We start from the raw sequence: 72,089 nt of genomic DNA, 5'->3' as shown, positions 1-72,089 counted from the left end.
TCATTTTTACATATAGAAAAGATATCTGCCTGACATGAAGTAGTGTGTTATTGCAGTTAAAAAGCCTTCTGCAGAAAGCTCATTTTTTTTAACCTGTGAAGAAAACACAAATCTGTGACTATAATGATCAGCATCCATTATTTAAGTGGTTTAGGTGCAAGCTGCACTGATCAGATGTTTATGAAGATGAAACTAGCCTTCTCCCAGAGAATATACCATTATCATTCTTAACTGAAATTGATGAAAAGGCTCTGATGGATATTGGACTGGGTTGCATGAGCCAGAATGGGAAGAACTGGGTTTGAAGTTGCATGCAGCTATCACCATATACAGCAGCAATTTGAAATTGTGAAAGCAGAACTGGACAAAAGCAGGATTTTTCACTGCTTATTAACCTGGACTGTCTTCTTTCCTGCTTAGCTGGCTGGTGATTTTTTTCTTCCCTCATTGTAATGGTCAAACAAAATATTGTTTACAAAAGTTTGAAACAAAAGCCAAGGAAACAAAAGGATAAAATCACAAAACTGCTGGGGGAGCTTACATGTAGGCACCTAAATTTAGACACTTTTTGCTATTTACATAACAGAGTAGGTAGAGTTGTATGCACCACTGAAGTCATGTTCAACTTATTTTTTGAGGGTTCCAGTGTAATTAACACACACAGGCATTTTGATTCACTTTTCTTCCAGGGAAATTTTCTCAATAGTGATATAAGAGTGAACTTATTCATTAAGTACTCAGTAATCCTATTCTATCTCTGTGAAATGTCTGTGTTCCTTTCAGGGGTCAGGGATAGGAAAGGGGGGAAAGATTAATGAAATAAACATAATGCGCCAATTTTCTGCAGGCTACCTATTGAATGTGATGCAGAATTTGTCCTGATGACTTGTAATGATTTCTAATATTTCCAATAAGAAGGTTAATTCACATAAATCAGAAGAGTGGTTATAGTTGTAAACGACAACTTTTAAAATCTTATACCACTATAAGATCAGTGAGTATTAAAGCATCAATTAATATTAAAATAAGGTTATGTAGTTGAAATAACAGAACTAGTAAATTTTAAGAGCCATTTTCTCCAGCACAATGTAGTTCTGGCTGCACTGTGGATTCTGGGGACTAAACAAAAACTGTAAACCAGACCAGCTCCAAACCGGGAGGAGAGGCAGGTGTCTCAAAGCCTCTGCCATCCCTCTTTCCACTGGTGCTTCTTAGTGAGAAATGTCAACAGACTTCTTCAGTACAATTTCTTACAGCCTCTTTCCAGTATAGACATTCGTTGTCCTAAACCACATATTTATTTTTAGGCTTCAGTTAAACTCATCTTCTCTATTTAACCAAATACGTAATGGGATTTAGGCTTGCATTTGAAGTAAACCGTATGTTTGTTTTGTCCAAATGTATTATTTAAGAAAGACTATTATTACTAGGAAAATGGAGGGCTTTTGTTAATTCAACAGAAATTAGATTAAGACACTAGAGATCAGATCCAGGGAGATGTTTAGGCACCACAATAAGAGAGAGGAGAGGAGAGGAGAGGAGAGGAGAGGAGAGGAGAGGAGAGGAGAGGAGAGGAGAGGAGAGGAGAGGAGAGGAGAGGAGAGGAGAGGAGAGGAGAGGAGAGGAGAGGAGAGGAGAGGAGAGGAGAGGAGAGGAGAGGAGAGGAGAGGAGAGGAGAGGAGAGGAGAGGAGAGGAGAGGAGAGGAGAGGAGAGGAGAGGAGAGGAGAGGAGAGGAGAGGAGAGGAGAGGAGAGGAGAGGAGATGTTTAGGCACCACAATAAGAGAGAGGAGAGGAGAGGAGAGGAGAGGAGAGGAGAGGAGAGGAGAGGAGAGGAGAGGAGAGGAGAGGAGAGGAGAGGAGAGGAGAGGAGAGGAGAGGAGAGGAGAGGAGAGGAGAGGAGAGGAGAGGAGAGGAGAGGAGAGGAGAGGAGAGGAGAGGAGAGGAGAGGAGAGGAGAGGAGAGGAGAGGAGAGGAGAGGAGAGGAGATGTTTAGGCACCACAATAAGAGAGAGGAGAGGAGAGGAGAGGAGAGGAGAGGAGAGGAGAGGAGAGGAGAGGAGAGGAGAGGAGAGGAGAGGAGAGGAGAGGAGAGGAGAGGAGAGGAGAGGAGAGGAGAGGAGAGGAGAGGAGAGGAGAGGAGAGGAGAGGAGAGGAGAGGAGAGGAGAGGAGAGGAGAGGAGAGGAGAGGAGAGGAGAGGGGAGGGGAGGGGAGGGGAGGGGAGGGGAGGGGAGGACCTACAACTTTTCATGGGTCTAGGCCTTTTGAGTCTGAGTTAACACCTGCCCCAAAATTAAATTTACCAAACTAAATATCTTAAATCATTGCTAAATCAACATTTGGGGGATATTTGTTAGGCATTTTAAGATTACCTGCAGGTAAACCAAAGCTAATAAGGCTCAATGTTAAAATAATTTTTTACTTTCGCTCATTATTACTTTTTTTATTGTTTGCTTCTAAACACAGTGGAACAGGATACTTAACAAAGAAGACACATCCATCTGCCATTATTGTATTTAAAGCTTTCTTATGTAGCTACCAGGATAAAGAGTTAAAACAAGTTTCTGGCTGCCCTTTTTCATTACCTTTTTATTAGAAATTACCACTGTGTGCACAGTTATGTATACATGTCTACTTTTCCTGCCATAGAAATAATACTCAAGAACATGTTGTCCCTGAGAAAGAAGAAAAAGATAAGAAAAATTCTGCAGATTAATACATGGCAGCATTTCTGATGCTGAAGCTAAAGAGATGCTGTTCAGTTGATTAGGCCACAAAATTGATTTACCTTTAAAGAGGTTTCATATTATAGCTCTTTACTTCCAGACTCCCAAACGTGGTTCTTTTGAAAATCAGTCTTCATTGACAAATGTTTATGACAAAGCAATAACAAAGGGGGCAGGGAACAGGTCCAAGGTGTATGCTTATTGCTGTCTTCTCAGAACACCCAAAGGCACTCTTAAGACCTACTGCATTGTCTTTGTTGACAGTAAACTTGCAAGCCCAACTCCCTACTGCAGTTTGAAAAGCATCTTCCAGAGCACTCAGGACCCATATTTAAAGCCGTGATTGTTGTTTTAGTGCAGCTTCTGGAAACATAAAATCCTGACAAACATTCCTGGTCAGGCCACCCATGAGGTAACCAGCATGGGAAGCTACTGGAGGCTTCTGGGACACCTTTATAAAATAGGGTAGATTTAGCCAAACAATTTATGAGGACCAATAAGAGCAGAAAAGATATTCAAAGGCATGAATGACAACTATATATCTCAGTCCCATTTACTTTCTGTAGAAATTAGGCATGGAAATGACATCTGAGGCTTTGAAAAGCTCTACTTGCTAATTTTAAAGCACAGGATGGTAGCATGTTGTAATAAATTAGAAAGCATGTCATTCTGAACAAAAGACATCTTGGACTACTAATCTGCTGCAGGCTCATCAAAGAAAAGTGTCGTTGGAAATGCATTAATTTAAAGCATAGATTTAATTCTGTTGTGAAGTAAAAGCCATGGCTTCTGCTGATTGTTAAAGAAAAATAAGAAATACATCCCCTAAAACCATAGAAAAAGTATTATGCAAGACACTTCATGTGCATAAAGGCATAATGGGTGATAATGTACAGCTGCTGTGTGAGACATCTGAGCATTTTTAAAAGTTTCTACAGCAGGCTGTTGCGGTTTAGGACACAGCAAAGATTTTCCCCATGATCACAGGCTTGCCTACTTTACCTCTTTGTCCCCATAAAGCAGAGGTGACTTACGCTAGCCATTGTAAAGCCATCTGTGAGGGTTAGCAAATTACATCAAAATTTGTTCTTCCTGCATAATCTGATGATGAATTAGGCCCATCTATGGTAAGAACTGCAATACATATACTCATGGAAACCTTCAAATGAAGCTACAATGTCAGTTTTGGATCCAGTTTATCTTGATACTTACCAACCTGTACTTCACTTGCTTTAAAAAGGAAGGTAGCTGTAAAAGCTGTTCCATACATAGTAATATTTAAGGCAAAAATTAAGCTCCAGAGAATAACAGAGCTGAGACCACAGTCTGGAACACACCTCAACTCAAAGGTATTGCGTTTAGTTTTCAGGATATTAAATGTCAGGAGAATTAGTGTGACATTACATAGACATGATTTGACTTTCTTTGGCTCCATGGAAAGAAGTGAGGATAAGCGTAGTTGCTTTTGTGCAGAATTTTCTAGCAGTTGTGTTAAATCTAATTGCTGAGGCAGCATTTTTGAAGCCCTGTACAAAAGCATGGTCTTGAAAAGACATGGCATATAGGCCTTCTCACCTCCTCTTGCATTTCTGCAGCCAATAAGAAAATGTTTTGCATGAACCCTGGGAACACACTTCTTTCTGGTGGAGTGCTGTGTGTTGGTTTGAGAAATTCCCAAGAGGTCAAATCACAAGTCAATAGTGCAGAACTCCAAAAGAACTTGACAAAATAGAGGGACACTGTAGAAAAATGTTTTGCAGGAGTGTAGATACATGTTTTCCAACAAATGTAAGACAATGAACCTAGGGAAAGAATAACCTGAACCACAGTTAGAGGATACCAAACTCAGAACTGCCGGAAATAGTTCACTGGAAAGATTCCAGAAACAGCTTTCTGAGGGCATCAATTCAGTATGCAGCAGCTGTCAACAGATCACAAAAATGTTTGACATCATCTGGAAAGGCACTTAGGACAGGACACAAGACAAAGGGCATTATTTTATTGCTGTTTAAAACCTTTGTTTGCCCAGATTTGAGTCCTGTGTATGGTTCTGGTCCCTGCAACATAAGAAGGATGTAGTAGAGTTAGAGAGGGTACAGAGGAGGGAAGCATGATTACGGTGATGGAACAGCTACTTTATAAGAAGACACAAAAGTTTCGAAGTCTTCAATTTGGAGAAGAAAAGGATGATGGAAGGTAAGATAAAGTTTTATAAAATAATAAAAGCAGTGGATAAAGTGAATGAAGAACTGTTATTCACCATACCACAGATACAGGAGCTAGAGGATACCCATTGAAACTACCAGGAAATTAATTTAAAATGGATAAAATAATGTAATCCTTAACACAGAGGGTAACAAACATCTGGAATTTATCATCAAAGGAAGTTGTGGATGTAAATAACGTATCAGCAGGTTCAAAAATGGTTCGACAACGTCACAGACAACAGGTTCATAAGCAGATAGTTCTAACAACCCTAGTACTATAATCCTGGATGTCTGAAGTATAGGAGGAATGTACTGAAGAAAGCATCAAGACTGTCATACACTCTCTGAAGAACATCTCTTAGTGCCACTGTCTGACACACAACACGGGATCATCAGTCTGACTGAGTAGGACATTTCTCACATCCTTATAGTCTCATATATGGAACTCCTGGGGAATAGTATAGGACTACTTATATGCAGTCAGAGCACAAATATTGCAGATTATGGTAGGAATATTGCTCAAGTGGTTAGTCACTGCATACTTCCAGTGAGCTATTACTGTGCCTTACAGGAACTTACTGATTAAAAACTGATTTGGGGTTTTGGGAATGCATGCAGAAAAGCTGCACAACATGTCTAAAGGAGACAGGAGACACATGGCACACTCTCCAGTGAGAATGTGGCAGGCAGACTGTTAGCTTCAAGCATCCTGGCTTCAACAGATAGCAATCACTCTCCTAACAAAGTTGCAGGCTGCAGATCAAAAGGACTGTAATGTGGTTTAAAGCATTTCTGAAGAAGAGAAGGAAGGTCAGTTACCAGAATTGCCACCAAGCTGAAAGGCACAGTCTGTGGAGCGAGCCTAAGGATATTCAACCTTCCTGGATCCAGGAAATGTTAAGACTTCGGAAAACAAGCAAGTATAAAGACATTTGGGGGTTACTGGTTTTGTGATACACTTTTCTTGAAAACATTTTATTCTAAGTAAATATTATATTGCTTTTAGGAGACACCATGGTCACTGTACAAATTATTGTTACTGCCCCAGATGGACGATGAGCGCCAGGACCTCTGCTTGCTGATAAACTCACAGTATGTACCGGGGAGCGAAGGTTAGGTCTGGTCTGAGGGTAGGAGATAAACATGATCCAGTGTAGAAGCAGGTGATGGTGAGAAGCCAGAGGCAGTAGGGTGGGGAAGGCTCTGCCCTTCCTGAATTGAAGGTGGCTAAGGGTGCTTTTCAGCTGGTACTGCTGACAGCCATGCTTTGAATCCAAGGCCTGATGTGTGCTCCTAAGTAATTAACTTTACCCACAGCTCTGACTGTACCAGCTTGTGCTAGAACTAGTTTCTGCCCATGAGGACTGCAGACAACATAGGTATGACAACGGGTAAGACAAAGGAATAGACACCCATTTTACACACAGAGAAGACAAACATGGGATGATAAAAGACTTGTCTAAGATAGCACAGGTGTCTCAGTCAGAACTAGGGACTGAGCCCTAGTTTTCTGAATCCTTATTTGAACCCTCAAGCCCAGGACCTCTTTCCTGTTAACAGTAATACTATCATATTAGGCAGGCACATTCCCAGCTGGACAAGTTAATACATTGCATTAGAATGACTATATAATCAATCAGCTGCAAGTGAGCATCTGGCATAATAATGTTCTTGCTTTCCTTTCCTTCTGCTCCTTTTCTTGTTACCCTAGCTGCTAATTTCTTCCTTTTGTAGAAAAGCTTCATCATTCTACCTCCAAGGATTAGCTGACACAGAAAACTATAACAGGAGCTTGCTAGCGCAATGATGGAATATCTTTTTACACAAAAAGCTTTTAATAAGCTAGCATCTTTCCATGCCTTTCTCAGCTGTCACATGTATGCAGCCCTTTTATGTTACCACAAGAACTGAACAAATGAGTGAAAGAAAAATATCCACTGATGCTCATTCATAGTTTTAATGAAATTCGCTTCAGTAATGTTTGTGCCTCTTCTTGGTTTTGTGTTACAGAAGGACGTTAGCCAGCCAGTTTACTGGCATCAATCACTGGGGAGGGAGGCAGGGGGGACGCGTGAAGAGAGAGAGACTGACAGATAGAAAAGATATCTTCAAAGCAGGACAATTAAATGTAACCTACCGGGCAGATGCCTAGGATACCCAGAAACTCAATTCAGCCTTTACTCAACAATTGTCTCATTTATCCCCCTGGTAATTTTCCTACCCACATGAATTCTTTTCATGTTTCATATATATGCATCAATTTTCACATTTAGTCCATTTAGTTTAAAAAGGCAGAGGATGGAGGAGGAATTGTGGGGAAGGAGAAATCCCAAAGCTCTAGACCCACTGACTATCCCCATCACATTTAGAATGAGACAAGGGGGGCAAAGGAGCATCTCAAAGAGTCAGAAAACACAAAAATCTCTGACTTGTATGACCAATTACAACATATTCTGTATTTAAAGCATTTCTGTCAATCATAAGCTCGAAAGAGAAAAATTTAAAAATGCACTCATCAAACCGAAAAAATGGGTACCTGTAAGGAAGCTACAATTTCCTCATGGATATTTCATGATCTAAGAAAGATGCCAAACTCATCAGGCAAATTGTTTGCTGTGAATTATTCACTTGGGTCTAAATTGCTACTCTTTCAGGCAAATACAATGGAAACCTGTGACTCCTTGTCATCAGATTTGTTCTCCGGGAGCTTCATCCCATTCACTGTTCTTAGGAAAAAGGGCTTTGTACGACAGTTAGCAATAAAACAGTAACAAAAAGATTTTTTTTTTACCTTTTCTTCCTGTTTTTAAATTACCTTCCTCCATATTCATATTATAACTTTACCTTTCACGTACAGACCCTGATTCAGCCCAAGATTTCAACTTGCTTGCCTGTACTTAAGGAAAGGAAAATAACAGAAGAAAGAATGTATGGTGAAGGATGCACTCATTTTCCCTGCTGAACTGGCACTTTGACATATTTTCTAGCTGGTCTGAACTTTACATTCCAAAGGCAAATATTTTTGCCAGTTAATCTCGGCACAGCCAACGTCTGACAAAGGCCCTGTTATTGCCACCTTTTAAGCTGCAGCAATTTAACAGCCCACTAGAGCGCAGTCCTCGCTCCTCACATATATTTGCCATTGTTTAAAGAAATGGTTGAATAAGTAGCCCTCAAAGAAATATTGTAGGCAAGCAAAACGAAATGCTAGAGAAAATAACCTTACTGCTGGAACGAAAATGTAGAGAAGCAGTAAAAAAATTATATGAAATGCCTACAAGACACTGACTCAGAAAACTTAGGTCCAAAATTTGAACCTGCTTCTCCGCTTGGCCCATCCAGAAACAAATGGCTTACTGTTTTCAGTTTAAGAAGTTTGGCTTCCTCTCCTGCCTGCTATATATGAATACACCCACACAAGGCAGCTTTTTTCTCCACCCAGCTCACTCTATTATGATGAATAATGAACTTATATTTCATCATGATAACCTTGCCAATCTCCTTCAGCATTTTTGAAAAGGGATCATTTAAGTTGGAGAGTGTTTGGAATGGTACTTATATTTTTTATTTTTTCCCGCTTTAGTCCTTTGTCCTGAGATGGACGATTCAAACAGAAAGCAAGTAGCATAAAACTGGATACAGCTGATGCACTATAAATCTGCACATCTAACTGTGGTTAACAGAGATAGGTGTGTCAGCCAGTGATTGTACAAGAGCTGTTGGTGAATAAGGGGGAAGAAAAAGAGATCCAAGAAACCAGAGTGAAGAATAAATTGTGCTGACAAAAGTTGCAATATATATATATATATATATCGAAATGTTAATTATCTACATAAGATGAATGGTGGGTCAACACTAGAGAATGCCATTTGCAATAGTGAAAAACAGGACAGTCCTTTCTTAACAGGTAGCAAGAGTACAGTGTGTCTTTGGCTGAAACAAAAGTACAGAAAGTACAGAAAAAAGCATTGCTTTTTTGGACTGTTTCCCCAGATAAGTATCTTACTTTTCCCAGCCATCTATTTCCCTACAGGGAGTAGACTGAAGGAGTAAGAGCACTTAGGGAGCTCTCTTATAAATAATTTGACAGGTGCAAGTCTCTGGATACATCAAGATGTAACTAGGGTCATATCTTGCATATGGAATCTTCTCAGCCTCTTTCATCCCAAGTTGCATGAAAGACTACCACTGATATATGGGCCTTCAGCTCTGGTCATACAACGTGAGTCTGCAGCTGCTGGATTCAACAGGAATCCCATGGAGAGGCTGTCCTTTAGCTGGCTTGCCTTTCCACCCCTCAGTGTTGGCCCTGCAAGACCTTATCACTTCTGGTGTGAATCGTCTGTGGCAGCTGGTTCTCTGAAAAATATAAATATGGAGACTGAAAAACCGTCACTGAATCACTATAATATCAGATGCCACAAACTCTGCTGCTGAGCTAAAGATCCAGTATAAAGGAACATTTCTTATCTAAGTAAAATGGATTACTATTTTTAAAAACCCTGAAGTATATAATGTAATAAGCAAATCTGCAAACATGTAAGTTTATCTTTTGTTTGACAAATTCAACTCAAGATAAAACTAAATGTCATGGATCAATTCAAATTTAAGGAAAAAAATGGGCTAGGGTGGTTTTTAAAGGTCTGAAGAAGTGGTTTAAGCAAGTGACCTCCACATGCCAGTGAAGAGAGTACTAGACTATTTTAATGATTATCTGCACAGAGGAAAGTGAAACAGTTCCTGCCTCTCATATGCTCTCTCAGATATTTCCATACAGTGAAAAAGAGAGAGCTATCACTACCCCAGAGCACCAAAGTATTCCTTCAGAAAGTTACCAAATAACATTTCAGCAAAGCATGTAATGGTAACTTAGAGAAGCTACCATGAAACTAGATAACCTTTCAAATCCATTTATCAAAGTAGTTACATTTCTCATTTCAAGGCAAGTGGCAGATAATAAATATAGATCAAAGGAAACTAGTCACTATATAAAACATTATATTAAATGAAAAATTTATTCACAAAATAGCATTATATATTTTATAGCTTTTTCACAGCTCCTCTTTTTTATAAACTGTGCTTTATATTTTCTATGTTTAACAGCAATCATGTCACATAGCTACAACCGTTCAGAAAAAAAACCCACAGATTAAAGATCTATAGAGACTAGAGACAGTTCCAACCACAGAGATGTGAATCCTTTCAGATTCTGAGGACATCTAAACTGAGATCCCAGTTTGAAGCACAAACAAATGCTTTTGTTAAGCAAATTCACGCTAGAAACAAGGTTCAGTAAATCCCTTCAGCCATTCTACTGCTGAGCACACGCAGACCTCTCAGATTTCTTTTTCAGAAGCACAAAAGAGAGAGCTGCCTCTTCCCATCAGACAAGAGGTACTTCTGGTGCGCCAGGTCATGCGGCTGGGAAAAGCCACAGCTCTGGGCTGTGGCTGCAGATTGTGCCACTCAGCAAGACAATGTCACATACCAGATCTGACCGGTGACCAGCTCTTTGGCAGCAACATGGTGTCTCTGTTTCTTCTCCATTTTATGACCTCAGCACATGCCCTCATAGGCGTCTCCTTCACAGTTGCTATTGACAGGTTGATATCAGGTTGATATGTCAAAGACAAGCCTTGTCAATATGGGAGACATAAGCCTTTGCTGTGGGGAGGAGTGAAGGAGGAGCCAGATGAAAGAAGCCAGTGTGGAGAGGCCGAGACTTGACAGATGTATAGATGTACTCATCACTTCTGCTCTTGGGATGAAAATAAATGGTGGTGCCGATAATCCTTCATACCCACCCTGCATGTCAATCCTTTACAATTCACAAGAAGGGGCAGTGACAACACAAGGCATTATTTTCATCTTACTCAGCTAGTTTTAGTGAATCTGGTCCCTTCATGCAACACAGTCCTCTTTTTAAACCTAAAAGCAAATATGTATTTTTCTAGAGAGCAGAAGTATGCCTTTTAACAAAAATTTGCCCATTATTGTGGATTTCATAATGTACCTTGTCACTGCTGGCTATTTGATCTCCTTCCATTCCCACAGTAAGAACTGAAATGTTACCTCAAAATTGTGGAAACTAAAGGAGGGATGTTGTGTCCTGTAACATCTTGGGCATGTTCAACTCTCAAATTTGCACACAGTTTATTTGATAACCTAGAATTATTTTAATAGACAGATGTTGCCTTTTCACTTAATTTTTCAGGATAATTGATTCCTTGGACATGAGTATATTACAGAGAAATTTTTAAATGTTCTATCCATTCAGAAGCTTACGCCTGAAGTTTTGTTAGAGTTTATTTCTAAGGCGTGGAGTAAAATCTTAGCTTCTCATCTGAAAACAACAAATATTAAAACTGTGTACAAAACACTGCATGAAAATTCTATAGCTTGTGAAATCTAAAGGGCTTAATGTAAATGTGTTGTTTCTACAGGTCCCGGCACTGTCTCCTGCATCTGGAAGGCTCAGTTAATTCTCAGTCAGGAAAACCTGTTGTAGACATGGAAAATACTAATAAAGCCAAGCTAGGCAACAGGAGAAAATGTGCATTTATATGTGAAGTAAATGAAAAATGGCTTACTGGAATGCCAGGAGAAAAACAGGGAAAGAAATGAGAATGTTTTGGGTTTAGTTACTCAGTTCCTTGTGCTAGCAAAACTCTGAAAAAAAGCCATGTTAATTTGTCTGTGGTCCCTGCAGAGGGATGCAAGTTAGAAAAGAAGGTATGGCACTGAGAGATTCAAGCTACTTCTTTCCCCTCTTCTGTATCGATCCTGACTAAGAAACTGCTGCATATGTAGGAGTCAGTGATGCACACGGCAGCTAAACTGAGTAGATGCAAGCCTGTGTTGTGCTGTGCGTTACATCCAACATGCCCCTCAGGCCTGTGTTATGCTGCATAAGGTCCTTGGCTGCAGGGTGACCTCAGCTAGATCATTGCAACTGAGGAGCCCGCAGGCAGCTCCCACTTGTGCTGGCACTAGCACCACTTGCCTGGCCTTGCCTTTATCCAAAAGTGCAGCAAGAAGTTCTCATGAGAATATCCTGTAGGAACAGAGTTGTTTTCTTGTAAGAAAATTACACATTAACTCGAACAACCAAAAGGGAGAGCTTCTCTCCACGGACAGGATCTGCTCTGCTCTGCTCTGTGCAGTGTGCTCTGGGAAAATCTATCCAGGCTCCACCCAATGTGGCACAAATGTAGTGTGCCCAGCATCTGAAGGGACATAAGATTTACTTGTTATCTATGTTCTTCTTATTATTCTGTCTTATAAAAGCAGTTCTCTTACTGAGCCATTTGTTTTTCAGTCTTTCTTACTGAGGTCCAGACAAGACCTCTCACCATCGCGCTCTTCCCTCACCTCCCTACCCCAGTGCAGAGCAACTTCCAGTTGAACTCAGTCTATTACCATCTCATTAAAAAAAGGTACAAATTCACAATTTTGGCTCCTCCAAAATTAACACTCTAACATTGCATTAAGGATGGGAGGATGAGCCAACCACTGCCTCCATCCATTCTGACAGGAAGGCAATACTGACTCTACCTACATGAAGAGAGCACAGGAAGTTTACTGGCAGGATACCAGCACAAGCCTGCTATCTGCATTCCATTACAGGTGCTGCACTGATACCTGTAAATTAACTCTTTCTGTTTCCTTCAAATGGTATTGCTCCATTAAAGACAGCAGTGAAAAATATATGACTCCCAAATAAAGTGCCCTGTATCTTTTTAGATACATAAAAAATCATGGGCAAGGAATAACTTGTTTTGTTTGAAGTTCACTAGTAAAATAAGCAATCATTTCAAAACATCAGTGCAGATTAAATCCAGCTCTTAGATTCTTAGAAGGTGAATCTACAGTGCCATCAAATCCAACTGTTTGGATACCTATCTCTGCCAGCAAGGCTAAAACTGATTTTATCCTTTCCCAATATCTAATTTTTTTTCTCAGAGGAGCTGTGAATGGTGATTTTAATTAAGGCTGCCTGCCCATAATCCCAATTCATCTTAATTTTGCTAAATTTTAGGCACTGGTTAATATTGGTAAAGTGAACAATAATCAGTCTGGTACATCCTCATTTAGAAGTGCTTGACCTTGCAATCTTAATCTATTTTCATTAATAATTATCTTGAGCAGGTAAAGCCTACTTATCATGGTCAAAACTCTGCACAGATACTATCTACTTAAACTACAAAATTTTATTTTTACATAATTCCTTGATTCAGCAAATCTTGACAGAATATGTTTAAAATTACTAGCCCAAGGCTATAAAAGTAGATAATATCAAAACTGCCAATGTATTACAGAACTTTCTTGCCCCTAATCTCTTGATTAATCCACTAATATTGTTTATTAAAGAGTTTTAATTCAGATTCTATTCTGTTGATATTCTATAATACTAACTTGAAATATTAGTTACTGCTCTATTTTTATGTCAGATGATCACAGAGTAAAATTCCCCTAACCATAAGCAAATGGAACAGTTACTTGCTGATGGTAGTGTGGAATATTACATAGGACTTTCAGTTCAGCTCCAAAACTGCAGTTTACTAAGGTAATGCTTCATATATCACAGCTGGTTCATCAACCACACAAGGTGCAATAACAGAAAATTTAATTTAAAATTTAATCTATTAAATCAGTAGTTAGGTACAACAATTACAGGCTTCAGAGAAAAGAAGAAAAAAAAAAGAATTGTTTACTGTACTCAGAGTACATTCCCACACTTTCTCCTATTTGCTCTTGCCACTTGCATTGAAAACCTTATTTCCCTCTTGGACATTTGTGCACTGAGATTTTACATCATTACCAAATCTGGCAGGTCTTTTAACCAGAAACCCCTTCTCAAATACAGGGAGGCTTCTCCTATCAATTTTAGTATCCGTAATACAAACAGGAAACATTAATACCAAGGTAAAAAAATGTGCAATGTCAACATTCTGAAGCAAAACTGCTTACATTAAAAACATTACCAAGAGAAATTGGCATATGCACTGACACTAAACATTATAAAGCTACAGTCATTCTTCCAGGAGAAAAGCTATATATAGTGGATCATTTTTTAGAAGTAGATGCACATTTAATAGCAAGATTGTTTTTCTACTAGCATAGCAAATGAAGCCAAAAAGATTCTGGATGGAAAACTGCAGCAGCATCTGGAAATTTGGTGGAGCTGATCTGCTGAGATACAAGTCGGTAGAACAGCAGTTTGAATACATGCCCATTCATTTCTCAGGTAACTTTTGGTTATTTCCATGTCTGTTCTGGTGATTAAGAATTATTTACACTTCATCCATAGTTTGTTACAGCAATTGTCAAGTAAGCAGACAATTATGAAATGTTTAAATGCACAGAACAGGAACATGACTAACGCTCAAAGGAAAAACAGGTTTTGGGACATTAGACTGATTTTTCACCCACTGAAATAAGATTACAGTATACAGAATTCAGCATGCAGAAATATGTACACATACATACATATCTGCTTATGCATGCATATAGGCATGCTTTGTAATTACCCACAGAGATAAGATTTATAGCTAAAATGATGTCTTCATTTAATTTTACAAGCAATAGAGGTAACCTTTGAATATATAGGCACTGGTGTATGATGAATACATACAGAACAATGCACTGAGGCTACGTCCACCCTTACATAGATCCCGAATATGTCATTGCTGCTTTATAACATCACGTCAGGATAGCATCTCTTTTGTGCCCTACGTCTTTACCACTGATAGGTCAAGTCTACCTAAGGTCATGAAAAACTTATCCATGGATCTCAAAGCACTTTTTATAAAGATGGCTGGGCATTACTTCAACTCAGAAACGTGTAGAAGATAAGCCTAAACTCAGGCAGTGATCTTAAAAGTCTTTAACCACATGTAACTAATCCTTCATGCAACATGCAACCACCTTGCATCTGGTCCTGAAATCCCATGTGGTTTCTCTTTGTGTTGCACCCTCTTAAACCCGAGGTAGTTTTAAAGCTGTACTCATCCCTTTCCTGACTGGCAAACGTTCAGAAGTGAATGTAGTCACTCCGTACGCAGAAGGAGACGCAATTCAGGAAGACAACCACTAGAGGTCAGGCAGGATACAATTCATGGCCACAAAGAGACGGGAGATTTTCCTAAGAGTGAGGTCAGCAAGAGAAACGAGAGACCAGTGACCACTTACATAAGGAGATTTAAATAGTTGCCACTTTTCATGTCAGAAAGCAAACCCGTGCTCTTGAAAATGGAAATATTTAAAGCAGATCACATGCACTGGTATGAGGGCAATGGTGAGGGAATAGTTTTATTAGCTAGAAAACAGGTGTGCAGTTAAATATGGACATTCTATATAAATAGAAGTTGGTCACAGCAAACACCTCACTCAGCAAGTGTTCAAATCTACCCAAAGTTTACATGTTTACTGGATCTTCAAACTACTGGGAAGCAGTTTTTCCATATTGATTTCATTATACGGGGTGTGTGCAGGGAGGAGAATATGAAGTAGAAAAACACTATAATACCCTGTTTTTCTTGACTGAATGAGAAATGCAGCCCCAGCCTTGGAATACATGCAGAATATCATACTGAAGGTACTCAAAATAGTTCAGCAGCTACTTCCCTGAATTACCTACTCAGTTGTCACTCTTCTGGTGAGCTCCTCAGGGACATTTATTCCATTAGTGGGAATAGATGAGTTAAGTTCCATGGGTGCAAAGATGGCCACTTTTTGTCACAAAACCAGCAGCGCTGCTCAGTGGGAGAGTCGATCTGCAGCTGCCAGGGTCTCCTTTGCCTCACAGGCTTTTCCTGATCAAAATGCCTCCTCCCCTCCAATATACGTGTTCATATTCCCTTGCAGCCTATGTAGGGCTATCATCTCAAGGGTTAGGTAGCAATTTGTACTTTGCAGAGTATGTTTTAGAGAACTTCCTTAAGCAGTCATATTTCTTTTTCCCATATACCACTTCAGTAGCTGGTACTCTCATTATCCTGACTGATTTGCAGCTGAGTGCATACACATCCCTGACAGAACTTCGGTATTTCTTGGAAGAGCATTTTCTTGGAAGCATTTAAAATAATTCCACCAACACTAACATTAAGGAAGGTTCGGTTATATAAAATAAAAAAAAATAATAATAAAAAGAAAAGGCTACAGTGGGTTTGGTTAGCTAACTCACTCACAAATAGCTATGTTTTATCAGATACCATACACAGAGTGAACAAAAGAAATGATTGAGAATTTGGAAACATTTACTAAGCTTCTGACTGTATCTTCTACATTGCTTATTCAGTATAGATCTGTAAATCTGTACTTAGAGATATCTGTCTCTGATAGTTCTGTCAAAACCAGTATGTTCACCAGAAATATAATTTTATTCAGGTTAGCCAAAATCTGTGTAGGTACTTGCCATCAACTGGACTATTAGATAGTTAGATACATAAAATCTCAGTGGTATTAGGCAAAAAAATGTATAATAAATTTAGACTTACTTGCAACAATATGATAGGAAATTAAAAAGGGAAGATGTGTAATATGTGTTACTAGTTAAAGGAGAATCCGCTAATCTTTTAATACTTGTTGATTTCTGATAAACCTTTTCCTCGTACAAGAGCTGATGTCATCTTTAACAGATATTGAAAAAGAAGTCCTGCATCTTCTATGTAGCTGCTTCATCGTCAGAACTGACCTCACACAAATGTGGAAAACTGGGAACCAGGAACCCTTCTGTTCTGGATTTGTGTATGAAGAGATAAACAAAAATTAATGTCTAATTGTTACCTGTAATGGTCCAAACTTGTTTCTGTAACCATGGCTTATACTGACTTGCTTATTTATAGTAAGGATGATCTACCTCTGATTGCTATGAATAGGGACTACAGAAGTAAACTGAAATGTGATAAAAAATTCTGTTCTGTGTCCTGTGTCCCTATACATTTTATATATGTGACATTGCTGTTTTAGTAAGTCTATACCATATGCATAGACAAATACCCATATATCCTTCAGTTTCCTTAGATTCCTAAAAAAAAAAAAAAGTAAAAATAGAGAGGACCAAGCGTTCATCAGTTTCCATGGAGAGGAACAAGGAAATATAGAGATATAGGAAATTTCACTGTCTCTTGTTTTTATTACCACCTCCACTGCAAAGCCCTGAATTTCACATAGCACAGCAGCAAGAAATTGGAGAGTAACATCTGGTGGATGGAGAGAGAAATAAATGTCACAGCTCTGTGCATAGGACAGTACAGTCTTTATTATTAGTATGTGCACAAATAAGTATTGTGAGAAAACACTGCCAGTACTCAGTAAGATGCTCTTAGTGGTTCTGCAAGTTAATAAAGACCATATCAGAAACAGACGACAGATATGGAATGATGCATACACAGTCTGTGGTCAGTATGTGTCGATTTATCCAGGTAAGATGTATTGACACGGTGCTTTTATAGTCCGTCCCCTTTGGCAGAAACAGAGTATGTATCTTCACAAGAATAATGACAGAGCTCCTGAGCGTATTGATTGAATGGCATGAAGCATGGATAACAAGTGGCTATGCAAACTAATGGTGGATGAGCACAAAGCTTTATAAATAGCTATAGCTGCAGAAATATTCTGGGCATAGGACTCTCCCTCTCCTTTTCTGTGTTATTTGACACTTTATAATTTCACGATTCTGCTAAGAAATTAAACAAAGGTGTTCATCAGGGAATGGAGCACCCTCTTATGAGGAAAGGCCGAGAGACCTGGGTCTGTTTAGCCTGGAGAAGAGAAGACTGAGAGGGGATCTCACCAATGCTTATAAATATCTAAAGGGTGGGTGTCAAGAGGATGAGGTCAGACTCTTCTCAGTGGTGCCTGGTGACAGTTCAAGGGGCAATGGACACAAGCTGGAGCACAGGAAATTCCACCTCTACATAAGGAAAAAAATATTTACTTTGAGGGTAATGGAGCACTGGAATGTGCTGCCCAGAGAGCCTGTGGAGTCCCCTCCCAGGAGATATTCAAAACCTGCCTGGATGCATTCCTGTCCAGCCTGCTTTGGCAGGAGGGGTTGGACTAGATGATCTCCAAAGGTCCCTTCCAACCCCTACCATTTTGTGATTCTGTGATTAGAACATGCACAGCTAATTAAAAGTACAAATAAACTGTAAGTGGCAGAATCAGGACACCGTCTACAATACACCATCTTTTCCATTACTTGGGGTAATGCAGACATTTTGGGAGGCACTGGATAGCATGGTGCAGAGGCACCTGAGCTGGTTCCTCTGCTCCAGCAAAGCATCTCCTAGGATGAGGAAGAGCAATAGAGATTTTTGTGTGTATAGGGTATATGGGTAATGGAAGAGTTACAGTCTGTTAACAGTAATGATGGCTGTGTACTATGTCATTGTACCCACCATCACAAACATTAGCAGCTGTGTTTCTGAAGTGTGACATACACAGGACATAAGCAATCTGATAGAATACTCTCAGCATTACTTTGTTAGGACTATCATCAGGCACCTGCCATATTCCCACACATTGTGCTGGAATAATGCATGTTACAGGTTTGCCAGAGCCTTCAGTAAATGCACTTAAAGTGAAAGATATAATTTCAAGCTGTTTAAAGTTAAGTTGTCATTTATTACTCCCATGCCCTGCTAAGACCCTGGAGAATACAGCAAAAACTTACTTTGGGAGAAGGGAAGTGGCAGCATTGCAACACAATGCTGCTCCAGACTATACTGTACTGGAGATCCTCACAGAATTGAGAGCAAAATGCTTCATAATCCATATGATCCAAGTAATAAGAAGAGAAATACACCCACTCAAGGAAGCTATTCCGTTTTGCAAAAGAAGGAGAACCTAGCCCAAACTGTTACATAAATAGATTATGGTAAGAGCATTACCACAGCTCTGCCTCTGTTAATGTGAAGGGATAGTCCATGTGTTAAATAGCAAATGGATGAGAGAAAGAGTAAAATATGGAAAGAAAGAAAGAAAGAAAGAAAGAAAGAAAGAAAGAAAGAAAGAAAGAAAGAAAGAAAGAATCAAGAATGACAAGGACAAAGCTATAAAAAAAGTTGTTGCTTCAAACTAAAGAAAAGGTTGCTGATTAAAACTGAACACCAAGTCACATGGGTATCTGAAAAACACTGAAAAGAGATCTCAAGAACAGCTTTTTTAGTTGATATATCCTGTCTGTATTTTTACAAGAAAGACACAACTGGAGACATGATTGCAATATAAATGATGTAAGAATATAATTAATTATTGTGAAAGAAGAACATTTTTGTTAATGTAGAAAGTCAAACCTTTTCAGTGCTGTACCAGGAACAAAGATCTGTAGTGTGGGTAAGGACTTTCTTACATCTGTTTCCAAACAGGTTTATTTTTTGACACAAACAGTCTGCAAAAACTGGATATGTCCCATTTTTGTGAAGAAATTTACCTTTCAACAAAGCATCCTAACTCTTTTTTTTTTCTTTTAACTCTTCCCCAAAGACAAGTAGTAACAATCATAATTGATTCCTCACACTTATCTATCCTGCATCTCGGCATATGAGATTCTCAAGGCACTTCCCAATTGTAGAAAAATATTGGATTATGTATGGGAAAATGAAGGCGTAGGAAATGATGGTTCGGACAACAGTGTCTCCCTGTGGCACCATGACTGCTACTGTTATTGCTTGCTATTTGTTAAACATCACTAGTGAAAACTTCAAAACCACAGAAAATAAGGAAGTTATTGTCCTTGCCCTTATATTTATAAGCAGAGACTCATTTTATCAAACACATTAGAATATACAAAATATTCCTCAAGGTATTAGAGTATTTAAATCAGCGCAAACATGCATAACTGCATGAATTTTCCTGTATTATATTGAAGGTCTTTTGTTTATCCTCTGATGCTCACAGAACAACGAGCAGACCTGTGAACAACCTACATAAAGCCAGGACCATACTGGTCTAAAATGGTACGTCTCACGGTGGAACCAGCAGTCCCAATTTTATTATGGTACTGAATGGAATATTAACACATATTATACACATATAACACATATTCCACCAGTGTTTTCAAATATTCAAACACTAGATTCTCTGTATATAATTTGTATGATTAATTTAGACATTCTAAACTTGAAAACTATGGTTTTGATTAAAGAAGATTTATTCCATACTTCAGAATTGCAATCTACGTACTTCCTAGAACAATGATAGCTTGCAGTAAACACACAGACTATATACACTGCAAAATCTGTGTACAATACTCAGGCAGTTGCATTTGCTTCTGCTGCTTACAGCTTGATCCATTTATACTGTTCCATAAAACATTTAAAGGGCAGAAATTCAGTGTATTTCAGCTTTTTTATGTGGGTGATATAAATGCTCATGTTTAAGTTTCATTTTGTAACTTGGGATGTTGTTCATTTTGTTATTTGGGTTGAAAGTGGAGGGTTTCAGACAGTGCTTAAAGCATTAAAAAAATGATGGGACTGTTCCAAAATGAACAAGATTCAGAAGCCACTGTATCTCTCCTGGTTGCAAAATCTTGCCACCATGAAAAAAGGGCATCCCCGTAAATTCTCAGCTTATTAAGGGTAAGGAAACCCTACCACACAGCGAACTACACAGTCAATGAGTGGAAAATTGCAGATCTAAGAAGCAGCAGCTCCAGAAGCAGGTTTTGCAGAAACTCAAAGGGCTCAGCTAAAAACAGACCTATGATTGTTCTCTAAATAAAAGACACCGATCTGGATGGAAATGCAAATAGCAGCAAAGAAAGGATTAAGTGTAAAATACTTCATTCTGACTTCTCTTGAAACTTCAAAACATTGTTTTGTTTGTTTTTTCGAATTCCAGTATTATCCAATCTCTCCAGTTGTTCATTCACCCAACATATAAGTTATACCAACTTACACTCACTTTCCAAACTGTAACTTTCACACAGATGCCTTCTCTGAATTAGGAAAAAAATGCATGAGAAGATGTCAATTTTGTTTTCCGCAATGGCTGTCACTTCTAGAAAAGGCAGAATTTTGCTATTTGCAATTCTTCTCTATAGAGCCAAGAATTTTCACTTTTCTAACTTTTTCTAAAATCCTAGAATCTCACCTACAGAATTAGAATTTAGAATTATCTCCATACAGCTGAGCAAGTTCGATAATCCTTTATTTTTGTTTAACTAGAAAATCACATTGGTATCACTTTTGGTAGCCAGTTGTTTGTTGCTTTAACATCAAGTACTGTGAGAAAAATGATGTTGCTTATGTTTCTTCTTTGTTAGTATCAGTCCCTAATGCACCCATCTCATTTGCTTACTAGCAAAAGATTTCACCTTTGTCAGCACTGCAAAGCCCAAACTGTTGTGAAAAAGCAAACTGCAACCTATTCAGGCTCTTGCACCATCAGCAAAGCTTTGGGGGAAGTTCTCCTGATTGTGATGCTCAGCTATACTGAACAGTCCCTGCTTTGGAACAGAGACTGTGTTGTCACTCTTGCCAGTATAAGCTCTCCGGTGTTTAACCCTTTGTTGCAACAGTTTGCTTGAAGGCAATTTCAGCCTTCAAAGGGAAAATCAGTAATAGTGGTTGATCCTTTCTACCAATCACTTGACAGGTTGCAGCTGGAGCACTGCTTCCAGTTTCGGGCTCACCAGAGTAAAAAGGGCATTGACATAATGGAGTGAGTTCACTGGAAGACAACCAAGATGATAAACTGACAAGCACATGACATATGACAAAAAGCTGAAGGAAATTGGGTTGTTCAGCATTGAGATGACAGGGTTACAGTGCATGGAGGGGGATCTTACTGCTATCTTCAACTAACTCAAGAGAATATAAAGACAAGACAGAGCCGAAGTCTTCTTGAAGAGATAGGTACAGGATAAGAGGTAACAAATATAAAGTTACAATGGGGAAAAAATAATTAGATATAAGGAATTTTTGTTTGTTTGTTTGGTGAAAGCAGTCAAACATAAGAACAAGTTGCCAGGAAAAGTTGTGGTTTCATCAAACTTTGAGATATTCAGAACTTGACTGGAAAAGGCCCTGAGCCACCTCCTCTAAATTGTCTCTGCTTTGAGCAGGGATTAGATCAGACTACCTCCAAAGGCTCCTTCCAACCTAAATTGGAATTCTATATATTCTATAATTTTATTATTTTAACTTAGAGAAATAACCGAAATTTTCAAGAAATAATTTCTAGAACTTCCATTTCCTGTGAACTGCTCCTGAAAAGAGAAATCAGGTTATAGAAAAAGGGTATCTTCTCTTGGGTGAAGACACAAAGACCTTAGTTAATTTTAATCGTGGGGACAGTAATAATGATTTATACCCATACTCCTGTAAATAACAGAAGAGAAGGTACAATACTTAAATGTGAAATAAACAAAAGAAAACTATACAATCCTGCTGGCATCTACAAATGATACTGAAAGAGAGAAAGCCTATAGCCAAAAGGAGATTTGTACTCTGTGTTAATAAATAAGCCCAGACTGGTTATTTATGGATCACACCTCCAAACCATTATTCACCTACTAATCTTGCTGAGCATATTTTTCAACACTGATACAATCCTTGCTTCAGTTTTCAGAGCCAGCCCCTTGTTTAGCAATTGCTCAACTGACTGCTAGATCACACTTACTAACTAGTGTCCAGGAAAAAGGCAGTTCCACTCCATGGGAAGATGGATTTCCACAGCATGCTGCCCTTCCTCACTACTAAAGGCTGGCACTCAAGTTACTGCATTATTTTCCAAGGTCCAGCCTTATTGGGATTCATGAGCAAGCACCCAAGAACTGGAGCTATATGTCTGACTTTGCTTCCCCTGCTGTTTCAAGGACCACAACAAATACAGCCAACAGTTGTTGGGTTTACCTGGCTGCAATCCTGTTTGACCTTGGAAGGGAAAAAAAATAACTCTTATTTCCTTTTCCTTTCCACTACCTCCTCCTTCAGACACTTCATATCACAGACAGGCAAAGATAAGCCTGGCCCTGTTATATATGTGTGTGTGTGTGTATATATATATATAAAAGTATATATTTACTTTTCAAATATTTGCACAGATTTTCTAAAGGTTAGGAAGAAATTTATTTGCAGTAATGTCAGCAAATACTAAACGATTTCACCAAAGACTCACGCAGCTAAAGAAACAATTCAGGGAGAGACGAGATAGTTGTCTTTCATATCCTGTACAATAAGGTTTGAGATGCATGGACCAAAACCCAAAACCCAAAACATTTTTGGCTAAGGTGAAGTAAAAATGTTGCTGAATTCAAAAAGTAAGGGGAAGATATTAACATTTCTTCTCTGATAATCTCCACTACAGACAAACTGCACCAAATAGTATAAATGTGACCAACTAATAAACAGAAAGCCAATCAATTGTCCAGTTTTCACCTGTCATTCCTAGACCTCTTGTGGCAGTTCCATAACTTTATCTAGTCTGCTATCTATTAACTTTAACTATCTATTATTTTCTCCCCAATAAAATGCGTTCTATATGATGACATTTTACATTACTGCTTGGCTATTGTTGCTGAACTAACAGCTGTCGTGTATGAATTGTTTGGCATTACAGAAAGGGAATATAGTAAATATGAGATCAAGCAAGCGTTTTTAAATAAAACCTGCAAGTGTACCATTATGTATCCAAGTGTCTTGCTTGGGTTTTTATGTTGTTCTGTTTTTTATTTGGATAGCTAAATTCATTGGATTGTCTTGTATTCCAGACTATTTGTGTACTGCGTTTATGATTTATACATGTATATGCATTATATAATAGTAACATTGCATAACTGAATACAATTGATAACAATGAATTATGATTTGTTGAAAGAGATAAATGTAAAGCCACATTTCTATGCAAAAGTATATGGGAAAATACATGAAGATATATGCAAAAAATTAATGATGTTTATATTTTGTAAGAAAGATTCACTTACGCAAGTGAAGCTCTGGTCAGCAGAGCAGGATGAGCAGTTATGTAGGCCTTCAAAACAGGGTTTAATCAGTGAGCAGAGAGATTAATTTCATCTTAGCAGGAATAACTGGGCTAGAGAAGGCACAGTTCGTTGATCTGGCAGTCTTCTTACAACTTAACTCATTATCATTCCCTGTCTCCTCCAGCCATTCAAATGACAGGGCAACGCATTTTGTGCTACTTCTCAACTTTTCTGGAGGATGCAGAATAGAAATAACCCATTTTTAATTAGAAAATAAAGGACAGATTCATGGAGAACATACAAAGATACGCTCTGCTGACTGGGATAATGTTCGTTCTTACTCGTAATACATTTGGCTTTTATCTCTATCAAAATACAAATGGCAATTTGTTTAGGGGTCTCCTTTACACTATAACTCTTCTTGAGCATGAGTTGCATGTTGTGTTGAAAAATCTGCTTATGAGACTAAAGTACTATTTTGAAGTATGGAATGTCATCAAGGAAATGCTTATATCCAAGAATCCAGTGTAAACTCTGCAGCTAACATTTATGACTCTCTCAACAATGAACTAATTCTCCAGACAGTGAACTTGCAGCTGGCCTTGAGCTTTGGTTAGTATGGTTAAAGACAGTATAAAGAGGAGATCCCTTCCACAAATGGAAAGTAGTTCCACTACTGCTTACAAGAAAGACAAGGTAAGCAGAGTGTAAAAGCAGCTCTGAGTTTAAGGATTGTAATCAAACCCAGGTCTCATAGACATTGTATATTTAGTACTGCATTTCTTTTCAAGTATCTGTAACTTTATAGTGCTTTCAAAGGAAAAAAACTCTGTTTAAGAGATTCCTTTGCTAAATGTTTATTCATTGCATTTCTTTCTTATCTTTTTCTGATTAATATGTCTAAGAACCAAAGTTCTTACATGGAAACAAACTCCTAGGAGTTGAAACTAAACCCAAAAAAAGTAAAAGAAAAAGAAAGAGGGCTAAGGCAGTACATTCAGCTTCTAAGGCATAGAATCATAGAATTGCCTAGGTTGGAAGGGACTTTTCAGATCATCTAGTCCAATTGTCAGCCTAACACTGACAAAAACCATCACTAAACTGTATCTCTAAGCACTATGTCTACCCGTCTTTTAAATACCGCCAGGGATGATGACTCAAACACTTCCCTGGGCAGCCTGTTGCAATGCTTAATAACCCTTTCACTGTAAAAATTTTTCCTAATATCCAATCTAAACCTCCCCTGGTGCAGCTTGAGGCCATTTGCTCTTGTCCTAAATGACATATATGAGAGCATCCCATAGTTAGAAAATGGTATCAGGTATGGGTTTTTATTTCTAGATGCATGGCTGAAAGATCCAGTATTAGTCACTATGTAGACAAAAGCCATTTAGAATTTGGGCCTGAAGCTAACCAGTGAGTGTACCTCTAGAAAAGGCATGCATCAGGTAGAAGGGGAGAAATGTCCAACTAAACCATGTATTCTTTAGGTAACAGAACTTGTAGAGAAAGAGGGAAGCATGAAAGTTCTTCTGCTTCAGTGATGAGGTAGGAGTAAGGACAACATAGCGAAATTGCTGGTAAAATTGAAAGACTGGATTCACAGGCTAGTGAATACAAATATATAAACAGAAGTGTTCAGCAAACTTTTAAAAAATATGGTCACAACTTGGTTCCTCAATGCATATTCAAACATCTAAGTAAGTATCCAGAATTTTAAATATGTTTTCACCAGACTTATTAACTCAGGATTATTTAGACTTCACCAAAAAAGGAATAAATTGGTTTTAGTGTATTAAAAAAATCCAAACTAACTTACCATTTCTGCAGACTGAAAATTAAGCACTGAAAAAATTGTATTTATGCATGTTCTGGGAGCATTTACAAAAAAATGCAGGGGCACTTGACCATCTGATTTCACAGCTTTTTGTTTTCTTTTCCTTTAATGACATTAGGAAAAGGAACAAGGGCAAACTCGTGTTCCAAAACTTCTCAGTTTATAAATGAAATCAGCAATTAATCTGACTTGAAAGGTTATAATTTTTGTTTCCTTGCAAGTAACATTCAAGCTATTTCAATTAAATACCATTTAATCCCTGACAAAAATCTGCAAAGCCCTACATATTTAACATTTCTGTGGTTCATAAATACAAAGAAAACACAGAAAAATCACAAGCTGTATGGCACTACCACCCCCTCTTACAAATTTTCTTTGGCTGTATGGTGGAGTGCCTCCTCCTTCTCATTAAAAAGAGCATTGCTACCCTTAAACAGTATCTGTAAATGTTCATACTGTTCCCAAAATGGGTACGCCAGGAACAGTCACAGCAGAGCAGCTCCAGCTCCAAGGGTGTTTGGGATTTTGGGGGGTTGGACTAGAAGACCTTTAAAGGTCCCTTCCAACCCAAACTATTCTATGATTCTGCCCCTCTGCTCCTCTATGGTAAGACCCCACTTGGAGTACCGCGTCCAGCTCCGGAGTCCTCAGCACAGGAAAGACATGACGTGTTGGAGCAGGTCCAGAGACGGGCCACAAAAATGATCAGAGGAACACCTCTCCTATAAGGACAGGCTGAGAGAGCTGGGGTTGTTCAGCTTGGAGAAGGCTTTGGGGAGACGTTGTTGTGGCTATTCAGTACTTAAAGGGGGCTTATAAGAAAGATTTCAACAAAAATTTTAGCAGGGCTTGTGGTAGGGCAAGGGGTAATGGTTTTAAACTAAAAGAGGATAGACTTAGACCACATATAAGGAAGAACTTTTTTTTACAATGAGGGTGGTGAAACACTAGACCAGGTTGCCCAGAGAGGTGTTTCCCCCATCCCTGGAAACAGTCAGGTTGGAAGGGGTTCTGAGCAACCTGATCTAGTTGAAGATGTCCATGCTCATTGCAGGGTGGGAGGTGGATTAGATGTCCTTTAAAGGTCCGTTCCAACCCAAACTATTCTAGGATTCTATGACTCAGGATAATGCTTGCCAGAGGGGGTTAGGAAGAGCGTCTGCCTGTTAGCAGTTAAGCATGATTCACACAACAGGCTGTATGCCCCATACGCAAAACATGTGGTTTCAGAAAACAGATGCAACCAACAAGCACCAACATATTAATTAATTATCACATACTTCCTTTTATCTCTCCCCGCTCATGTTTTGGAAGCATTATGGTAATTATTCGCAGCATGTTCAGTGCCTCGGGTTTTGCAGAACAGCTATTTAGACACTCAGCTCCTCAGTGGGAACAGATACTTCAACAGGCAGTTCCTCAGCCGGTCGGAAGGCAGGAGCCGGCGGCCCGCCGCCCTCCAGGGCCCAGCGCGGCCTGCTGCGCCCCCGGCTATGCCGCAGCGCCCCGGGCAGAGACTCAACGCCCCGCGCACATATTCCGCAGGGTCTCGGGCACAGGGTGAGGTAAGAGTTGGCTTCCCCAAGGCTGAGTTTCCCAGGGCTCGCCTACCCAGCCCGCGGCATGCTCAGCAGCTCCGCCGGCGAGCTGGCCAGACGATCGGCGGGGCCCGGCGCTGGCCGCGTCCCCATGGCAACCCCCGGGGCGGCCGGGGGCGGGGCCGCCGGCGGGGCGAAGCGTTGGGAAGCTACAGCGCATGCGCCGCGCCGCTTCCCCCCGCCGCCGTATCTCCGGGAACAAGGGGGACGCTTAAGGTGGACGCATGCGCCGCCCGGTGAGTGCCGCTTTGCGCATGCGCCTTGCGCCCCCTCCCCCCTGTCCGGCGTGGGTGTCTCGGCGGGGTGGGCAGGGGAGCGGAATGGCAACCGGAAGCGGAAGCGCCGCGCGCAAGTAAACCGCTTTTCCCTTCAGTCAGGCGGACGCTGCTGCGCTTCCTCCTGCCCGCGTGCTCGGTCTCGCTCCGCGGCGCCGAGCCCCAGCCTCCCTAACTGCCGCCGCCCCGACCAACCGCCAGTCCAACCGCCCGCCCGCCGGCAGCGAGCGGCCGCCAGCCGGGGGAGGGGCTCCTGCCCGCAGCGCCGCCGCCCTCGCCGCCTCGCCCGCCCGCGTCTCTGCTAGGCGGCCGCGATGTCTGACAAGGAATTCATGTGGGCCCTCAAAAATGGAGACTTGGATGAGGTGAAGGACTACGTGGCCAAGGTAGGAGGAAGCGGCGGCGAGGGCCTGGGGTGGGCGAGGCGGCGCTGTGGGCTGGGGAGGGAGGGATGGGCTGGGAGCCTTCGGGGCCCTCCGTTCTCGGGTCGGCCGGGCGGGGTTGCGGGGCTGGCAGGAACCGCGACCTGCCTGGGGACAGGCTCTGTGGGAACTCTCCGCGGTGGTGAGGGTCCAGGCTGTAGGGTGCGCTCCCTCACTCCCTCCTCGCCGCCGTCTCAGTTCTTGGGCTTCCTCCTTTTCTCACCTGCCTCCCTGCTGCCCTCCTGCCCCTTCAGTCGACCCTTGTGCGTTTATATGTCAGTACGGGAAACTTTCTAGATCGACAGCCCATATCTCAGTCCTGCCTCTGTACGCATATGCGTATGTGTGGCCTCGGTTTGGTTATCCTTCCTCTCTGTGCCTCAGGGCTCATCCTTAATAAGGTGATGCTAAGCTACTGGGTGTGTTGAGGCTTAATTCATTAACCTCCTGTGCAGTGTTTTGATATCTAGTTAGCGTGAGTACTAGATAGTACTAGGAATAGTAGACATCCGTGTAATGGGTGAAAAATCTTCAGGTACGTTGTAGTCTTTGGAGGATTAATTCTGTCCTTATTTGCCTTCAGTTGGCAGTGAGGGTTGTGGGAAAAGTGCATGTACAAAAGGGCAAGATTCTGCTTTGGTGAATCCTTAGTGTTTAGGAATATTGTCTAGTAACTGTTACACCAGAGCAGAGGTTTACATGTAACTTAGTTATAATTACTTAGATCGCTGAACCAAGTTCATGATTGTCTTTGGGAGCTTGACACATGGTGACATATCTTGCTGTGATGACTTAAGTTCTTCCTGCTTCACTTGTTAACTTTGGTTGAAAGTTACCCAAACTTGTAGCGCTCTTGGCAAAAAGAAATGTGTACAAGTACTTCCAGCTGCTTTAGTACAAAGTCCAAGAGCTTAGCTTGAATAGTCTTCTCTGACCGTTTCAGCTACTGGACTTTGCATCAAAGTGGCTGTGCACTCACATACTCTGCTCTCTCTGTGAAGTGCTATAGGTAATAACTGGGAATAATATAATTATCCCACTTCAGTGGTTTAAGGGTCATGTACCTATGTCTGTGTAATAAAGTTGAGTACTACATTGATGTGTCTTATTTCTTCTGGGCTTTGGGGGCCTCCAGAGTCTTTCAGCAGCAGATTTGTATTCTTGCTACAGCTTTTACAGGAGTACCATATATACCTAGAGAACTCACTGCACACTAGTGATTAATGAATTCTTGTGTATCTACTACTGAAGCAAAAACTTTAGCAGTAACCATCTTGAGTCAGTTTATATCTACAAGATCACTGCGATACTGTCTACAAAGCATTTCTTCTTTTATTCCCACTCTTCCAGAGTGGCACTGCAACTCATGTAGCAAATGGATTTATGTGATCGCTCATCATCCGCTTCAGTGCAAAGTCAAATACTTAGTTCCATCTTCTACTGAAAGAGGCTTGAGCCAGCCTGGATGGTGCTGTAGTAAAGAGGCTGAAGGGCATCATCTAACTGCAATAATGAGGTAGAAATCTTTAAAAGAGAGATAGTGTCTGTGATTAGTTGATTACAGTAAAAGAAGCCTACAATCCTTAAACAATTTTACATTTTAGAACTGCTTCTAATGTATCATGTGAATAAACTATGGGAATTTTCTGCTTATTTGTGACCTAATCTTGTTCATTCTTCTCTCCTGCTTGCAAATGTGCTTTCTGTCATCAGCTGTTCAGCATCCTACTTGACAGTAACATGAGAAGTCTAATGTTTTCTTTTCAGTCCATTGTGTTTTCTTGACGGATTGTGGGCTAGTAAAATCTTAGCATGATTTCCTGTGGAAACAAAGCTTATATGAGCAAGTTTTGACTGACCCTCTTCCTTCCTAGTGGTTTGTTAATTTTTTGGCTAATTTTTGGTTTTACAGAGGTACTGGTGGGTTTTGTGGAACTAAATGAAGTAGAGGGGAGGTACCTTCAGGGAAGAAAAGAGTACAAGAATAAGCATATGTTTTACTGCATGACAGGAAATACACATTGAGGAGGGTCATGAGAACTGTATAAATCCTCAGACTGTAGGAGAAGCCTCAGTTGGAACTTCACATTCTTGGTTCCTAAATTCATTAAATATGTGAAGGCAAATCATGCTTTGATAGTTACAGTTCTTAGGTATCTTTTCCATGCTGCATGTTTTCTTGACTGTCTTTCTTATCAGTTATATGGCTTCTGCTCCCTGCTGCTTTCCTGTTCTAAGTATGATTTAATGTTCAGGAATTTTACTTATATAAACTTTGCAGTGGCTGAAATTCCTCTGCCTGTAATGTGGGAGGCAGTCATATATCTTACAGTCTGTTTCTTAAAATTCTTTCTTGTCTGCCTTCCTGAAAGTTGATTTCCAACTTCTCGTTTGTTTTGTTTCTTGTTTTAGTCTTGTTTCCTCATTAGTTGATTTATATATATATATAAATACAGCTTTTGACTATAATCTTGCAGTTTTACTGCCAATTACAATGTAAAGGGTTTGACCTCTGATTTTGTTTCATATCTGAGTGGCAGGGCTTGAAATGCTGACAAAATGACCCTGGGCACTTTAAAAATAATAGTAAAAATGGATGTCATCAGTCAGGCTATAGGAGTTGAACTCTGATAATCAGATAATCCTCACTTGTGTGTAATAAGCTGTGGAGGTTCTGTCTTTGGAGTTATTAGTATTTCCTTTTTTTTTTAATCTCAGATTTGGTTAGTAGGTACCAAGAGGAAGGTAGCTTAATGGCTCTCAGACTTTGATTCAAACAACAGGTGAAACTTAAAGTGAAAACCTTTCTTTTCAATTACATGGTTTATTCTTTTCAAGTAGAAAAAGTTTCTGCCATTTCAGCAGTTCTTGGACAAAGAAAGGATACAGAGTCAAAAGAAAGAGTCTCCATTTCCATTTTATGTATTTCTTTGTAAACAGATCTTGCATTCCCCTAAAGATGTTTTCTTCAGTTTTTCACAGAAAGAGTAGCTTTGAGGAGTGGCAGTGAAACAGACTAATGCCAAATGATACTGTTTTGTTGCTTGGGAAGAGATCTTAGTGCTGCCAGTCTGTGCGTTTGGAAGACATTGTTGGCTTCTACTTGATAAAAATGTGAAAGATTAATTGTAAAGTTTGAATAGACCTGTAAGACTTCTTTCCTTTTTTTTTTTTTTGTAAGAAAGTTCTTATTGGTCTCTTTCTTGACTTGTAATCGTGTCAACTTTTTCTTTATGGTAAATGTTAATTTCTACTGAAGTACTGTAGTTAGTGTGTTATGCTAACACTTAAGTATGGTGTCATCTATTTTTATGATAACTAGATGAAAAAGTAGTTTTTACTGTTTGCTTGCTTTGATGTCTTCGTTTTGAACATAGCCAGCATATGTTGTCTTTGGAGATGTCTTTGCAGGAATTGAAGGAATTCTGCACTCTTCCCACATACATCCACTCAAATTTTTAAAATTCCCTAAGAAAGCAGAAGCTTTCGTAGGAACAGATGAATCAAATGTGCAGTTAAATGGGAAAGGAGAACCTACGCAGATGAGAGAAATTTGCTTCCCTCAAGGGAGGGAACAGGGTTAAAAAGTAGTACTTAGAAGAAGAGCAGGGTATATTAAGCCTGCAGAACTTCTTAATGTGAATGGTGTTTGCTCTTTTTCCTTTTCTTTATCCTCCTTCCCCAGTGGAATGAGATAAGCTGTACAGTTGCTTAAAAAGACTTCTCTATCAACATGTACATGTAATGTTCCCAATCAGCAGTAAATTTCTCAGGCTAAGTATAATTCCCGTTCAGTCACTAGGCGCAAAGTTTCTGGCAAGATAAACTTGTGAGAGGTTACAATAAATGCTTGTTCTAAAGTAATTTCATCTCCCATAGCTTAACTGAGAATTTCTCACTTCACGAGCTGCTGTAAACCCCTATATCATTGCTTCCTAAACATGCCACTGCTTACAGTTATGTTTAATAAATCATCTAACCTAATACTATAAGAAGATAGACAGTCAACCAAACTGTGGAAGCACCAGATTTTTCCCACTGAGAAGACTGGGAGGTTGAAGTGATGGTAGGCTGTGAAACGAATGTTTTTAGAAAGTATGTATGTGTGTGCTTGCCTAATAGGCATTTCTGGTATTGAGTCTTGTTTTTTAAAAAACAAAACAAACAAAACCAAATCCCTAGAACACCTTCAATAACTCATCTAGAAAACAGCAACAACCTATGTATCCTTCACAAAATTGTGATACTACAAGAGCCTTGCAGTTCTCTGGGATATAATGATGTTTGAATACGTCTTGAAAATGTGGAAAACTTGACTACTGCAAAACTAACTGAAGAGACTAAAATAAAAACATTGTTTAGAAATACCATTTTGAAAGAGGTAGCAGTCAGTGGTATAGTAAAGGTCTAAGTGTTGTGAAAAAGAGAACAGACTTAAATATGACTGTGAGAAGAATTATTAGAATGGAGAAATAAGTATCTTTTAATTTTTGAGGGGTAACCTCTATTCTTTTGAGTGTCTGTTGAAATGGCTTGTACTCCTTCAGAAACAAACTAAATGAAAAGGAACACTTCAATGGTCATTATATATGGATGGATGACTTGAGTTACAGATTAACCATACCATGGATACATTGAAATTCACCCTGTCTCACTATATTGAATTCTGAAGTGCACTTCATTATTACAGCTGCCTTGATATCTGTATTGTCTCAGGCTCAGAAGCAGTTTTCTTGATCTTAAGTGACAGGGAGCCTGAAAGCCTTGCTGGATTACCTTGCAGCATGAGTATACCTCAGTAGTTTGTCCAGGAGCATATCAGGGCTAGCACTGACCTGGGAGCTGCTGGACTGACTTTATCCCCGGTGGAGCTTCTTGGATATCTCTGTATTGTAACTCTTCAGTGTTATGCCAATACTTGTACTGTGTGAGTTTTTATTTATCTGGAGTATTCTAGGCCTTCTGTTATTTTCCTGTTGACCACAGTTGAGTGTGCTGGAGTGTGATTGCTAAAGATACGGTTTTGTTTTACTGCTTAGTTCTATTTAAACTTGTTGTTTGATTTATGTTTTGTAAATTTGAACATGATGATGTAAACCTTTCATTTATGAAACAAGAGAGTTGTTTGCTACAGTAACCTGCTCTTAGCAGGTTCCATGTTTGTGGTAGAGTTACTCTTAACTAAAATGCCATAAATGTACTGGAAAAAATTTTCAGAAGAACGCAGCATGGCAGCTACTTTTAAGTAGTGGGTACATAAGACATACGAGGTTGATGAAAAACACCTTTTCAGGATGGCTAATAGATATCCCCAGTCTGACCTGAAAGAGTCTGAGCACATGTGGCAAAGAATTGCTCACAAATATTAATAGTTTGTGCATCAGTAGTTTATAGGAATAGTATGGAGTAACAAACTCACCTGTAAACTTGGCATTGTGGTGGAATGTATGACTCGCTAACTGAATGAACATCCTAGAATTCTCAAATCTGTCCTTTTTGTGAAGGTACAGATATAATTGATTATGAATCCATTTTCATCTGAAATGTAAATGGATTTCATAAGACTGATCACAAATCTGGAACTGCTAAATGTAGTAGTATCTTTCTGAGATGCTGATGTCAGGCCTATGATCATTTTGTTTGTTCAGTTGTCTTCTGTGCTCTGAAACTCTTGGTGGCTTTAAGAGATTGCCTAACTATGTGACTCATGTTTGACTTTTTTATGCTTAAATAATAAAAAGTACTTCCTTATTTGTTTCTGTTTGAGCTGTTCTTATTATGCTGACTTGTCTTGTGTCTAATGGATGTTTGCTACAAAAAGTGAAGAGAGAGTGATCAAAATCAGATTTTAATAAGGCATTGAATCTAAAATTTTGTTGCTGAAAGTTTTACTAATGTGTTCCACTCCCTAAATTGAAAGCGAATTTTATCTCTGCTGTGAATATATCCTCTTTTGTCTGAGTTTGTGGTCTTTAGCATGATAACTATGACAGTACAAAGTTAGGAACAGGTTATGAATAACAAGCAGAGAATTCAGTGGTGTGAGGAAATTATTTGCTTCTATTACTGCTCCTTTTCTTCCCACCCTCCCTTATTCTAACCTCAGTTTTCCCTCTTGTAACAGTTTTATCTTTACTAAATCCTTGTTTTTCAAGCCTAGCTCTTGTCTTCCAATTCAGTTAGTTAATTTTGATTTCAACAGGAGGGCATACAGAAGATAAGCTGTCTAAAAGCCCAAGAGAACAGTTCGGCAGTGGTTTGTATTCTGTCTCCATTTGGAATAACATGCAGAAAGGTGTGTGTGTTGCGAAGATTATGCGTTGAATGTTGAAATGAGTACCATGGACTTGGTAGGTCATGCAGGCCACATAAGTAAAAATACCAAATGAATGGATCTTGCAGCAGTGTCAAAATGCATAAATAGGGAACCACATGGACAGTTCACAATAGTCACTTCTATGTGCTTATTCTGAAGGAGCATATTCTTAGCTGTTAAGATACCAGGACTTGAAGATCAAATATTCTATCTAAGTTTAAGCAGAACATAGTGGACCCAGAAATGCAGGATTCTCAAGTCCAAGAATTTTTATGAGACTCAAAGGTAACTTAAAGGTGTAGAAAAAAGATCAGAAGAGAAAATTTAGGAAAGATATAGAGAGACAGTGGACATATAAAATTGTATTGCTTAAGTCACATACTCATGTTTTTTTATATGCATCCCCAGCTGAGTGTTCTTAGCAGTTTTTTTATGGCTTTATGTTTGTTTGAACTTCTAAGCATGTGTGCAGACAGAAGTGTGAACAAAGTTATTTCTTTGTACCTAATTTGTACACTTCCAAATTTTGTACTTTGTATTAAGTTCTTCTTAATTTTAGTTCCCCCTAGCAAAAGCTGCATCTTGAATGTGGTATTTACCAGTCAAAGTTCTGTGGAAAGAGGCTGTTGTCATTTGTGTAGACAGATTTCCTATTACTAAGACAAAAACTGTAGCTGGAATTAATAAGTGTCAGTAACAAGAATTGTTTTCTTACAAGTTGCAGTTTCAGCAGTTTTGAACAATTAGATGTTTTTCTGCTTTAGCTCGTTATGAAGAGTGGCAGGTACAAATTAGCACAACTCATATTAAAAAGTTTGAAATTTTCATTGGATGCTGGATATGCTATTGGCTCTTCTTACTGCTAATTGATGCTAAAGCCTATGTTGATTGCAACCACTGATGGTGAATTCTCCAATCACATGCTAGAGATGAGAGAAACAACAGTTTTCTTTAAATGTATGAGGGACTAGTATCTGTGTTGCTCTCTCATGCAGTGAAGATCTGTAGCACTCTGACTTGGAAAGCAATCAGTAAGTCCTATTGAGCAAGGTACAGTTCTTGTAGTTCCCAGTTTATCTGGAACATACTTGTGTGTATTTTGGGGTGTCTTGTTTGGGTTTTTTGTGGGTTTTTTTTGTAGTTTTTGGGTTGGTTTTTTTGTTGTTCATTTTAAATAACATCAACTTACTTGCTCACCTTTTCTTTATCCTGGAAACAGTTGAAATCCTGATGGAGAGTAGGGCAGGAAAGAGAACTATGGTCTTGTAAACTAATATGCACATGACTATGGCTTTTAAGTAGCTTGGTGGATTTGGGGTTTGGTGCTTTTCAGCACTTAGCCTGTTTTAACGGTCTTTATTAGTCTTTTGTATGCAGTGTAACTCTGTAGTTCAGTGCAGATGCAATAATCCTTGCCATATTATGTATATCTCAAAAGAAAGCATTTATGTAACATTCTTGCTGCAGCAAGAATTAAGAGTATGGTCTAGATTTTTGTCTTTCCTTATAGCTGTTGCTACCTTACTCACTGGTTACAGGCCAAAAGGGATATGGTAAAATCATTTTACTTAGCCTTAAGCTACACTTTGAAAACCAAACAGAGTAATTGTGTGCAGTGGCTAATAAGCTGAACGGACCAAAACATCACAAGAAAGGTATTCTGGAGACTTGCCTGTCATACGTCCAGCCAAAGTTCAAAGAATATTCTAAAATGTATCTAATTATGGAGTCAGTTTATAAAACGCAATTGTGTGCTTGAAGTTTCTTAGGGGCTAAGATTGGTTCTTGATAATTATTGCTGAATGTCTGATACTTTCTTTCCCCAAACTCCGTTAACTTACGAACTTTTTAACACACGTGTGGCCTATAAATTAGTTATTAATGTCAAGGGGGAAAGATGAGCTGGAAGGCTATTTGAGACAACAGAGAGAGAGCTGTCCATAGAACAATTACCATCAGCATATCTCTTCTAAACTGATTTGTTAATGATGCTATGAATGCAAATATCGACAATAAGTGTTTTAAAAGGATTTTTATGTTTGTTCAAAACCACTTCTGGTACTTGATTCAGGTAATCCAATTGGGAGGAGGAGGTTTCAAGTCCTTATATAAAAAAGACTGGTCAAGAGAGTTCCAGTGAGGCGAGACCTGCATTTCTATGTATGCCCTGTATAAAAAATTTTGCAGGATCCTCTGTATTCAAGTGGGGCATCTGGGAAAACCTTTATTGACAAGTCAGCAATCCAAGAAATAACTTTAATAATAGTATTAACTCTTCCTTGGTGAAAGGGATGGATATTTAGCATGGTTTAAAAAACTTGAGTTTGACCTGTAAAACATTAATTATCTATTACTTAAATTTATCTTGGAGATAGTAACTCAACAGTAAATACATTTAATTTCAAAGTATATTCCTTTAATTAGAGTATAACATGAAACACGGTCTTTAGTTCAGTTCTTGTGGCAAGTTAGTAGACTGTATTTACTAAAGCATTTTCAACAGTGATTCCTGGTGAAATCTGGAGAAAATAGCTTAGCTTTTGTATGTGGATTATTTAAATTATAAAAGTGCAATATCAATATTGGTAAGGTTTAATGAAGCTGAATACTCAAAGTGTATATAATTAGTTTACAGAGCCATTCTGTGGATGTTAATATGTATGGTTTTTTATGTATATACTGGTTAGAAAGCAGCATTCATTTCATCGATTTAAAAATAGCTTTCCTGATCAAGTTTTTTTACTTCCATGTTTTGCATGATTCCAGTCATCAACTGCTTCAGCATGTCAACAAAAATCTGCGTTGAGGCACAAACTTCTAGAACTCATTAATGCTACTTTTGATATTTCATATCTTTTTATGCATTGCTACATGAAGAAAACAAATTCAGTATGCACAGGAAAATGACTGCTTAATATGAAAACTTACTTAAAAGCTAAGCTTCATTGCTTTGGGTTTGACAGAACACTTGGTCTTGCCTTGGATATATCCTGTGTTCAGATTCTAGAGAAGTCAGTAGTGCTTATGATGCTAAGCCCCAGTTATAACATTTAAATTTGGTATTTTTCTTAAACTATAGCAGTAATAATTTGAAGGTGTACTCATCTTTCTGTTTATCCTCTTATACATTTATGGAGTACAACCTTAAGTTTGGGAACTCGTATTTATTACTGTGGGTAGGTTGTGTTTTTTTTTATTGTTAGTTTTTTGATCATGCATAGAAGTCAAAATATCAAGCTGGCATTTAGTGAAACTGAAACCAAATAGCTGGCGCCTACTGTTCTCCTAGAAGGAAATCAGTCATTTCCTGTGCATTCTTTGGACAACGTGTACTGAGGATTTTAATACAGATGTTGATGTTGGGGCTCTTACAGTAACTGCAAATGCTTTAATTCAGAACTAGCAGCTAAGTGCAGGTTGGATGGTAATGGATTTTATTCTTTGCTCAGCTGGTTAACTTTTGGAGCAATGATCTAATGATGGAAACAGCATGAATCCCATTACTAAACCTTCGGATTTCTTTATACTTGAACTTAATATTTTACTCCAATACAAACTTAGTGACACCAAGGAAGCGAAGCATGGTACAATGTATTTTTATCTGTTCAAACTTGCTTCCAGAATTCCACGATTAGATGATCTGACATGTTAAACTTGAGTTTGTGTGAGACTACATGAAAGGTGTGTTATAGATTTTTCTGTTTTGATAGCGTCATCTGTTGTCAGCCTGCTGATGGTATAGTACTGAATTATTGAGACCTCATCTGATTTCTGGTTTAAGTATGGTTGATATCTCCTGGTTAGCAATTATCTGGCACCCACGTGGGCTGGAATATTTTCTGCTTAGAGTATAATATACCCTTAGTATAGAGTGGGTATCATCAAAATCAGATCACCCAAATCAGATCAAAATGCAGCAGTGTTAAAACATGGAGTCTGGCCAATCACTTCCAGAGAAAAACCCTTTTAAGCCAGCTCAGTGTTGCCTGTGAAAATGGACATGCGCTGTGTTCAATGGATACAGTACTTAACATGTCTCTTTAGAGTTTTATGTCAAGGTATACAGTCATTAGACCTGGCTGTGATTCCTTAGAATCATTTAACCACTATTTCTTATTTTTGGTTGTGCCACATGATCGTGTCTGATAGACAAGCCCTGGTGCTACAACGAAAGCATTTTAACTTTAATTGCAAATTCTAACTCCTCTTCTAAGCAGAGGTATCTTAGAAGGTGTCTGATCATCGGCTGTTTCGGTTCATGATCTAGAACATTTAGTGCACTAATGCTCATCAATTAGAGTAGTACTCTGGACAGACGGGCTCTTGTTAGAAGAAATAATACCTTCGTCTGCCACAACTTAACTCTGTCAGAACCAGTTGCTGCCATTACTGTGAGCTGTTGCCTAAGAGGCGAATGCTTTTGGACCAAACTTTTAAATAGAAATTCATAAGAGCTAAGAGAAGCTGCAAAGCTGGTACCTTCATTCCTGTTTCATCACTTGCTAATGCAAGTGATGAGTGGTTTCCACTATTTCTCGCTTAAGTCTTACACAAATTAAGGATTTGTGGGGGGAGAACAACTCTTTTCAATAATGTGCATACTAGACACATCTACGAAGCCAGGATTGTGGCACAAGTTTCTAGAAGCTGTAGCTAGGGAACAGTAGGTTCATTACTGTTCTACAGAACAACTCGTGTATCAGGTTAGTTTGCCTCTGAAAGTGCTGATGCAACAACTGAAGCACAAACAGCCCAGTAGTTCAGTTTATTTAGCAGTTGTTTCTGGACTTGTATTCTTTTGACTGAGACAAAGGACTTCAGATTGCATTTGATTATGGTTGATAAGCTACATACTTGTTTACCACTAACAAAGAAAATCTGAAAAGTATGCCGAAGTACCTTTTTGTTGGGGTAAGCCAAAATAAATGTAGGAGTGCTTATAAAAGCCTTTTAGAGTACTTTAGATACCATATCAAGACATGCAAAATTCATCATCAGGTTCATAATTAATTTTCTTAACTTGTGTAGACCAAGTATTGATGTTAGCATTAGCAGTTGAGGCTTCTGTCAAAGAGAGAATTGCAAAGTAGATACCCATGTATGTTTAAAATGGGTATCTACATCTTTCTGCTCTGGTTGTAGAACTTGCTGCAAATGACAAGTCGAGAGACTCGCACTATCATCAGAACAGATACCCTTTTTTTTTTTTTTATAACCCAGTGAGGGTCTTCTAGCAGGAATGTTATGCTGAAATTCCTTGAGTAACCTTTTTAAATACTGAAGCTCATATGGATGTGGCAAGCAAAACTAATAGCAAAGACTAGATGTGGATCCAGAACAGAAATGAAAACTTGCTACTGGTGTCTTCAGCCTCTTCCACAGAGATTTAACTTTCTCTATTCAAGAAGTTCCCTTCTCGACATCTGTTCATTTAATTTTGCTTTTTGATTAGCTACAGGATTTCTTGTGGATGTTTTTGCTATTTTTGTTTGTTACAGTAATATGTGATAAGACCAAAGTGTAAAGACTGCTTGTCCCAAATATTCCCCAAAGCATACAGAGTAGAAAGAAGACAGCTGGGAGAAAATTCCTTGTTGCTCCAGTTTATGAAATTTAGAGGATGGGGAATAAAAAACCCAGAAGTGTCAAAAAGGTGTTATTAAATACCTCTTACCATGAACACAAAGATAATCAGTAGAAAGGCTTAGCTAATGCACTTGCTCTCAACCTTTACACAAAAAAACAAAGAACTTCTAGATCTTCTGAAATTCTGTGGAAAGTAGTTATCCCATACAATAAATGTAGGTCATCTGCTTCTGTTCAGTTGTCCACAGTTGACTGTGATCCACTCCAACTGCAGTTGGAAAACTACTGAAATGCTCAGAATATGCTGAACCACTAAGCAACAGCAGCATTTGTCTCTTGCTGTGGCAGGCTGAATGAGACAAGGTTATGTTAATTTATTTAGTGGACTCAAAATAAGTAATTTTTGAAAATATAGAGGATTTAAATGAAAACTTGAATCCTGCACAAAATTTTTGCAGTTGCCATGGGAAACTGCCTACTTGCAGTTACAGTGAGTTGATTTCTCAGCTTTGGCAGGAACTTATTGCTGGTTTTTAACTGAAGAAATCTGCTTCAAAATCATAAACAATTCACAAGTTACACTTAATCTTTTTCCTTCCTTTTCAGCTCTTTGGACTTCACCCAGCCTTTGAGTTGCTAGATATTTCAGTGTGTTCTTTCTTTTAGGTTGAATATTGACCAGGGGCAACAGGTCATTTTTCTTGTGAATCAGAAAACAGAGACAAGAAAACTTGAGACTCAGTAATCTTGCTGAGCGTAATATGTAGAAAACTACTGCTTCTCCTTAGGCTTCCTGCATTGTTTGAGTAGTTCTTTTAACATGTCAGGTTGAGTGGAAGTGTGGTATTGTTCATCTGCTCTGCCCAATTCTTAGTTCTGCAATCCCTGAAGCATCATATGTCAGGAATTTTCCTGTTACAGGAAAAAAAAAAAATGTACTAAAGTTTAAATAATATGCTGCACTCGTGTTATGAGTTGGTCACTTGAATTGTTCTTGTTTCTAATTAGTAAAAATGGACAGAATGTGAAAATGGTATGTTAGTCTAGGGCTATGATGAAATACCCAGAAACTTACAGAAATGGCTTTCTTGACTAAAGTACTAGACTAGTGGTTCAGTTGTCTTCAGGTTTGTATTAAGAGAGCTGATGTGAGTTTCAGTCGTGGATGCAGGTATTTAACCCCTCTGCTCAACCCAGGAAAAACTGCTTCAGGCTAGTGCTCCATTTTGGTTACCATGACAAAAGTTCTCGAAGAAAATTGTATAACCAGCTTGGAAGAAGAGATTAATTTATTGTCGCTGCTACTCTAAGGTATTTTGAGTAGTGATAATTTTAACCCTTGAAAACTAGAAATAAGTTGTTTAGGAAAAGCCATTAGGCCTGAATTACCGAGTTCATTTTAAGGGTGTTTTTGTTGGTAATCTCCAAGGACCTGTGAATGTTCTAGTGTGGCTTTTGGTTGGCTGAATCAGTTTATATCTTGGCAGGAATGAAAACTACTTCTTCAAAGTCAATGCTGCTTTTTAAATCCCAAGACTATACTATAGGGGGCAAAAACTCTGAACTACAACACGAGCTCAAAAATCTGGAACGTAGTGGGATCATTGAACTGAAGACCTGAAGTGCAGACCAGGTCAATACTTTCATATAGTGAGCTCTGTTAAGAACTGGTGTTCTGTAATGCTGTCAGATTTATTCAACATATTTTACAGAAATGGATATATTGGAACAAAAGACACCTACAAATCCAACTTTAAGGTTAGCAGTATATGAATCAACTCTTTGGCAGTCATAAGGCGAGAACTTGGGTTACAGAATGGAATCCATCGGATCCACTCAAGAAACAGAATGAGGAGGATGAGAGCACTTTCCATCAGGTCATATGAGGAATATGGGCTCTCTACACATAGGCCCAAGGACTGTTTCGGTAGTGAGAAAATTGAGATAGTAGCACTTGATTTTTCAGTGGTAAACCTCAATTTATTTTTTGTACTGGCAAAAGTAAAAACAGGTTTTTGTGTGTTTGGACTCATAGCATTCAATTTTAGTTCTTCTCAAGTCTTTCAAGAAAGCTTATTGTGAACCAGGGTATTTGAGGTTCCAGTTCTGTGCTTAAGCAACTGCTAGGGGGAAGAAGAATTCAGGGGAGGTGAGCTATGACATTCCGTTTCTATGCTGGAAGATCAAATTGCCTTTTCTGGTGGTGTTTGAATACAGATGAGATGATACTGCACCCTGTCTAAAGTAAAGAAGGTTAAGATGCTTTAGGGGGCTTTCTTTGCATTCTGGGACTCGCTCATGAGAGCATGAGAAATGTTGAGAGAGTGCTTTTCAAGACTGTTACTTAGACACACAATTTATGTCCCTGGTCGCATATTTTGAGGAATCTGTGATTGGCACAGAGTTACACAGAAGGTGAAAGCAAAGTGGTCTACTGGAAGGAATGCAGAAACATTGCACAAATGTGCAGGGGTGGAGGTATGACAGCCAAAGTTCAGTTGAAGTTGAAACTGGCAAGGAATCTCAAGGGCCGTAGAAGGGCCTAGTGCATGATAATGAAAGGAAGGCAAAGGAAAAGAGGAGAATGTTCCTGATGAATCTGAGAAAGCAAGCATTACATTCCTATTAAGAATAGTGAGAAGGAAGATCTGGGGAACTGTAGGTGTGTCATGTAGCCTCAGTCTCTGGGAAGGCTATGGAGCAAATCCTCCACCTCCTAGAACCCATTTGACACTATATGGATACAGCAAGTGACCAAGTTGAAGTTTGTGGTATATGGACTGGGTAAGTGTATAAGGCTGTTGGACTCAAAGGGTTGTCATCGTCAACATCGCTTCTAAGTGGCTGGTTACCAGTGGCGTCTATCAGGGTATTGGTAGTATTGCTTAATATTTTTATTGGTGACCTGGCCAATGGGATCTTTACTGTTCAGGACAATAGGCGAGAAAGAAGTAAAACCCATGCACCTCTACAAGCTGGGAATTAGTTGGCTTTTTTTTTTTTTTTCAGAAAAGGACTTCAGGGTCCTGGTGGACATCAAGCTGCACACGAGTCTACAGTGTGCCCTTGCATTATTGAAAGCCAGCAGCATACTGGGCTGTATTATCAAGAAAATACCCAGCAGGCTGAAAGAAATTTTTCCCTTCTTACCACTTCTGAAGCTGCGTATGAGTACGGTGTCCTGTTCTGGGCTTCCTAGTACAAAAAGAGGCATTAACATACTGGAACATATTCAAGCTCTCAAGGCTTGTAGAATCCTCTATCCTCAGAGGTGTATGGAGCTCAGCTGAGCAATGTACTGATCTGATTGGACCTACTTTGAGCAGATGTTGGACTAGATAGCCTCCAGAGGTCCCTTTCGCCCTTAAATAGTCTGGGATTCCATGAGTCATTAGACTTACAAGCTTGTAGAATTAAACTGTCCTTATATTTTTAGATTATTAGTCAGGTCTCAGGAAGTGTGGTATTTGCGTTTTCCCTCATTACCACCAGTGTTTATGACCCATGGATTAGTTACGTAAAGACATCATTTTACTGTTACAGCAAGTAGAATAAGGGCAAAAGTTTTTGTTTGACTTACAGTTGTGAGCTTAAGAATATTGTTTTAGAAATTATAGAATGATTGACCTTGAAGAATGAAAGTATGTAGAACAAAGGGGTGTTTTTCAGTTGTTTCTGCTGTATTGTTTTTAAGGATTCTTAGTCAAGGTGTTTAGATTTGCAGTGCTAGAGAGGTAACTTTTGGATTAGATGAGCCCGAGAGCTGACATGTGACAACAGGAAACAGTTGAAAAGTCTATGAACATACAACTGAAACACAGGTTAAGCAGTGAACTTTGGCTTAATTACTTAAAATATAATCATTTTGAGAATACAAGTAGAATGACAAAGATAGCTATATGTATTTTTATATTCAGAGTACTTATGTGTTGTTTCATTCTGTTTTGGTGTTTTGTTTTTTTTTTTTTTTTTTTGAAGTCTTTCCAGTAATGGATGAATCCAGAAAAAGTTATACTGGAGAATGATGGGGTGTGAGCTGACTCAGATTTTGAGTAAAGGAAAAAGAGTATTAGGGGAAGATTAATACACATTAGTTCCTCCATACCCTCCCACATCCCCACTGTGGAAGTGCAAGATTGTCTGCTAAACCCTGTTTAAGTATATGGCTAATTTTTTTTTTTTGGAGGTGTGGTTTGTCCAAGCTTGGTCTCCCTTCAGAAAACTAAGAAATACATTGCTCTTAAATGAGTTCAAAGCGCAGGTTATCTATGTTCCAGTTAAAAACAGAAAACTTACTTTTTCAGGCAATTAGGTGTGAAAACTAAAAATGAGTTAAATTGGAGGGGAAGATTTCATTCAGTGGATATCAATATAGTTTTAATTATTGCAAAATATGTATTTGGATTGTATCCAACAGCATAAAGTACGGTTTACTTCTACCAGTTTTATTTTATAAAGTTAAAATTAAATTGGGACACCTGACCATGGTATTTTCACTCAGAGGGCAATCTCTGCATTCAGAATATCACAGCGTAAGAAAGATTTTTACATTTCAGTTGCATCCAATAGCAGTGATGGAGGTGTATCAAAGCTTACCTGGCTATCTACTAGGAATTTATTTTTTCAAAAGGCATCTCATGAAGGTGAGCATAGAAAATAGATGCTACACTGAATTTCCCCTCTTTGTTTTCAAATGTTTTTTGTCATAAAATTCCAGGAGAATTTTTTGTTACAGCATGCACTTTAAAGTGAAGAATGTTGGTAATGTTGCATAAAGGAATCTTACATGTGATCCTTCTGATATAAAGGCCATGCACTGTGATATGACAAAGAAAAAAAAAAAAAGCACAACACCTAATTTTTACTTTTTCTTTCATTTGCACATATTTGCCTGTTGTTCCTACACCTGAGTAGTATAAGTGCTCGAAACCTGAGATGCCCCTTCTCTCCATGAGTTGAATTCTTAACATCTTTTGCTGTAAATCTGTGCAATGAGATTGCTTGGAAATACTTCTGGTGAACTATCTCACTTAATCTTTGAATTTTTAAAAACAAATACAATCAATATGAACAAAGGCCTGTGGGGAAGATAGTAAAATATAAAGTGTTCAGAAGTAGTATTCTCAATAAGCAGTAAGCTGTTCCAAATATCTCATCCATAGGACTTAAAGTTTATCGGAAGAGGATTCTTCTCTCTTCCTCTTTCCCACTCAGACAACAATAATAAAGTTATTGCTATATTTAAAATGTCAGAGTTATTTAATACTCTATAAGAATGGCCATCCTTTGAATGTGAAGAGATCAAAGTAATGCAATAGACTGTACATGTACAGTGAGTTCATATTTTTCCAGAATAATGGAGACAGGAATTACCCAGTAGTGTAGTTCCTGTAGGATGCTTCGCTGCTCTCTAAGGACATCTGACTGCATGGAATCTGGTTTCCTTCATCAAAACTGGAATGAAAAGAGTGCATGAAATGGGGAGATGAAGTTATTTCTGCATAACAGGATAAGTACAGATGGGGATATGAAGTTGTTTCTAAATCTGAAAGAGCGTTTTAATGCCACCAGTATTACAGATACTGCTGTGCTAATACAGTTAACCTATGCAATAGGATTTAATGAGGTCACCGTTTTGAGTTTCGATTCCTGTGGTAGAACTGCAATATAAATCTCAGCTACTTACTTGTGGTGTGTTCCAGGTGCCAAGTGGTGAATCAGATCAAGGAACAGATTCAGCTGGAAAGAAGAAAATGACCAAGTTAATTTTCAGACTGATTAGATCCCTCATTGGATTCATCGTTCAGACACTAATTCTGATGCAGGGGTGGGAAGGATCAAACTGTTGCTGGGAGTAGGAATACTTTAACTGCTACACAGGAGAAAATTGATGCTAAACTGATGGGTGAGCTGTGACGTTAATAGCATGAAACTAATGTTCTAGGGCAACACTGTTGGCAAACCATGGTGCCCAATTGAATAGCTGGCTTGGATTCGGTTTCAGTTGTTGTGCTACTGCAAAGTAAGCCTGGGATTGAGGCACATGGAGTATACTGTAGGGATGCTACAGTGGCACTAGATGAGTTTAGTTTAGCTTATTTGGCTTTAAGTGTTGATGCTTTTGAAACCAGCAGGAACTGGGAAAAGAGGGACGTAGCAGGTAAAGCTAGACCAAGGAAGGCATGGAATACAGTCTGTGTAATAAAGCCTACAGAAAAGGCAGGGGCTGTTCAAGGACAGTGTCAGTTTGGTGTGGTTAAGTTAATCTGCCTGGAAAATAATGAGCTTTAAAACTTGTAATTTTTGACTAAACTTGTTCATTCAACATTTTCAATGACCTGATGTCATAATGTGCATTAGGGACAAAGTCAGTGAAATCTGATTCATTCTTTTAAGTAGGGCTGCAAAAGAATAAGGAATTAAATTTGCCAGAACTTATTCAAGGCGGCTGTTAAGGTGCAGATGCTTCCAGATTACTCTGGGACATTCAGCAGACTTGACAGGAGGGCAGCTTGGCTGTCACAGAACGCCTCTCTGAGCTCAGATACAGAGAGGGGGGAGCATGAAAAGGTGGAATTGGGGGTGGGTACCCAGGAATAATGTAGGCCCTTTCCCAGGGTGTGCAGGGATGGAACTAAAAAAAGCCAAAGCTTGACTGGAGTTAAACTGGAAAAGTACATGAGACACAACCAGGGTTTTTGTCTAGGTATATTGGCAAGAAAAGGTGGAGCAAGGAAAATGTGTGTGAGAGAGGCTAGTGGAAGAATTAAGTTCAAGACTAACTCGTTTTGACAGTACTCACTTAAGGTATTAGTTAGAACAGATCTTTTTATGGATCGAATTGCTCTGTTACAGAAAGTGGGTGATAGCTGCATGCTATAATGAATCCTACTATTAGTTATTTAAAAAGGAGAGAAAACTCTTGAAAGTATTTAGAACTGAGCTTCAAGTTTTTGTTTTTTTTCCTGTCCTCAGTGAAAAGTTGATAGCCAGCTTCCAACTGAAGCTTATACTTAAAGTCCTTCTGAACAAAATATTCTGCTGTTATCCATGTATGTGAGTTTTCTAAGTAGGTCATAAGATCAACGTGTTATATCAATCTTCTTTCATGCTGTCTTGTTTAGCAATTGGAGATTCACAGAGAGGCTTTTCTTTACCTGTAATCAGATTTTAATAGAGGGGATTATAGCAGATACCTGTTAACTGCAGGTTCTGATGTTTTCATGTGTCGAACCAGTTTTTAGTGTTACTGCACAGCTGGTGCTGTAAGTCTTTGGTCTGCAAAGAAAAACATTACTGATGTGGTTTATGCCAGACTTAGCCTTAAATGTCTGACTAAGTAAACTCAATGTATTCTGGAAGGTCATTAAAGAGGTGATTGTGTCTTTCCTTTTTGCAAGGGCAAATTCTTTTCTGAGGCTGTGCACGAACATTTGCGCAATTGTTAGTGAATGTGTAGGTCCACTCTAGAAAGTGAAAATAAATAGTATTTAGGAGAGATGTGACCTTTGACTGAAGGTATGTTTTATTTTGAGGTGATATGATTGATTCTGACGTAATTAAGTCTCCTTCAAAGTACCCTCATAACTGTTAGTCTTGTTGCTGTTCTGTTAGATTCTAAAAAATGGCACAAGTCCCATAAAACTTCCTGGGATAATTCTTCTATCACTTTTTTTGTCTAATATACATAAGTGTTTCTTCCTGCAGGTGTAAAGCAAAAATCATGCTCCTCTTTGGCAGTTCATGTAGGTTATGACCATATGCCTGTGCAGAGTCTGGTCTATTTTAAAGAAAACCTTTAACAGCTATTTGGTACAGTCTTTGTTTCAGCCCACCAAAATATTGGTTACTTTGCTATCTCAGAGGTCAGTATTGAGAATCATCACCCAATAAGATTGCCGATACCCAAATTCGTAATATTCAGTATGATGTCTTTGGCCAATATTATTCAAAACCACAGTAATTTCAGAAAACTTTACATAGAGATGACTCTTTCCTTTGAATCTGTACTTCCTGTGCTGTTTCCTGCCTTAGCCTGTTACAGGACTTGAGACACCACGTTGTCTCATTCTGTTGATGTAACTAGCCACACCTTCATCAGAGCTACCTTATCTATGAGAGGGGCCTCAAATTTTGACCTCATGCTTAGATTTTATTTTATTGTATTAAGATGTGAATTGGCATTTGAAGCTTGTTGGTATAGCTACGATATCCAGTTTCCTTGCTAATGTGAATCTTTGTATTCTCTAGTGCATTCTCTAGTTGTTCACTTTTTAGATGCCGCCATATAGAGAAGATATGTTTCCTTTACAAAATGATCTGTCGTGGCTGGCCATTCTGTCAACTGAGAACCCAACTGCACACATAAGTCAACATCTCTCCCTGGCTTAGCTGAACAGAATACTTCAAGTGGAAGAGCAAGAGAATCCAACTTGGAGTGCTCAAATATCAACAGCCACAGGATTGGATTGTATATTCTAAGCTTAAAGGAGAACAGCAGCTTGTTTAGATAATCTTTGGCAACCTTATCTAGGATGAGAGATATGTTTCACATCACTATCTAGCCAAGCAAAAGGTTTATTGTTGCAGCTGTACTAACTACTGTCTTTGGCACTGATGCACTACCAATTTGGATCCTGAGGGTTCAAGCAGTTTTCTGACTTTCCCATTTTATAGGTGATTTTTCTATACAAGTTGTATCTTGGAGACTTTTACTTAAGCACATAAATGGCAGCTGGTATAGATAAAGATTGAAACTTTATATCTTTAATTCAAATTTTATTAAAAGTCGATATTTCCATGCCTAAAGGCACTTTCCCTTTGCAAAAGGGTAACTATAAGGATATTCCTGCCAGTTTTATAACAGTTCGTTTTAATTTGAATAACTTGTGTGTAGGGGTAAGGTTTAAGGGTTTTTTAGTTGACCTATAAAATTTCCACTGAAAGTGTTTTGTCTTCCAGCATGAAACTCCCTCGGAAAAAGATATAATTTATTGTTCCATGGATACAGATAGAGCTCTAGACCAGTGGTCTCCAAACCTTCTTGATCATGCACCCCTATCAGTGAAAAAAAAAAAAAAAAAAAAAGCCAAAATTAAGCAGGCACCACCAATATCTGTATATTTATTTATAAATTATATACACATACTACTGTACTCATGTTATTTACATTATAAAACATACTCATAAATGGAAGTTAAAGATGAGATAAAGATTAAATAAACACTATTTTTACAGTGCAAAAAATATTTTCTTCTCACACTTCAGTGGGTTGTCTTGCACACCTCTCCAGGTTTTCACATCTCATTTTGGAGTCTACTGCTCTTCCTATGGGGAGATTCCCCAGGCAACATAAATAGGAGATGTAAAGGCCAGAGAAAAATTATCGGTGAAGAGTCTGCAAGCTTTCTGACATATATGTGTTAGAGGCTGCATTTAAAGCAGGTGCTTGTGCCAGGGTTTGATCCATGTATCTGAAATGGTTTGATTTTTTTTTTTCTTCCCTTTCTACTTCTGTGTGTCTTGAATGGGGAGCAGGAAAGGCCAAATGAAGCTTTATAGCAGTTGGTGATCTGTTTTACAGTGGCTTTTCACACCTGTGAAACAAGTGGATAATGGACTTAATTGTTGCAGAACTCGGGAACACTTGCCGTTTTTGTAACTTATCTGATATCTTTCTTCTGTTAATTTGGACTAAAACATTCTGGTGTTTGACTTCAAACTGTTGATATATTTTCTCAGTGCTACTGTTCAAACCCAAATAGTCTGTGTTCAGGCCATTTTTGTTTGCAGACTTTTTGCTAGAAACTCCCCTTTATATAAACAAGCTTTCATTGTCTTTAAGGGAGATTTGGAAAACTTGGTGTTTGGGTGTTGGTTTGGTTTTTGGTTTTGTTTTTTAACTTTCAGAAGTTCATTGTCCTGCAGGAATTTATTCCACAACTGGCTTAGGAGGGAACAGAGGGATCTGTGGTATATTCTTCAAAAAGAAAAAGAAAATCCTATAGTGTAACCCAAGGAGTCAGATAATATTTACAAGCTTAAGGAAGGGGAGCTTTGTTGGACTGACCTATTCTTAAGACCGGATGATTCTAAATTTCTTTTTGAATGTGAACTTTGTAGCTTTACTGTGTACTGTTCCAGGAGTTAGCTTGCTTTTCCTTCTTCCTTAACCCCTTATTTACCATGTCTTGGCATGTGTCAGACATTACAGGAGTTTTTAGAGACTGTTTTGGGGTAGTGACTGCATGGCTTCTACATGGTTCACTTCTTAAACTTATGCATCCCAATCCGTATGTACTTGAAAACAACATGTGTTACTTAAACACCAGTTGTTTTTAAATTGACGGGAAGTAGCAAGGTATGATTAAGAATATGAGGAGAGCTTAACTTCCTAGATAAGCTAAGTATATGCTGCTTCCTTATGCACTTTTCAAACCAGTGTGGCTATTTGTATGCTGTTAGTGTATTGTGATCTGGATGATTTTTTTTTTTATTATTGGAACACAGTTGTTAAAATATCCCCACCAAAGTTTTGTACTGAACTTCAGCAAAAAAGAAGTTACATCACAATACTGTTTACCGGTACAGTTACTGCATATAGTTAGTCATATTGAAATTTTGCATGTTAAACTATTGTTTTGATAGTCCGCATAGCTAAAGCTGTGGTGAACTTTATTTAGAAGTACAATTTGTTGCTGTTCTGAAAATCATAGATAAAAGTAAAGCAATCTTTTATGTCCAACATACTTCAGAAGCCATAGCGATATTTCAGGGTCGGTACAAGCAGTTGCAGAGGTTTTTTCATTGTGCTACTTGCTGCTACTTCATGCTACTTTGAAGCCAGAACCTTCAATAGTGTGAGACCCAGCTCCTGACCTCTGGGACCACAGAATGTACAGCCTTTTAGTTAAACACCCAAAGGTAAATGCTGTTAGTGTTGCTTTGACTTTCAGCAGGGTATATTATGAGAAGAATAGAATATTGTATTGACAGGAGAGGAGAATTCTGAGGTCGTCTTGTTATTTGGCCAGTAGTATAAAACTGAAAATATACAACGTCAAATGCAGAATAAGATTTCCTTCTGACAATCTCTTCATCTGTTCTTAGAAGGGAGGTGGTGTCTGGAAGATATACGTCAAGCCCTCTATTCTGTGAACCTTCTATAGAGATTTGGGGCAGGAATGAGAGAACTGCAGGGACTCAGAGAAGTATGAATTGTTGCTGTAACTGAAACTCTTTTGATTGTTTTTCTGTGGAGATGCAGGCCTTGAGGTATGTTGCTAAATTACCCACTCCTTAAAATACTAACATTGCTTGCACGTATGAACAAGAAGTCACTTACCACATAGCTTGTCAGTATTTGGTTTCCGGTAACTTCTTGTCATTACTGAAGTGCAGCAAATCAGTTTATCCGTAGTTGCACAACCCAAGGTGAAGAAACAAAGCTGATTAGGGACTCACTAAATTAAATTTTGTTTACACCTTGAGAGATGTCTCAATCCACTTGTACAAGTGGCATTAGAATACAGCTTCCTGTGTCCTGGTTTGGTTGACTGCCTTCAGACTTTTTTGTGTCATGTAGAATTGGCAGGTGCTATTTATAAAACAGAATGGACAGTTCCATAACTGAGTTTTAAGTTATGAATGGTCTGTACTCACTACTAGTTACGATGCTGACTTATTTCAATGTGTCTGATTTCTTAGTGTGCAAAAATGACCAAGGTTGTCTTATAGTCTTAAGTATGTAGATAAGGGAAAGGAAATGGAGCAACTTAATTTTCATTTTCCTTGGGCAATTTCTTAAATATTTGGATGGAAACATTCTTCAGCATATTTAAAGGTGGTGGATTTTTTCAAGCTCTTCTTCATGTGTTAGCTCTAAAATTTTGCTAATTAGATTATGTTTACATTGAAGGGCGAAGACGTCAATCGGACACTTGAAGGTGGGAGGAAGCCTCTTCACTATGCAGCAGACTGTGGACAGCTTGAGATTCTGGAATTTCTGCTATTGAAAGGAGCTGATATTAATGTATGTGTATCAATTTATAAACAGATGTTAAGGCTGTTAGGGTCTCCTTCCCACACACACATGCACGCGTATAAGGGATTGGTATAGGTGCCTAAATGGTTACTGAAAGACTTAAACTAAACAATTTGATGCGTTTAAAAATATTTGAGACGTGGTGTATCAGAAGCACAAAATTACATTTATTAAATACTTTTATTCTTTTTGGACACACTAGGAAAAGTTGTTTGTAGCTATAAAAAGTTAAATTTAATTTGACCATGATTAGAAGAATAACTCCAATAATCACATCTAAAGAAAGCTTGCATGAAACATGTATTACATTTATTGGAAGAGACTTCAGAAGACAGTGCAATGCATCCTTGGCCAGCGCAGGATCCACTCTGTTTAAATTGGTATGCTTCTCTCTTTTTTGGAGACATTTTTACTTGTACTAACTTAGTCATTTTGCTGTAGCTTGGAATGCATGGCTGGGCTGTATTGGCACTTCAAAATAGTGTAGTTCTCCATAAAGTGAAGTTTCTAAATACTTTAACCATGCACCCCAAATGCTGTGCTGTAGAATATTTATCTGAAAGTTAAGGTACAATGCATCTTAGCTTTAGTCCTTAACAAAATGGCTTGGATTTTTTTCTCGGTGTCTGGAAAGATTATCTCTTCCTCAGGTGTTCTAACTGGAGAGGAGGAAAAAATTAGAACATTTCACTTGCTCCATTTCTTATTCTTTCCAGGACTATAGCTTAGAGAGGAGAAGACAGCTCAATGTTTCAGCCAAAACTGGTTTCTGAAGTCAGACTGGCTGAGAAATAGGAGAATTAGGAGTACTGTTTTTAAATTGGTCAAAATTTGTCAGCTGAAACCCCACAGTTTCTATCATTGGCCTAAAAAATAGACAAACTTTAGGATATCTAGAAGTCTTATGGAAGAAATATCTTGCTGTTAACTGACTGATTTTTAAACAATGACACTTTTTTTTTAAAAAAGGAGAGCAAAAAATTCTAAGGGAATGCATATCTGGATAATATCCTTAAATCTTTACCTTTACTGTTGACAAAACAAAATTGAAAAGTGAAGTGAAACCATTTAATGCTGTGTGAAATTGTGCTTCGAATAACTGTGTGTCAATTTGCAGGCTCCAGACAAACATAATATCACACCACTCCTATCAGCAGTCTATGAGGGCCATGTTTCCTGTGTGAAATTGCTTCTGTCAAAGGTGAGATATAAATGTTTAGAATGAGTTATCCATTAGCAAAGTGTATTACTATAATTTATTTTTTTTACTAAGATTATGATGACCCAGATAAGGTCAGAACATCAGACAAATGCTGTTTATGTTGCTAAACCAAAGAAGGTGCTCTGATTATGGAGAAGATAGTTGAAGGAGAAAGCTCCAGGACACTTGCAGTGTAGCAAAAGTAATAGTGACTACTAAGAGTATTGTAAACTCCAGCTAGAGAGCAATTAACAGCAAAACAGGCAAGAAAAAAAATGCATTCCTTCAGCAGACAGGGAGGAGTGGGATTTAACTTTTGCAGCTGTTTAAGTGTTTCATGTGATGGAATCTCCACTGTGAAGTTGCTCAGAGGTGTGGTTTCCCTCTGCTTTTGCCAGATGACTGAAAATCCATCTGGGTTGGCAGAGTGAGGGGAAGTAAAAGTAGGAAGATAAGCTTTCTCTGTTATAGAGCTTGTAAATTTTGTCCTGGGGAGAATAAGTTTAATCTGTTTAATAAGTTTAATCAATCTGCCTTTGATTCATATTACAAAGGTGATCCATTTGAGAAAGCAGTAGTTAATTCAAGCAATGTTTTGTCTCTATTTGCATGTGTTCCTTCTTGTTACACTTCACTTTGAAAAGAGGAGGTTAACAGTGCATTTTCAGTATATGATGCCATTTAAATCATTTGGCCGAGGGATTTCATGTGTAATGTTTTCATACACCACTTCCAAGGCAAAATGGTTTTCCTTTTAACTGCCTTAATGCTGCACCAATTTCACGTTTCTTCACATCTCTCATCCTGTGTAATGTTAGTTATGCCTTCCTATGAAGAAATGCTCTGACTTAATTTAGGATTCAAATGGTGCATCCGACTTGCTTAAATTTATTGTGAGGAATGATCCTTCATTTAGGATCGTTATAGACACGTTACCAAAAAAAAGGTATCCTTTATTCCATGTTGTATTTCTTTCCATTTCTGTTTTGAAGTGTTTTGCATTCTAAATAAGTTGCTCAAATAATAAATAAGATGCCTCAAAATTTGAGTTTAGACATTAATTGCCTGGCAGCTAGTAAGAGTTGTGCATTTATTGTAGTCTGTGTCAGCAAGGGCATTAAGGTGTTTCCTGAACCAGATGTTTTTCACACAGCTTGTGTAAATATATTGATCTCTATACTTGGTACAATTTGAATGGAATTGGTTACACTTAACAATCATAAAGATAAGGAAATCTTACAAAAATATGCAGAATGTTATAAGAAAGTGAACTTGGACTAGGAGATGAGCTTAGAAAAATGTGACTGCAATTGGATAGTTTGGGAAATCTTGTATTATTTTCAGATTTCTTCATGCAGAGCTAAATGTTGTACAACATCTTCTTGCTTCCATTCACATGGGCTGGCTGATGAAGTATTTATGAACTGCAACTTTGCTCATCAGCTCATTCTGTTTGAGGCAAATCTTACATTAAGAGGTAGTTCTTTCTCTTAATACGGTTATCATATGATGCTTGTTTGAACATCTGTTGGCACACCTTATTTGTAACATGGTGGGGTTTATGTTCTTTGATAGCAGATACCTAGGAGATCAAGTAGTTCAGCCCTTATTGAAAGTTCTAAAAATTACTGACTGTTTAGCTATGACTGTTCAATACTCTTCCTAGTTACTTTTGGAGTGGGGTGTATTTTATTGTTACTCCAAATGCAGGACAATATTGAGTGTCTGATGTTAGTGTATGTAAATAGTGCAACTGCAAAGGATGGACCAATATATTGAAGATTTTCCTTCAAAGCTGCTCTTTGTTGCTTTTGTAAATACTCCACTTACTGCTAAGAAGCTTCATTATTGTACATGTACCTACTTTCAGCTGCCTTCATTTACCCTGTTAGTTATCTCTTGCATACATGGCCTCTGTCATAGAATATCCCTTGAGCTGTTGGACTAGAAGTTAATAATCTCCTTAACTATTTTTAAACAGGAAAACAAAAATAATGATTTTTTTGTACTTTCACAAATTTCGAGAACCAATGAACAGTGATACATATCTCCTGTTTGCATATGACATATAAAAAAGTTAGCAGTTTGATCAAGTTAAAATTGTGTAAGGAATAAGAGACTATTCCTCTCCACCTTCTAAGATTAGATTTAATGTAAATGATTCTATGTTGGATGCAGCTGTTGATGTGGAAACTGCATTGTCTTAAGCTAACATTCTGTACTGCCTTCTACAGTATGTGAATCGTGGAGATGTTCGTAAGCCTTTCATGTGAGACTTTTGAGCTACTGAGAGGAGAAGGGATGTTCCAATAAATGTTTCAGACATTAATCAGACATAAAATGAAAAAAATGTACCTTAACAAAAGTACCAAATATGAAAAAATTTAGCTTAGTCAAGGTGACCTCGAAGATTTTTGTAGATTTTCTGTTACTGTAGAAGATTCATTCATCTGATGAAAGTAAGCTGGTTACTCTTTCATGTAGTGTGACTGCAGAGCATTCTTTAAACAATCTTCCACTGAAAGCAGTAAAAGTATTAAAAGTATTTGGACATAATTCACTTTCAGGGTTGATAAATACATATAAATAGTAGAGACACTGAATCAAGATTCTAAGCTCTTAAACTGAGCAGAATGATTAAAGTAGCCCCTTGATCTTAAGCTGAAGTAGCCTGGGCTGCTGCAAACCTGTACTTTGCATTATTGATACAAGACCCTTAATACCAAGTCCAATGGTAAACCTAACACTTATCAAGTCCACCGCTAAACTGTCACCGAGTGCCCCGCCTACACATCTCCTGAATATCTCAAGGGATGGTGACTCAACCATGTCCCTGGGCGGCCTGTTCCAACACTTCACAACCCTTTCAGTGAAGATTTTTTTTTTTTCCTAATATCCAGTCTAAACCTGCCCTGGTACAACTTGAGACCGTTTTGTCCTATCACTTTTTACGTGTGGAAAGAGATTGACATTCACCTTGGTATAGCCTCCTTTCAGGTAGTTGTAAAGAGTGATAAGGTCTCACTTCAGCCTCCTTTTCTCCAGACCAAACAACCCCACTTTCCTCATTTGTTCCTCATAGGAGTCCTTCTCTAGACCCTTCACCAGCTTTGTTGCTCTTCCTTGGACGCGCTCCAGCACCTGTTATGGCTTTACACAGATCTACATTTGAAATGTGGTGGAATATTTAAGGACATAGGAATAGTAGGGTATTAGGGTTTTTTAGGGATGTAGTTACGACATCTGGGCTACAAAGCTTTTAAAACTCTGTTGAAGTCTAGGTGACGCACTGGATGCAATGTGTCAAACTTTGTCCTTCATATATATGTTGCTCTTTTACTGGTAAGGAGGAGGGGGGAATTTCCAAAGCTAGCATAGGGTGCTAGGATGACTTGAAATAGTTCTAATTCTGTTCCTTTTCACCCTTTTCAGCATATAAGTTCAAAATGGACACTGTAAAGACAAGTTAAGAAATAGTTCTTTCACTGGTCTGGACATAAGATGCTGCTTTTCTCCTCAGAAGCTCAGTTATTAATTATAAAGCTCATGGACTAATTTGTTTTTTTTCTCATACTAAAGCGAGAATTGTCGTGCTAATTATATGCATTTCTTGGACATGGGTAACACTAACTGTATTTTTCTTTCTTATGGAAAACTTAACTGTTACACTCCATTTGGAGTAACTACAGGAGGAATAAAATTAAAGGTGTTGCTCTTAGTCCTAAACTACTATGTCTTTGTCCTTTTGCTGTCTTCTGAGAAGCAGTAGAAAGCCAATTCTAATTTTCAAGTAGTGCTCCCAGACATTCTTGCCGTAGCCCCAACCAGCTAACCAGTTCTTTTTCACTGGGGTTAGGAATGCATCAGAATCAAATGGTTTCACAGCTTCTGAGGAAGTGTGTGAAGTTTTATGTGAAGGCAGTGGAGGGAGAAAGATGTTTCAAATTCTCAAGAGCTCCCTGAAGCACTGATCTGGTTTGACAGTACCATAGCAGGGTGATACCTTGGACAAGTCCTCTGTCTCAGAAGCAGAACTTTCTACTTTATTCTGCAGTATTTATAGGAATATGTTGACAAAAAGCATAGGTAAATCAGTAGGACCACATCTAATGTGCAGATTAAATAACTTTTTTAAAGTCTGGAAGGAACCCCAAGAGGTTATCTTCAAGTCATTTTTAAGAATGCAGCTGTAGTAGTAGATGACTATCTGACTTGTTCTCAAAGACCTTCCATCAGCCAACTTCAGTGCTTGCCGTTCCTTAATACATTCATCTTTCCTTCATGCTGGAGTTCAAGTCACTGGAATAGAACTCTACATTGTTTGTCAAGTCATACTATCACCACCATTATGGAAGCTGTGGCTCGGTTTGGTCAGCTTCTGAATAAAGTTAGAGTTGTTGGGAGAATTCTGTTGCATTGCATACCCTATTTCTAAACCTTGTGGCTCTCAGAGCCTTGAATGTATATAAAATTACGTACATAAGCTCCTTTCTGAAAATCCAAAAGATCTTACTAGCAACCTTAACTCTTAACTTGAATAACTTTGTCTTAGGCATTCATAACAGTAGGGAGATATAACTTAACATGCTGCTTTCTGAAGAAAAAAGGTGGGAAAGCATGGTATGTGATCTATAAATGGCCCTTTCCTTGGGCAATTTGAAATATTCTAGTAGTTTGACAAGACAAAACATTGAATGACATAAGGAGTTTCTACACTATAAGCAGTCCTCTGAAACGGATTTTTTTTTTTTTATGGCAGCATTTGGAAATGGGTGAGGAATCTAGCAAGATCTTACAAAAAAAAAAAAAGCCCCTTGTCAGTAGCTTATCAGGATTGATAGCATCTGTGGAGATGGGGGGGTCGTAATTAAGCAGTCATTGCCATTGGATGCTTTCTAACATAAATAAGGAGGTGATTGGTGACAGCCAACATGGCTTCACTAAAGGCAAATGTGTCTGGCAAGCTTGGTGGCCTTATATGACAGGTTTGCAGCATTGGTGGATAAGGGAAGAGAAACTGACATCATCTACTTGGATTTGTGCAAAGCATTTGAACTGTCCCACATGACATCCTTTTCTCTAAATTGGAGAGACATGGATTTGAGGATGGATGACTCTGAGGAAAAGAAATTGGCTGGATGGCCGCACTCAAATAGTTGCGGTCAACAGTTTGATGTCCAAGTGGCGAGCAATGAGAAGTGATCTTCCTCAGGGGTCAGTACTGGGACCAGTGCTGTTTAACATCATTGTCGGCAACATGGACAGTAGGATTAAGTGCACCCTCAGCAAGTTTGCCAATGACACCAAGCTGTGTGGTGCAGTTGACACTCTGGAGGGAAGGGATGCCATCCAGAGGGACCTGGACAGGCTTGAAAGGTGAGTCCGTGCAAACCTCTTGAAGTTCAACCACACAAAGTGCAAGGTCCTGCATGATGTGGGTTGGGGAAGTCCCAAGCACAAATACAGGCTGGGTGGAGAATGGATTGAGAGCAGCCCTGAGGAGAAGGACTTGGGGGTGTTGGTGAATGATAAGCTCAACGTGAGCCAGTGATGTGTGCTTGCAGCCCGGAAAGCCAACTGCATCCTGGAATGCATGAAAAGTGTGCCAGCAAGTCGAGGGAGGTGATTCTACCCCTCTATTCTGCTCTGGTGAGACCCCATCTGGTGTACTGCGTCCAGCTCTGGGCCTCCTAACATAAGAAAGACATGGACCTGTTAGAGTGAGTTGAGAGGAGGGCCACGAAGGTGAGAGGGCTGGAGCACCTCTCCTATGAAGACAGGCTGAGAGAATTGGGGTTGTTCAGCCTGGAGAAAGTAGATTTTGATTAGATAATAGAAAGAAATTCTTCACTGTGAGGGTGGTGAGACACTGTAACAGTTTGCCCAGGGAAGTTGTGGATGCCTCATCCCTGGAAGTGTTTAAGGCCAGGCTGGATGGGGCTTTGAGCAACCTGGTCTAGTGGGAGATGTCCCTGCCCATGGTGTGGAACTAGACGATCTTTATGGTCCCTTCCAACCAAATCATTCTATGATGAATATACAACCAATGTGCATTCGTGTTTAAATCTACCTAGCCAGATACTTGAGTTCTCTTCAGAAGTTTAATTTGTAGTGATCTGCAGCAGTTTTAATCTCATAAGAGTGAAGGAGTACTTGTGTGCAGTCTTCTTGCCATACCGTCCCATCAGTGAGTGAGATGAGTTGCGCTGACTACCAACTTTGGTAGTCTGCAGTCCAATGTTATAGCTAAGCCAATACAAAGGTTAGTTGCCTGCAGAACAGGTGATGCTATTCAGTCTTTTAATACTCTTACCTGCATATTCCTACTGCTTCCTTGCAATAGGCCTGGTATTTACCTTGTTTGTCCCTATTGCAAACTACTTTTCTGTAGTTAGTTTCCTGCCAGTTGGGGCTTCCAAATTAAAGTTCTGCTGTGGATTTAGTTCCTTATGTTAGTTTATGGAATTGGAGAAACATTCATGCCAAATCAGGAGACAGAACTGAGGTATCTTCAGTTTCACTTCAGCTGCTGCCTTGGGAATTCTTTCAGTGTTTTTGCAGTGTGACCTACCTGTTTCAGAGGGTGGGCTCCCAGGTTTGATTACAGTTTGTGTAGATGTACAATAGAAGCCAGTTTCTCTGCTCACCTAGTTTCTGTGGTTTTCCTTTGTAAATGCAGATGGTGTTTGCTTGTTGCCACTTACTAAATACTTGCTGTTTTTGAAGGGGATGGATGAATTTCAGATGAAATTTGAGAATAAGAGATATGGAACAGATAGGAAGGATGAAGGTGAAGTCACTTCAGTTAGCCCTGTAATATCCCTTATACCCACACTTGCCTTACACTTTACACTTGTGCAAAGGCACAAGTGGTCTCTCCATTACCATATTTTATGTTAATTCTTGGAGAACTATGGGGAAAATATTTTTGCAAGCCTGTTTATTGTAATTTTGAAAGTTTCGATAAGCTAAAGAAACACCAGCTATGATAGTTTGACAGCAGGTACCTGGGATATTGTCATATCTGAGGGATTAATGCATCCTTACAACTTCTTTTCTAAGAAAAAAAAAAAAAAAGAAAAGTAAAGGCTAAAGGTTATCTGCCCCTTGCATAACTTTGGCCACAGCTGTATTCCATTTTTTTTTTTTTTTTGTTTCCATGCAAGTCTGTATTCCTTAGCTGTGCAATAGAAGATCTGTGGAAATTTAAATTTGGCTAGAAGCTTATATCAGGAGGCCTCTATTTGGAAGTACCTGATCACAGGAAAGCATGTTGTTTGCATGCTCAGTTTCATTGCCTTCAAAATTTATTTGTAATTAAATACATGCAATTTCTAAGAAAAGAAAGACTCTTATTGTTTCATTTTAGCAATGAAAATAAATACTAAAAATCTTTATGAATAAATAGTTTGGGAAAAATCTGAATGCCAATTTGTGTTAATAACGGGGTTTGACTTTTGTCTGGGAAGTAACATTCAGCTATAATTTTACGTGGGATGAGACTTCAAGGAGGTGAGAAGTGAAGTGGCATAGATACTTGAAAAAGGAGCTGTAGCTGCATGCTCTATGAGAAGGGGGTTCACTGGCAGAAGAAAGTAAGTCTAGGATATTATACCTGCCAAAACAGAGCATACCATGCTGCTACCTCTCATGTATTTTAAGGGAACTGTAACTGATTACTTCTGGATAAGTTTAGATTTCATACATCTTATTTGCTGCTTCTTTCCTCCAACCACCACTCTAAGAATGCATTCAGTTCTGTCTTGAGTCAACTGTGGCTCCAAATTATGACATAGCTAACATTTTCTAAACTACCTGGTGATCCCTTAGCATTTGGCTAAATATTAAAACTGATGTGATATGAAAACTGCAGGAAAGCTCCTTCCTTAATCTTGTGTGTGCTGTAACGCTTATTCTACCTTTTCAAGTTGCTATATCTGGAGGGCTGTTAAGAGCTCCTTAAACCAAGTGGATTAGCTTGGTTTCTTCTAAGTTAGTTTCTTCTAAGAATTCCTGCAAGCACTTAAAGATCTTCTGTGAAAGGCAGGTAATCCCACAACATTTGATTTGACCTTGGAAAGTACATTAATCAAAAATGGTGAATTAAGTACTGTGAAATTCCATCATTTGGTGGAATTTCCTGGTGTATTTTACAGGAAGTATTTGAAATGTGATTTCAATGTTCATTAATGGTTGCAAGCGAGTACTCCAGCAGGTTTAAGTAGTAATTTTGCAGCTTCAGAAAGCAAGCAGCTCTATAATGCGGTTCTTACTCTTCAGTAAATCCTTTGTTCAGTATTGAAGTTGTTGACAATGTTTTAGGCTTAGGTTTTTTGGGTTTTGTTTCCAAGTTTTGACTTACTGTAATGGTCCATTTGATCCCAAATATTTTAGTAGTTTTTTCCTGTTCATGAAGCATAGCAAAAAATGTTTTGTTGAATTATGTTTTTGTTTAAAATATTTTGAACTGTTGCTTTATACGTTACCATAATTTGTGTTGGTGTTCAGATATTTCTTCCAATATGAAAAAACCAGATATAACCAGCAAAGTGATTTTAATAAATAAAACAACTTGCATTGTTTAAAACAAAATGAAATAGTAATATGACTTTGCTCTCATAATTGCAGTGCATACATAGGATTACTGATAAACACCTAACATGACTCAAGGGTACATATATTATATTCTTCCAAAGGTAGTTTCTCACAGGCACCATTATTACACATTTTCTTCTAAAGTTAGCATTTCAGTGCATACTTCCTGATGCCCTGTTCAGATGTTTTAATTTTGGAATTTGCTTGGTTTGATTTATTACACTATAGGAAACTTAGATGTAGTTTGAAAACTTCAAAAGTTGAGATTATAAATTATTATTTTCAAGCACTGCTGTTGTGCTAATCATAGTGATCAGCCATAATCAATTACTATCGTGATTTTTAGAGTTTGGATTCATTAAATGGTTTTCACCATAGTACACTTGTGGTCATCTCTGATGGTTCAGGCCTGCCCGATATCAACTAAAATAAAATATTGATAATGTGGTGAATTAAACTTGAAGATCAAAACCAAGGTTTTTGTTGGCATGTTTAACATATTCAAACAGTGTCACTCCTTCTAAACCTATGGAGATTAAAGCTTTAATGTTGTCCTGTGAGGAGCGGGGAGTGGAACTTGATGATCCTTATGGGTCCCTTCCAATTTGAGAGATTCTATGATCCTATGACATCACCCATATGTTATAAACCTGTAAAACATACTTAAGTGTGAAAAACAATTAAAATGTGAGGTTCTGTACTTGAAAACTGTCTGTATGTTAGGAAAGACTTTACCTTCCATTTGGGCACAGGATTTTAATGTTTAGATTAACAAACAGCTGCTACACGTATGCTGTATCAGCCTCCAAAAAACTTAACCTACTATTGCCAGTAGACAATAATACATCATGTTAATCCTCAAAAATATCAAGATCCCAAGTATTGAAACACACAGTGGGTGAAGATGATTTTTATTCCCCTCAACAAGGAATGGGTGAGTTTACTAAAGTAGAATTAATTCAGTCTTAGTGTTCTGCCTACCAGAAGTAGCATAAGCCCTCTGGGTCAGAGCTGAGACATGCTTTTCTAATAAACGCATTTTTTGGTCAGGTTAGAGATCAGTATGCTGTATCCTTAAAACGTATATTTTGAAGAATTCATTTTGCAAATTTCTACAAAACTGCCCTTTTTTTTTTTTATAATCCTTCCTTTTTAAACTGTCAAGCCTTACTTATACTGTATATAGCCTGGAAATGCTTTTGGGAAATCTGAGTGTATCTTTGAAGTTTATGAAAATGTGTGGAATATCATACCATAGACATCCTGAAGAATAGACCTATGGGGGTTTGCAGAAAACTCTTCTGTTGGCATCTGAGTTTGTTGCAAATGTTTTGCTCTGACGTACTGTAATACATGAAAGTAATTAGGTTTAGTCTAAAGAGCACTTTGTCCTTAAAGTGCAAAGGTAGGGTTTGTCTTACTACTACATTAACAGTAGTTAATGCTTTTTATTAATCTTAAAATATTTTTCTGGGAATTTGAGGTATATTAAAATAGCCCGTGTAATTTTAAACAGTAGATTGATTTGCAGCATGTTGTGTCTTCAAAGTGGAGCAGAAATGTCATATCTTGTGTTCATTTTTTCATTTCTACCTTTTTCAGTATTATTTAAAACGTTAAATGACATAATATTGGAAGATACTCTACTATTAGTGGGGAAATGAATTTTTAGTAGCTTTTGAAAAAACTCACAACAGATTTGTATTCCAAAATGCCATGTTTTTATTTTGCTCATGTTATGTACCAGCCTTCTGCAAGTTTTGACCTTTTCTGCTCACTTACTCCTCTCATTCATAGTTGTTGTAGATTTTGGAGGTTCACACATCTATCCCCTTTAAGAAGTGTTTATAGATTTGTTGTCTATGAATTCATCCATCTGCTTTTTGAACAAGCTGACATGTGCCTCCATAACTTCACCTGGAAATTCATTCTGGAAGTTTCCTACTTGCTCTGTAAATCTGTCTTCCACCAGCTTCGTTAAGTGCTCCGAGTTCTAGTTTGACAGGATTTGGTGACAACTGTGTTGCCTTTATGTGCTGCTTTCATGTTTTTTGGTGGTTTTTTGTTTTTTGTTTTTGTTTTGTTTTTTTTTTTTTCCCTGAACTGCAGCTGTAGCCTAGTAGCTGTTGTGCTGCCTTCAGAGCATGTTTAACATTTGTAGTTTGCCCAGTGGTGTAAGAGGGCAAATGTTCTTGTTTGTTATTACCCTACCAAAGAAAGAGAGTTTCTGTATATATTGGGGGGTGTGTGTGTATTTTAAGAAAACGTAACACAAAGTGTTAATAGTTTTTACTTTGGGCAAGTATACAATACGCTGGAAATCACTTTATTTTTATGCACTTTTCATTAAACATACTTCCAGGCAGTGTTGTACTTCTGAAAATTAAAGTCCTCTTGACCTGAACTTTATTGTTTCCTTCTTGTTCTATTGAATGCAGGCAGGAATCTTTTTGCCTAGCAAAGGGGCCATTTTTCTAATTTATTAACACTGAGTTTATTAAATGGTGTCCTCCTTAGGTAGTCATGACCCTTTTAGCCTACATTCAGTGAAGCTGGTTTAGAAACTCAGGTCTTGTGAGTCTCTTAACTTTTCTGAAGTGCAAATGTGCATAAGGGTGGAAAGCAGTCCTATGTCTAAAGTTCTCCTTATATTTTAAAGTTACTTCAGCTAACAGTTATCTTTTGTACTCTGAATGCTGGTACATTGGTGGAGAGTTTTATAAGTTAAAGGTCTCTACACTATGATTCAAGATGAATACTGGTAGGTCAGTTACTGCATAGTTTTTTGTGGTGGTTTTTTTTTTTTTCAAGCCTGTGTTCCTTCAGGTTTTCTGAGGTAAACATCAAAGAATAGCTTTGAAGCCCTTTTGATTTCCACATGGACTGTAATCTGAGAGTGCTATCTAAGCAGTAGAAATTACCAACACCTGCAAAAGAAGCCTTTCTTCTCTCAGGACAACTAGGATAATAACTGTCAAATACCTGTGAAATCTCTCAGGGTTTTTTTTAGGGGAAAAAAAATGTTTCACAAGCAATGATTTTCAATAGTTTCAGCCTAAGTGTGTGTTGACGATGACCAACTAATCATTTCTTGGAAACAGACCAATCCAGCTCACCTTCATACCCAATAGAACAGTGATGCTTCAGCACACTGCATGCTGTTTGGACTGAGGATGTTACATAGTGACAGGAAAGATGTAAATGTTATGACCGCTCCTCTCACTGGAGTAACAGTTGCATATGAACAAAATTTATGCCTGTATTCTGCTACCTAAAAGGTACTAGAGAAGGTGAAGGAAAGAATTCTGGAAGGTAACCTGGTCTAGTGGAAGGCAACCCTGCCCATGGAAAGGGGGTTGGAACTAGGTGATATTTAAGGTCCCTTCCAACCTAAACGATTCTGTGAATTACTGCAATTATAAGTATCCCTCCCTGAATTCTTTACTGGAGTTCTCAAGACAATTTTCCCTGGCTCTTTTCCTGATGACAGAAGTCTGTTTCCCTGCCCCAGAGCTGACTGCCGCTAAACAAAACAGTCTGTTCAGCTCATGTCTTGTACTGAGTCTTTAGGGGCTGCATGGAAGATGAACAGCTGCAGCAGGATTGGTTTGGCCAGTGGACTACAGAATGAGCACTGCTGTCTTAAAAACCACTGTAAAGCTGTCTTTTTTTAGAATGGCAGATTGAATATTTACAAATGAGGAGAGATTTCAAAGATAGAAACATTCTGTTATGAAAAGTAATATTGGCAGCAAATCGTAGTAACGTCAGATCCAGTTTATTAGGTTGTTAGAAACAGTTGCAATGGGAAGTTTAGTGGGCTGAGAGTTGTCTTGGGAACAGATGTAGTATTATGTATGGAAGTTTAGTGGGGTTTTAATGTGCATAATCTTTTATCAGTAAAGAAGCTCTTGAAATTCTAGGCCCATTATGTTTTTGAAAAACTATTAGGTGTCCCTTACTATTAATCTGTGCACTTCCTTCCTTGTAATGTAATTGAGAAGAGATTTGTACTTATTCAATGGAGAGTTTATGCATAAAACTAAAGACAAATCTCTGCAGTACATGCTCTTGCCACTACAGTGTTTTCCCTGTCACTTGATTGAGGATATTTTAAAGTGAGACTTGCATATCTTCTCAAGAGGAGGTGTTCTGGAATCTAACTTATTTTCAGGAAACGTCTCTCTCAATCTCTGTAGTCAGTCCTGTGTACTCTAAGTTTTATCCTTTTATTTAACTACCCTATTTCCAATTTAATCTGTTTTTTCACTTTTATGTATATGACTACAGAGGGCTCAAAACAAACGTAACTAGTTAATCAGTCTTTGCTTCTCTTTTGCTCTCCTTCCATAATTCTGGCACTGAGGCTGCATTTGTGCTTACTATTCTGCAGTTTGTCAAGTTGATGTGTTTCTATTCTCTATCCTTCTGTTGCCTCCCTAATCTGTTTTGTTGCCTTTGAGGTGTAGGCATAGTTTGTTCAAAGCAAACATGCTCAGTTTTGGACTTGGAATGATTTGGGCTTTTCTTCTATGTAGCAATGGGATTTTTTTTTTTTTCAAAATGGGAGAGAGAAGCGCAGTCCTAGATGGATGTAGTCTTTTATGATATAGAAAGAAAATAGTAGGGTTTGTTAGTAAGTAAGCTCTTCCAGAGGTTACATGTTTAATTTAGCATGTGAAAAAGGTTGCTGCACGATAGATTCATAGAAGTGTGTAATATTGAATTCTTGGATCCATGTGAATAGTTGCTGGAAACGAAAAAATTTGCTGTTTCTATCCAAGATTAATTGATAATTTGTTGATTGTACAACTCGCTGTGTGACAAAGGTTATGTGACTTTTTCTTTTCTGAAGTAAATTCTGAAATTTAGATTAGCTGCATACCAACTACTTTTGTATATAAATCTTGCTTGTTTGGTTTCTAAATGAAAACAATGCACTACCCTAAAAAGCTGTATGTAATCAATACAATTATCCAAGGTATGTAACTTTTGTGATACTCTTAATATAGCCTGGCTTTATGAATTGACAGTCCTTCTCAATGTCTTTACAGGGTGCTGATAAGACTGTGAAAGGCCCAGATGGACTAACTGCCTTTGAAGCCACTGACAACCAGGCAATCAAAACTCTTCTTCAGTGACGGATGGACTGATATCTTAAATGTCTCTCCTGTGGCCTCACACTGCTGCCTGTCTGTCACTCTTTGCATCTTCCAGCTTCTTCAGCTAAATACTTTGGGGGGAGGGAAATTCTTTATGAATCAGACTAGTTAGGGGCTTGTATTGAAGATAATCTGTTTGGAGAGGGTTGAAAACTATTATGAACAGTGTCCCTCTAGGACTTCTTTTCAGTGCACAATCTCTTCCCATTTCTAGTGAAAATGGAAGAAAAAAGACAGACCATGATCTCGAATTTTTGGCTTGTAAACCTCCTAGGTTAGTACTAAGATTTTTGTTGAAAGATTCCTTTAGATGGAAGTACTGTGCTATGTACCTGAAACTAATTGTGAAGGAGACAATAGTCCCATGCTATTAGTGTCTGCCATAATCTGAAGTGTAGTAATGTAGGTGGCTGGGTTGCTTTTCTCTCTTCTGTCTCAGTGAGTAGCTTTATTCTTCTTCTGCCTGAAGCTTACGTTGCAGTTTTGAGGACTTTTGATACTAGTTATTGGAGCTGTTCTTTATATTAACTAATTGGATGTCACACTAATGTTTTTCTGACTCTTGAGTAAACCAGGAATGATCAGTTGAGGCATGGTGGTGTTACACTCCATAATATCTGCCAAGGTACTTTTGGGTGCTTGAATTTGAGGTTTTTCTTTCCTATGTTTGTTCTAGTCCAGGACAGATGTTTTAAGCAACTGTTCTTGAAAGAATTCAAAATGTCACTGTAGTTATTTCCAACAGGATTGTAAGATGAAATTTCTTTACTCACCATGTCAGCATAAAATTTATAGACATGTGAAAGCAACAGGCTGTTTGGTACACAAAGATAATCAAGTAAAATATGGAGAATGAACGCTAATTATTTAGACATTCCTATCAGGTGAAGATTATTGCTAAACTTTTCTGGTAAACTTACATGCAAGCTTTTTAAGTTCAGGTGTTAGGAGCAGGGAGATGTATAGGTAGAAGTCTTGTCTTGCTATAACTACTGGAGGAAAAAAATCCTTTTAATTGTGGATATCTTTGAATTGGTGTTTCATTGTTGGCTGAATGAACCTCTTAAATTTCATCAAGGCATGGGGCTTGTTCTGAAGGCTCCCAGTGCAACCATACCACATGAACCATTGACTTTTAGATAAGATTTACTATACCATTAAGTATGTCAGTACTATGACAGCCTTGATAACTCATGGGAAGGTATTTAATGACATTGTAGAGATTCCTGTCACATCTTATGGTCCTCAGGAACGTCTGAGCTTCTGGCTTTCATCTTGGAAGTTTTCATTAGACTGCTGATTCACCCAAAACTGAATAACAGGTTTTATAACAGAAAAGTGTGTACCACAAACTATACATCTTCCTCTTTTTTGGAATACAGATTTCAAACTTTCTGATAACATACACAATACAGAAAACAAATGTATATAAAGTCTCGTGCTGAAATCTTAAACAAAAGTAGCTGATGTTATTTTGATATCACTGTTGAAATTGAGAGGATATGTAGAAGTAGCCTGGTGACTACCACTCATATTTAATGGAGTCTTAGTTTTACTTGAATCATGTTGAATATTATGATTGAATGTCTCAGCTATAAAAAGCCTTGCACTTAGACTATAAAAGGAGAGTAGAAACTGATTTACATGTAGACATCCTGTAAGAAAAGCAATCCAGAAAACAATCAATTCTGGCCATAAACTGTACAGTGTAATTACTCTTTGCGTCTTCAAGATGGGTGGCAAGGAAGAGCAGAAGGGTTGCAAATCAGTGATAAATCAATTGGTGAGCTGCTGATTAAAGAACAAGCATGTTTGGTGAACAGTGCTTTTAATGATTATTCGAAGAGAACTCTTCAATCTCATCTCTGATCAGTGCTGGATTGTCATGTCATTGTAATAGTGTGAATGGAGACTATAGGTTTAACTCTTTATTTGGCTATGAAAGTAACCATCTTTGGCATAAACTTGCCTCCATATTATGCTGTTAAATAATTAGCTATTACAATACTAATCTAGAAAACTGCAATCTGTTTTTATGTGGAAAACTTGATTCTTCAAGTTTTTTGTGTTGATTAGTGTCAAGTTGTCTGGCCATAGTGTTTTCGGGATTTAAGTTTTTTTCTCTGTATTCTTTCTTGCCCCTTCCCTTCAACTCTCATAGTAAAAGAATCATCTATCATAGTAAAGAAACATCATCTTTGTACTAACTCTTCTGGTGATTCACTGAGGCAATTTTGCCTCCGTTTTTCTACAATTATGTGGACACCTTATTTTTTTCTTACTTCACTTGAGGAAAAAAAGCAAGACAAGTGTTAATTTGGCTGTAGTATATTCCCAAGCTGCCTTTTGAGATAGTTGAAAGATGGCATTTAATGTTTGGCTCATAAAGAAGAAATACTTTTTTGCTTTTTGCACTACATCAGAGGTGATGGATCATTTTGCCCAGGATTTAAAAAAACCCAAACAAAAATGTAATAATAAAAGCTTATGCTTTTGTCTAGAAACTGGGCTTGTTTATTTGTTCCCTTCTTGTTGGCTATATTGTGGAAAAAATAATGGGTGGCTGCCTGTATCTTTGAGTAGGTCCTAACTAGATGAAAATACCAAACTGTAAATTGTTTTACATTCTATAAACAGAATTTAAATACTTTGTCAGACTGGAATCGCATATACTTGGAAATCCACTCTGTTCTTCAACCTTTTCCTTTGAAATTCATGCTGAATAAGTTATAACCTTAAGTAAATTTTGGATTTTGTACCCTCTGCCCCATTTTCTTAAGGGGGAGCAAATGGGAAAAGGAGTAAGATAGTTAAGTGGAACTTTATTCTTGAACATAACATTGAATTTTTTGTAGAAGAGGCTGGTAAGAATGGAGTGTCCTAGGTCAAGCAATTGCAGTGTTGCATGCAAAATTTCAAAATGAACTTGTCTTAATTATATTTTATAAATGGATAAACAATCATCTTTCTACGCAGTGACGGAAGAAAATTAGTGCTCTGTGCATTTTGATATTTGACTTCCTCTTTTCACCATTGTTAACTGTTTTAACACAGTTGGGTTCATCATTATCATGGTTCAGACATCAGAATGCTAAATGATACTGTATTTTTAAGTTTGTGTTGCAAGAATGAATGGAATAAACTTGAATTGTGCGATAAGAGAATGTGGAGTTTTAGTTTCCTTTCTGCTCCTGTGTTTTATTAATCTCTGGCTACAACTTTTTATTTGCCTGGAAGACATCTAAGGTGTAGTTCACATGTACAGTGATTAAAATCTTCAGATAGTTATAAGACTTAAATGTGGAATGGAAGTTGGTTTGAGAACTAAATAAAGTTGGTTTTGTTTTGTTTTATTATGTGCATTTAAAAGAGGCTTTGATTAATTCTTTTATCTTGTAGTGTGCATTTCCTGCTTAAATGGCAATCCGTAGTGTTGAAGACCTCTTACTGATGTGAAATTCTAAGACATTTTGTAGATAGAGGGATATTCCTCCCATTACCTATGAAGATTAAGGCAATTTATTCTATCCTTTACTTCATCAAAGAAACTGTAAGTCATTTACAAAAAGCGCAGCTGAAGTATAAATAAAATGTGTATTTATTTTTTGTTGCATCTTGATGGTGACTTTGTTAGAACTTTCCATTATAACTTTGCTTGTCAGTAGAGATTTAGATCCAATTGCTTGAATTGTTTGATAAGATTTATTTTAAAATAGACACTTTTAAAGAAAAAGTCCAGGAAGGTATGACGAAGTGGGAAAACTATAAATACAGAAAAAAAAGTATTTCCAAAGAAATTTAATTAGTTTCTTTTTCTGTGCTAAACTTTGAAAACAGGGACTTCTAGCACTGTATGCACAGCCTTTCAGTCAAATATTGGAAAAATTAGGGACACATTCATCATTAATATCAAAGCAGTTCAAACAGCATGATGGCTAGTGGCAATTGATGTGTGTGTTTCAGTTCCTGTGTTCATCTTACTGGGTTTTTGGTTTTTAATGGACAGCTGTTCTGTAGGAATAAACATTACCTAAGGTTCAGAATGCAGATTTCTTTCGCTCACATTCCTCAGTGCCTGGCTAACCAAATTCATCTGTACATGTAAGCACTTCCTAGTATTTATGGCTGATCTTTTGGAACAAATGGATTTCTCAGCTCCCTTTCAAAAGGAAGTTGGCCCAAGAAAGCAATTTTTTTCAGTTGGATCACTTGATTGTTTCTCTGTTTTTAGAGAAGTGTTTTCTCAAAGGTCGCCTCAAAATATTTTTGTTCTACTTATTTGACATCTTGGAACAGCTTTCAACTAAGTTATGAACTTACTAGATGCATTGTTTGGAAAGCACTTTGTTTCAGGTGTTCCTTGAAAGTCTTCAAAAGCATATAGTGTTTGCCTGCTCTGGGAAGTGAATGAGCATTTTTCCTAGGAGAGGTGCTCCTCTCTCTCTGCCTTAGCAGTCAAAACAATGTTTCTAACTTTAAACTAAGAAAAGCTGCATTTAGATACCATTGCTTGTTATTGTGATCTAATGTTAATTTGGAGAGCCTTCCTTCAATTAGGAGAAGTCCTGGAATCTTGAGTCTTCACTCTTCAGATTGCATTTGGAAAGCACCTGTGTGCATGTCTCCATTCTTCTGTGTCCTAAATGTGTCTGTTTTCAGGAATACTGCACAATACAGGATTCTTTCCTGTGTTTCAGTCTGTAAGCTGATAGAAGGATTATCTCTCAGGACTGGACACACCTTAAAGGGGTTTTTTGTGTGTTTTGCAGCTGGTGTCAGTAGCCTTCTCAAAAGCACAGTTGAGCTTATTCACAGAGATATGAAACAGATGGGAAGTACATCAGTTTCTAGTGTTGGAGGGCTAAAATGTAATAACAAAACCCAAGCTTATAAATTAATGAAACTTCTGGTGGTAACTATAAATATTTACAAAGCCATATTAAACAATAACTTGAAAGAAAAAAGACCTAGCCTACAGCAATAAAACTGCATAATCTTTATACTTAATAAGGAGGTGCTTCTAAAGCTGTGTTCACACTACAAACAGCTGGATATATACTGTTAAAAAAAACCTAGCACTTACTAAGCAGATGGTTGCTTTGGGGAAAAGAGGATTCCCTTGTTCCCAATTTGCAAAGCTCAGAGGCTGGGTTTGAAAGTTGTTTTTTTTTTTACTGTCAGAGGTGA

General features: G+C 38.3%; 1 protein-coding gene across 1 annotated transcript; it reads left to right on the top strand.

Moving 5' to 3' along the window:
* The first annotated feature begins 27,602 nt into the window (after nt 1–27,602).
* Nucleotides 27,603–70,514, top strand: MTPN (myotrophin). The gene is made up of 4 exons (XM_074168361.1): nt 27,603–27,963; nt 51,819–51,932; nt 53,062–53,145; nt 66,795–70,514. Exons 1-4 carry the CDS (start codon nt 27,892–27,894, stop codon nt 66,879–66,881), a joined length of 357 nt encoding a protein of 118 aa, XP_074024462.1. The 5' UTR covers nt 27,603–27,891; the 3' UTR covers nt 66,882–70,514.
* The last annotated feature ends 1,575 nt before the right edge of the window (nt 70,515–72,089 follow it).

This window comes from Numenius arquata, chromosome 2, assembly GCF_964106895.1.
Source record: "Numenius arquata chromosome 2, bNumArq3.hap1.1, whole genome shotgun sequence".
NCBI lineage: Eukaryota > Metazoa > Chordata > Aves > Charadriiformes > Scolopacidae > Numenius > Numenius arquata.
The sequence above is the reverse complement of the archived record's forward strand: the minus strand, read 5'-3'. Positions and strand labels throughout refer to the sequence as shown.

Excerpts from the sequence above, each read along its gene's own strand:
- MTPN (XM_074168361.1), top strand. The coding sequence starts at position 27,892 with ATGTCTGACAAGGAATTCATGTGGGCCCTCAAAAATGGAGACTTGGAT. Across the intron at positions 27,964-51,818 it reads TGAAGGACTACGTGGCCAAG|GGCGAAGACGTCAATCGGAC; the intron begins GTAGGAGGAAGC and ends TTTACATTGAAG. Across the intron at positions 53,146-66,794 it reads TGAAATTGCTTCTGTCAAAG|GGTGCTGATAAGACTGTGAA; the intron begins GTGAGATATAAA and ends ATGTCTTTACAG.